Here is a 60,635-nt window from a genome sequence, read left to right as displayed (position 1 = left end):
CTCACGGTCCGGAGGAAGAGGATATCATCCTCGCCCTCTCCGCCTCCCTCGGCCATGGCTGGGCTGCGCCGGGCTGGCTGGCTGGGCTGGGGCGCTTCTCTCGGCTCGGCTGGGCTGGGCTGGGCTGGGCTGGGCTCGGCTCGCGGGGAGGGCGAGGGGGGCGGCCCGGCGGGGCTCCTTCGCAGCTGCCGGGAGCCGCGGAGACACTACCGGAGCGTCCCGACCGCAGCCAGCCAGCCAGCCGGGCCCGCCCCCGGCCCGCCCCCGGGAAGGGAAGCGAAGCGGCGGCGGGGGGCGAGGGGCGGGGGGAGAGCGGGGCGAGGGGCGCCGGCGCTGGGGAGAAGCCGCGCGCGGCGCTGCAGGTGCTTTGGACCAGTGCTCATCAGCCGCGGCCGCAGGGCCAATGAATGGGCGGTGCGATCCAAAACACCTGCAAGCCGAAACGCTCGGGGACAGCGCCGGCTGCCCCCCGCCCGCGATCGAGGCAGTTTTCGGGATATCTGCCCAGTCACCACAGCTCAATGGAGCCTCCATGGGTCAGAGGCAGTCTATCTCAGGCCAGGGGAACGCTGCAGTCTTCCTGCTTAATTCTTCCTTGGGCTGTGGGGGCAGCAGGAACTATGGGCTTATTTTTATATGTTTTTCAAGGATTGAGCTAGAGGTGAATAATAAAGAGGAAAAAAGAGAGAATCGAAACACAGAATTAACGTAAATTGTGCCCATAAAACTGTGGCTGGTTAGTCAGAACAGGCTTGTTGGGATAAAATGTCTCCAGGAGGCACGAGGGAGACCAGGACGAGGCAGGGCCAGGTGTGGAGGCACTGCACCAGCAACGGGATCTCCCCCATAATATTCCCCAGGGAACAAAGCGACTAGGATATGCATCTTTGCATGCAGGGCATAACTCTCAGGGAACCATGTGCAGGATCACAGCCTCAGAATAGGTATTCTTCTCAGTTCCTTAATGAACACACTGCCTTTGAGCATGCACAGAGCACCCCAAAAGATACTTTAAAAACCCAACCAACCACCAGCACCTTGCTGAGTTCCACAGGGAAATGCCTCACGCTGAGGTTTGTCCCAGCTTCCTATGCTCCCGCTTTGGCCCACCGCCAGGCATGGAAAACTCCAGTCAGGCACCTCAATTTCTAAGCAGCTGGCAAGAGAATTGCCAGTTTTTTGACTCCGAAGGTGCTGTTGTGGAGATCTGTGACAATTCTGGAGGTGAAAGTGTTGACAGACACGGCCATATGAGCAAGACAGGTTTGAACTGTAGCAAAAACAGTGGCAGAAAGGATAAAAGCGAACCCAGACACCCCTTCCTCCACCTGCCCTGCTCCTTCTGGCTCTTGTCAGCCCCAGTCGGCCAGGAGCACTGGGAGCTGTGGTCCAGCATGCTTGGAGGGCTCCAAGTGGGGGAAGGCTGCTGTAACGAGCACCTGTCCGTTATTCACAGGAGAACCCTGAGCCAGCTTGGCCAGCAGTATGAGGCAGCTTTTCAAATTACGTTTTTCTCCTTGCAGGACCCACATGTGGCATGCATAAAGCCATCTCTTGGGATCCTCATGTTTTGGAGGCCTGACAAAGATCTGAGCAGAGACCGGACATTCCGTCAGTTGACTGGAGGCTAAGTAAGAATGCCAGGCTCTGACCTGCAGCCTCTGGTCCAAGAATGTGAAACACTCTGAGAATGGACAGAGTACATTTCACCAGCAGCAGCACCACCATGAAGGAACTCTGCTTGCTGCTGGGATTAGGGAGAAAACAACAGGTGTGAACTGGAACTCTGCTGCATCTGGACACACCCGCACTATAGGCATGTATGGGATTCATGACAGTTTCACTATCCCAAATTCACCTATAGAATCTTGGGAAATGTAGTGGGTTTTTTTATAGTGCTCTCTGTTGGAGATCCCTAAAGCACCTCTGAAGCTACAGTTTTCCGAGGTTCCCTCTGGAGAGGGAAGAGCTGCTAAACATGTGGCAAATTTGCACTGGAGATTAACTCTCAGAGTGGAAGAAAATATCGTAGGCCCATGTGATGCACTTTTAATTTATTATTAAACTTATATTCTGCAATGAATACTCCAATAGGATCTGCTAGGCAGATTACAGAAAACAATAAAGCAGCCCTTCCCCTAACCTGCTGTATTCCAGATGTTTGAGGCTAAATGGGAGTCGCCATCCAACACATCTGGAGAGCACATCTTGCAGAAGGTCTGACATTCTTGCCTGTGAACCCCTTTTGCACACTCATAAAGCACTACTGAAACATAGCACAATTATAGCAGCGGTAAGAATAGCAAGGAACCAGTTCACTCACTTGTACACTAACCAGGAAACACCGTTTCGGTTAATAAAGACACGCTGGTTTAACAAGAATAGTCTTGCCACTGTGAGCACAGATTTCTAGCTGCACACATGGAGCATTATAGCTGCTCAATTGTTCTGTGGAGGTGCAAAACTTGCAGGTTCCTGCATCTAGCAGACACTGGCCAGATATTTTGGATTTCTTGCTGGCACTGCACCACAGCTTAACACCAAATTATTCATTATAGCATCTCTGACAGCTCGCCAACTTCCACCCTCACGGAATTTGCATGAAAACATCCAGGTTGCTGTGAAAACTATTTTTCCAATCCAAAATAATTTTGGCCAGTAATAAAACCCTGAAAGATTTGTCACTTGAATCAGGAGGGACTAATTACGTAATTCTTTTTTCATCCATTACTTTCAGTGTGAGAAAATAAAATGGACTGAAGGAAGCCAAAGAGTACAGGAAGAAATTACACCGCTACACTCAAGCTTTTTATAGACCCAGAATATTACACTGATTCCCAGGAGGTGGGGGCTTTCACAAGGGCAGCAAAACCCATCTTTGTGCGTGGGGGTTTCTTTCCTTTGAATTTGGAATAATCTAACCCCCTGGCTTTGTACCTCCAGATGCTTCTGACTTAGCAGATGAAGGTAATTTTCCCTGCCTACCTCCCCACCCAGTTTGAATATCAGAATAAAGCATCTCTGAAATTAGTCTACTGACCCCCCCTTTTTTTTTTTTGCCTTTTCTTTTCTCAGTGAAATTAATTATAAAGGAACAGCCAGGCCATTATGCAGCCTCAGGCAAGGGCAGCTTTTAAAACCTTGGCCCAGAGAGATCCTGGCAAAACTGCAACAAGAAGGAAATTAGTTATTTGGAGCCTGAAACAACCCAGCATCTAACCAGTTGTTTCAAATAGCAGCAGAACTGGCAGGCTTCGTCCCCTTTTGGGCCAAGAGCACATTCACGCCAGCTGCACCTGGAGCTGTGGGGGCAGAGCCCACCCCAGCCTAGGATCAGAACCGCCCTGTACGCTCGCTGCCCCTCCAGTTTTACTGTCCTAGCCTCATCTCTGTTGGCCTTTCATGAGACAGATGAAATGGAAACTGCAGGACAATGAAAAGGAGGGTGAGAATAATTATGGTGGATGATGCTATTTCAGAGTATTTGCTCAATTCTAGAACATTGGAGAGTCTCTGGCTGGTTTGCCACAGCCCAGCAAGCGGCCCTGGCTTTCGGTTTCCAACGGCTCAACAGCAGCTAATGAAAAAAAGCCCAGCTCGCCAAATAGGGATGCCGAAATGAAAAGAAGAATGATGGAGCGGAGAGCGGGAGGAAGGCTGCGGGTGGAAGAACACGGAGCTCAGTTCTGCCACTGAAAGCAAATTTGTGGGTTGATCATGTGCTCGGAGGGACCCTATTCCATACCCCTAAGGGGAAACCCGGCCCCTGGGCCTCTGTTTCCACCTGGGTCCATCCAGAGAATCTTGGGGTCCCAGTAGAGAAAAGGGAAAGTGCGAACCCTGTAAGCCTCAAGCCTGCCCATGCCTGGCTCTCAAATTAGCAGCATGGCTCTTGACGAAAGACAAGTGAAAATCTCACAATAATGAAAATTAAAAGCATGTAAGGGTGTCATTTAAAGACCAGCAACCATGTGGTATATCTTGCATTTAATTGTTTAGTCTTAGGATTAGAAAAAGGCACATGAATGCAAAAGCACACTTGGAAATGCTTGTTAAAAGACATTGCTCTGAAACCGTGGCGGCCCATGGCTGCCCCCTGGAGCAGGATTAAAGAAACTACACAGAAAAACACACCAGTCCCGGACAAAACGGTCCGTACCAGCCTTTTCCAACCTGCCCCAGACCAGATGGTTGGCTACAACTCCCATCATCCCTAGCCAGGGGCTATGCTGGCTAGGGATGATGGGAGTTATAGTCCAACCCATTTAAAAAGTGCCAGTTTGGGGAAGGCTAGTCTATAACAGGTAGGACATACCTGGCTGATTTTTCTGCTGAGTTGTGTCCCTTTTCCAATGAATATTAATTTGGGCAGTGCGATGGGAAGAGAACTGACACACTTTGCCACAAGCTACAAGTTGGGAGCAGTTCAGGAAGCCACGTGGTGGGTTTAATTAACCATTTGCTGCATCAGAACTGGTTCTCTTGACACCAAGTCAATGGAGAAATAACTGTAGGATAAAACACGAAAACACACCAGCTCTTTTGAGGCTACTTGTGGGGACTGATATGGGGAAGGCAGAGGGAAGATGAATACATACGTAATTTTAACATCCACAGTCAAGAGGTTTTATGCACGACGCCTTGTAAGCCAAGGTCAGGAAAAGCTCGGTGGAAAAGGGGGAAGGTATTGAGGACTTCAGGAAAGGAGGAGTGAGGGATGGGGCTGGTTTCATTTTTTGGGACGGCTATTAGCGCTGGGATGGCATGAAGCGTCAAGCACCTGACTCAATCCCCCACACCCAGTTTTGCACCAAAAGCTACAAGGTCGTCTAACGAAACAGAATATGGGAAGTCAAAGCAGGTAACAGCCGCCTTCGCAGGACCCTAATCCTACCAGGCTGAAAGTCTGGCTGCCTCCAGGTCAAGATTTAGTCCAAATCTGGGCAACTGCCAATAGAGGGGGCTTGCACTTCCCCCAAAAAGGGCTTGTGGGGGGCGGGCTGGTCTCCTCGCTCTAGCAGGAGCTTGGCGGCTCGGGGTCCCGAGGACTCGTCTCCTCCCTCTTCCCACGCAGTCCTGCAAAGGTCATCGCGATGTGCTTGCGGGTTACGAAGATGTGCCGCCCGCAGGAGGCCTTGAAGAACTGCAGGGGGCTCTTGGGGGGCAGCACAGAAGCGCCCTTCTTGGCCTGGCCGGGCGCTCTAGCAAGCCCCCCCTCCTGACCAGCCGGCCAGGGCAGAGCGCTCTCATGGCTCACCGAGCGGCCGAATCGGCGACCCCCGTGGCGCCTGGGGGGGCTGAGCCCCACTGCGCATGGTCCCTCGCTGGGTTGCGAGGAGGGGTGCTGAACGCTGCGGGCGGGGTGCGTCAGGCTGGCTCTGGGCCCCCTGCTGAGGCATCGGAGGCGCCTGGCAAGCGAGGGGCGGGCATCCGCCAGGCCCGGCCTGGAGGGAAGCAGGCTCTGGGGCCGGGCACTCTGCCCCCCGCCCTCCGCACCGGTGTTTGCTGGGGTGACGCACCCAGCAGGGATGCCCAGCTGTCCCACACCCGCCACCGTGCCTTCCGCGCCCAACTGAGGTATCTCAGCAAGGCTGGACACTTGGGCGCGATGCCCTCCGCCAACGTGTGGCGCATCATCTGGAGAGAAATCTGGGTCTCCTTCTTCTGCGGCATCCCTTACCAACAGGTCTTCGGGCCAGCTTATCGAGCGGCGCAAAACTCTACGGTGCCCAGGTGTCCTGGTGTCCCCAGCCAAAGCCACCGCCATATCCAGCACCTCTCTGCCCCCAAGCAGGGCATCCAGATCCAGCCGAGAGAGCCCAGAAGCAAGGCCGTCCAAGCAGGGGCTTGGCTCCGTGCCAGGTTCACACTTCATAGCATGGGGCCGCCCTGGGTTAGTGCCAGGAGGAGCACAGCTGTCATCACTGGACGGCAAGGATCCTAAAAATCAAATCCACGTTTAGGCGATTACACTTGCAGAAAAGCTAGCCGGGCAAGTACGGGTGCTAAGAGGGGCAGCAGGCTCTTCCACCGGCATCTGGGATCGGTTCACGGGTTCTGTGTGCACGGGAGGGACGGAATGAAGGACCCCCAACTAGCCATGAGATGGTTTGGCAGGATGCACAGGGAAGAGGTGTGATGGGATTCGAATCCATTTTTCTACAACCGTAACACCATCGTGTTTCCATATCTTGCCTCTGTGTATTTTATAATTTAAGAAATATCCAGAGGAAACAGCTTTATTTAGTCCCTTGGAGTGGTATGAAGTTTGGTGGTGTTTTCCCTGACCTCCTGCTGCATTCCCACAGTGGGCTCTGGAGGCTGGCAAGTCCCATCTAGTATTCCTAGCCTGGCACCATGCAGAAATCCCCCCTCATGCCAGCCCCTGCGGACCGGCCTTCCCTTGCCGTGTAAGTACCAGCTGCTTGGGGACATCCCTTGGCAGGAATGGTCAGTTCTGGCCGCGTGACCCTACCCGCTTCAGCATCCGTGAGCTTGGAGCCCTGCCGCTCCAGCCATCTGTGTGGGGCTGTGGGGCCTCCCCACGCTGCCATCGCCGTCTTCTTCACCCCCAGCCAGCCGCTCGGTTCTGCTGCTTTGGCGGAGACACAAAGCAATTGCTGGGGAAAGAGCGAGAGGAGGAGATCGTGGCAACCGGCTAATACCTTATCCCAGTGGGGATTTTGTAAAAAAAAAAAAAAATGGTGCCGGAACTCACGTCGACACCAGCAGTAAGCACTCAGCGCGCGACCACACACACCAATCCCAAGCCGACCAGCGTCCCAAGGCGGGCTGCTTGGACACAAAAGCAGCCAGCAGGCACTATGTTAATGATGTTTGCTGCTGACCTGCTACGCCGACAGACGATTCAAAATCACTTTCTAAAATCCATTGGAAAAAAAGGTGCCGGAACGCCATTCTGGTGCGTTCTATGACAAAAAAAGCCCTGCCTTATCCACATATTAGTTCAGGTCTCAGCAGCAGAGCTGCCAAACCCTCCAGTAGCCGGTCCAGCTGCCCCGTTTAAGGAACAAGAAACGGGCGGCACTTTGCTTCCAGTAGCAAACGACCTTGCGCTGGCCCAGACACTGCGTTGGAGGCCCCTGGGTCTCGGAGGGCCCCCGCACAGGATACCCTCCACAGGCCGCTCCATCAGTACCCTCCCCTCTCACCGCCATCGCCCCCAGATGCTCTTGCTCCTCATGCCGGCTGCCGCCCGCTGAGTTGACCGCAGAGGGCCAAGAGGCACTATCAAAGTAAGACAAGAACTGCAACGCCTTTTTCTAGTCTTCAGGGTGAGATACGGCAAAGGCCGGGGCAGGTGTGCGGAACCCATGCGAGAGCCTCTCACCTGTGAAGGGCTCGCCAGATCTTTGCTGTTGCAGGAGAAGATGCGCAAGGTTTTGCGCCCTGTGCGCCTGCACTCCAAGGACGCTGAGGAGCAGCGGGGGGATGTGCGAACAGAGTGTTTTCTGAAAGGGAAGAGGAGATAGGAAGAAGTCACAGTATGACGTCACAAAATGAAGCCTCCATGTCCAGAGAAAGTCTATCTAAAGAGAACCAGCTAGGATCAAGCAGGGCTGCAAGAACGAAGGGGCTGCGGGCCCACCATAGCAGCAAACACAGTCCTGGCCCCTTCGGTGTTTATCCAGTGGGACAGCAGAAGAGGCTTGTGTTACTGATATTTTATAGATCTAAACACTGAGGCTGAGACATTGGAGCTTGCCCAAAGTTCCATGGTTTGACTCCAAGTGCAGGTCACCCTGTTTTAATCTGACGCCAGCTTCAGAAATGGAGCTGATTTATGTCATCATCTGATGTGCTGATCTAAAATTCCCATCTACCCCAGCCAGCTCCAGTCCAACGCATCTGGCAGGGACCAGGCTGGGGAGAGTGGTAACAACTCTTGAATCTCACATTTGTATGTGCAAATATAATGCAGCATCCCCATCTCCATCCCATCCCATCCCATCAAGAGACCACTTAGAACCCCACCTCTGAGGATGCTTTTGGGACCTGCTCCCTTTCCGCTGAGTTTTCACAGGTGGGGTCCACGAATTGGCTGGCACACCTCCCGCATCCGAGGGGGAATTCAAGGGGCCACCAGAGACATCCGGAACAGGACTCGTAGAAGCTACTTTCGGGGGAAGGCCAGTTAGCGAAGGAGAAGGTGGGACACAAGCAGTGGCGACGTCGGGTGTTTTGATGTGCAGGCCTGCGCAGGAGAAAGAGATTATGCCACCGCCCCTGTTAGCTGCAGGCCCCTGCACTGTGTCCCGGCGTGTCCATTACCTCGGGCACGACGGAGGTGCAGCTTTTTAATGCTTACACTGATCTTCCACCTTAAGAAAAACCTTTACATCATGGCTGCTAACCACAAGGTGCCCTTTAAACCAGCTTGTATCTGCGAATGACCTGTGGATATTTGCATAACACGGCGGACTTTGCAAAGAGTGAGCGAATACATTACTTGGCACAGAACCGGCATCTGTGGGTTGATCAGAGCAGTCGGCAGCATCCTCCTCGAAGGGACCCGAGCCGAGGGAATCCAGAGCGGACCTTCTGCAAAAGGGAATGCAGGACTCCCTCAAGCAACCAACAGCTTCCCACGCGCCCAGGCCTGCTCCGCATTCTGGCGGAGCTGCCGCCTGCCCCAAAGAAAGGGGTCCCAGCCTAACAAGCCAGTGCTCCAAGGGGGAGCGGACTGCGTCCCCGGGAGAAGACCCAAGCGTGCCTTTTCTTAGTTGAAGGGTTGGGTGTCCGGGCAGTGTCCTCGGAGGCTTTCCGCTTGGAGATGAAAGCCGCTTGCAGAGCCATGTTACTTGAAGCATCTGTAGGGAAAGGAGGATATTTTCAGAGCAGCTTCAAACCAAGCCTTGGCCACTGAGGCTTTTGCTGTGCTGTCTTCCTGCTTTGCTCATGGAAGTGTGGGATGGCCACAAAAGGACATGGGACATCAAATGCGACTTCCATGGTGTTGAACACTTCACCACTGAGGTTCTCGAGACAGCTGAGAAATTGAGTTGGCGGCCAATCCAGCATCGAAATACACCGATCCAGCTACATCACTGAGACCTTTAAATTCAGTCCAGCTCCAGCCCCCTTTTCCCCAAATGTGACCCCCACCCACTCCATCACTTTGCACCTGTTCTTCACTCACGCTCTCTGCTGTCCTGGCTAGGAGCTGTGCAAAGGGTTTTCCCCATTCTGAATTTGCTCAGGGCTTCGGTGACAATGTCTACCAAGAAGAAGAAGAAGAAGAAGAAGATGGGTCGGGGGGACATCCCAGGGTCCTGAGAAACTTGATCTCCATTCCCTCCTTCCCGCCAAAGGTGCTTCCGCATCATGACTGCAAGGGCACAGTGCAGAGGGAAGCGGTCATCAGAGCGATGCCAGAAGCATCTCTCCTTCCAGCAATTTGTCTCAGGTTGCCTGGTGTGGCTTCCGCGTACTCACGGCCCATACAGTTCCGCCGTCTCCTCCTCTCTTCCCTGCTGCTCTCTCCAGCCTCTTCTGGCCTGGCCGGGGGCTGTCCCTTGGCGTCTGGTTGGGAAAAGGCAGCTTGCACTTTCTCCATGAGAGGCTGGGGGGGCACACCTGTCTCCAAGGGGGCAGCAGTGGGGGAACCAGCGTTAAAGGCAGGGCTGAGGAGGAAGACGGCTCGAACGAACAGAACAGGAGAGAGGGTGGACAGGCACCAAGGCACCAAGGCACGACTCGTGGCCACTGAGCTGCGCTGCTCACCAGACACCTCGCTGTCAGGCTGGCTGAGGATGATGGGAGTTCCAGTCCCACACCTCTGGAGTGCCCCAGCTGGGGAAAGGCTAGTGGGAAGCAGGGGGGATGGGGGGGCAGCTCCTCAGTCTGAGAGGAATGGAGGAGACAGAGCAGCTGCAGGTCCCGGGGGTCAGCGGTGCCAAGTGCCCGGCCACGTCCACCCACCCCAACTCCTACGGGGGCCGTGGAGAGGATGCTGCAGTCCTGCATCCGCCCAACAGAGGGCAGCAGGCGTATTTTAGTGAGTTCACAGCTCCCTGCTGTTCACGCTCGCCCCTTTTCAACTTCCTGGTTACTTAGGCGCGTGAAGCGCAGGCACGGGGGTGGCAGTGGCGACGGACACGTGTGTCCGGACCAGTTCTAGCCACTGGAAAGCACAGAGCAGACCTGCACACGCGTGTGCACGCACGCACACATGCAGACCCTGTCCTGGCGCGTCCCTCATGCGGTCTCCGAAATCGGACTCACCAATCCCGGAGGCGTGGCTGAGCAGAGCCCGCACGACGCCGACCCTCGCCTGCAGCTGCTCCTCCGCGCTCTCGCCCGGCCGGCTGCAAAGCTCCCGGGGAAAGAGGTTGGGTGCGAAGACGATGGCCAGGTTGGCCAGATCCATTTTGTTCTGAGCGCACCTGGAAGGAACCCGGGGAAGATACACCAGTGTCGCCAGGCCTTGGTGAGAGGGAGGCTTGCCGGACTGGTAATTCCCCATCGGATTCCCCATCGCTGTGACGCTTGTTTTGTTCTACTCATTTTTCGTATGCCATCCCAAGACGTTTGTAGTGCGTGGGTTAGAAAAGCTTTCAATAAATAAATTAAATAAATAAATTAGCGTGGTTGTGTGCCTACTCACTGGCACACACGCCCAAAATGCAACCTAGAGTTCCTCACCCTGAGAATCACAGTTTTCACAAACTTCAAAATCAAGTTTCTAGTCACTGGGGCCAAACAATGTTTCTGAGCAGCCTGCCATGAAATACAATCAAATGCTGCAGAGACAATAAATAAAAGCAAGTATGAACAGCATCGTTATTTACAGCTCAGTCAGAAACATGGGCCACATTTTGAACTAAGCAAGCGGGAGGCCGGCTCCGCCAGCCCCGCTCCTCGGCTCCCAACTCATGCTAACGCGCCAAAACGGCTCTCTGCCCATGTGAGGCATGCAGGAGGCCCCGGCAAAGTCTTTTCCTCTGGGCACCGGTGTGCCCACTCCTCTTCCCCCGCGTCTTCGGCTGCGCACAGGGCTGTGGGCAAAGAGCCATGCCGGATTCTCTCCCGCGACTCTCACAAGCGAGTGCAGAAAAGTGTGCGGCATCTGTGGCTTAAGAGGAGCCATGTGCCTGCCTCTGGGAAGATGTGCAGCAAGAAATGCAGGCAGTGGGCATGGCGTGAGCAGAGCCGAGCTGGGGGCCAGACTAGATGGCCCGGGAGACCCCTTCCGACTTGCTCTGCTTCTGGTTCTGTGAAAAGCCACTTGGAATTGGGAGATGTGATAGCAGGAAGAAGGCGGCCTCTGTGTGTGTGTGGGGGGGGGGGGATTGCAGATTAGGCCCTGGGCCTCTCTTTCCCTGTCCTTACTTGAGAAATGTCGAATTATATTGTTGATCTGCCTTAATAACAAGTGTTCTCTGGGCAGATGGCAAACCGTTCAAAGAATGCAGGGCAAACTGCACCTGGGAAACTTACAGGGAAAGGGAAGCCTGGCCTGGTGGGGGGGCTCACACTTTAGCCCCATGGGGGGGGGAACAATCACCCAGACCTTGTCTTTCAGTTCTCCCCTGCCCCTCGGCAATATGACATGCACCCGCCGAAGTGCCACACAGACACTGAACAGGGGTGGCTTTTCCCAGTCGTGCCGCGTGGGGTAGAGGGAGACCCCAGCCAATTACGTCGCCCTGACTCGCCCGATGCCTCTCGGGAGCGCAAATGGCCGCCTGCTGCCCTTTGCCATGGAGCCCTTCTCCTCCTCGGGCCTCCCTTGGCCACCTGCGCTGGCCACCGCTGAGCCCCGGCGCGAGGGAGGGCTTTGCGAGCGAGGCCCCACGAGTCCAGCCATCCCAGAGCAGGGCGGCTGCCCAGGCGCACCGATGCTGGGGCACAGGGTGCCTCGACACAGGAGTGGGTGGGGAGTGGGGCAGCCTGGCTGGTGTGGGGGCGACGGGGCACCCACCTGGCTGCCACGTCGCGCAGGAAGCTACAGAGGTAGCGGAGCGTATCTGCGCTCCTTTCGGGGAGCAGGCACGTGAGCAGAAGCACCAGGGCTCCCTGGCTGCCCTCCTCCTCCTCCTCCTCCTCTCTCCGCTGAACCAGGCACAGGGGCCCTTGCAGCCCCTTGGGGATCAGGGGCTCCGGCAGCCCGCGCAGGAACTGCTTCACGAGCGCGGCCACGTCGCAGGGCAGGGCCATCTCCAGGCAGCGCTCGCCAGCCTCCAGCCGGGCCTGGAAGGAGACAGCAGCACATGGGCGCATGGCGTTCCGCACCCCTCCCCTCCCCTCCCCTCCCCAGGGGCACACTCCAGGCCATGGCTCCAGGCCAGGGCTCCTCCTGCCACGACACGACACAACACGTGCCACGCTCGTCTGTTTAGCCAAGGGCATGCAGTCCCTCTTCAGCCAAAGGGCTCCCTGAGTGGTCAACCAGAACCAGCCGTCAGGCAACCCCAGCAATGAGGTTCATGCTCTGAAAAAGGGAGGAGACACGAGGAAAGGCGTCGGGAGGGAAGAGGAAAGCAAAAGCACGCTGGGGAGGCTTGATACTGTGGGCACATGGGCTCCCTGGCAATGGGGGCTTATATCCCGCAGCAATGTGCTCTGCATGTCCGTTAATTGCTGCTTCGGGTCTCTGATCCCACAGTCAAATATCAGGGGAGCAAAAGGCAGGGAGAATCCACCCGCCGAGGCAGACATCCCGAACCTCTGTCGGTCCAAGGGGGGAATCCCATTTTGCAGCAGCTCTCGGCCCCACGGCGTCCCCACAGTGGTGGCAGCTGTAGGCAAAAGAGGTGGGGCTTTTCTAATTTATTTTTATGGTGGGCTACAAAAGAAAACCAAAGCTACAGACTGAAGAGGACAAAGGGGAGAAACAAGAACAGATAACCAAGAAAAACCGCTGCAATATTTCAGTCAAGATTTTTAAAAACCCATAAAATCAATAACATGCATGTTTGCATTCCTATGTATTTGAATATTTCTTATTCTTGATTACATTGCATTTATATCCCACTTTTTCCCTCATGAGAAACCTCCGGGTGGCTTGCATAGCTCCATTTTATCTTCACCACAACACCCCTGTGAGGTAGGTTGAGCTGAGGAGGTGTGCCTGGCCAAGAGGGGACTCGAACCTGGATCTTTCAGGCCCCAAATCCAACACTGACACCACCACAGTCAAACATACAACTGTGTTTAAACATAACTATGCATCAGCTCCAGCAAAGGTACCCCACATATCTGTGCATTTATCCCTTTGGAAACGGTGCCCAGAGATCACCCATTCAAAAATCAAAAGCTTCCTTAAATCCAACCCACAGCATGCCCAGCCAGCCGGGGCACACCTTCCACACCCTTTATTCAAACCGTTCCCTCTCCCTCGCAAATGTGGCTTGCAGCACCCTTCAAAGCGGCTAGCAAGATCTTCCTAAACTCACTCTGCATGCTTTGCCTTGTTCCCCCAACGTGATAAAAGCACAAGCAAAACACACATTCTCTCTGTGAGGTTCAAACCAGATGCAAATCTCCTTTCACGGCGGAAAAACAAATGGCTTGTTTTAAGAAATGCAGAGAGATTGTGCTAGCAGATTTTTGGCCCTGTCTGTTAAAACTTGATAAGAGAACATTGGTTCCTAACACTTTTGAAAATCCCCCTTTCCTGTACTGTGTGTAAGAGAGCAGGCTTTAAAAACAAAATGATTACTGGCAAGAGGGTTGCGCAAGTTCCTCTCTCTTTCAGCAACCTCTCCAGAGGTGCGTTGCATCACGTTCACATCACACTGCTGTCATCACAAGGAAGGAGACACATTTTCCATATTCCGTAACTTGGAATACGGATCTCAGGAAACAGAATTACTTTTTCTAATTACAGATTAGAAGCTGGAGGGCTTCTGTCTCACACACTATCCTCGATTCTAAAGGTGATTTTTTTAGTGATTAAAAAGCAACCCTATCCCCAAATACTGGGAAGGCTGAGTAGCCCTTACAGCAGATGATGAAAATGAAACAGATCTTGAGAAGGAAGGACGGAAGTCAGGCCCAGCTCTGGAAGGAAAAACCAGGCTTTTATTCCCAGGTCATGGAATAGAGTCCAACAGGTAAAGCAAGAAGGGGAGCATCTCGGAGGCCCTGTCCCGGAGCCTGCTAGAGCTAAGGTCCCACACGGAGCCATTGCATGACCTCTGGCAAGCCTCTCTCTGGGCTCTTCGGACGGAAGGCTCCTAGCAGAACAGTCGCTCCACCAAGAGGCGGGTGCAACGGTTCTGCTTCTCCCTCCTTAACTGGTTTTCTGTAGTAAAGAAAAAATGGAAGCAACATCCAGAAAGCGCAGGGGGTTGCAGCCGGATGACATCAAAGCCTGAACCCCCGTGTCAAATTCTGTGACTGAGACAGAGCAACGGTGTGATGAAAGCCTTGCTTAGAAGCTCACTTGCTCTCTCAAACATGCACCTCACAGTTTTATCATTTGAAATGGTCGCACACTGCAAGAGCCCCGCTGGGTTGAATACGGCTGGCTATTGAATCGTATGCGGCTGCTACATGCAAACCCTGCGTTACGTTAGCTGCAGGTTGTCCACTATGAACCACTGAGAGTTCCCAACCCAACAGCAATCCATGGGTTCTCTTCCTGGACTGTTCATAGTTATCAACCCTTAGTTAAACCAGGGTGGGTGGTTCACACACAGTGACAACCTGTAATTCAAAAACGGTCCACACTCCCATCACAATCCACACTCATCCCATATTCTGGGTGGCTGTCAGTGTTCCAACGAGCTCTGCAGCAGTTTTTTGGCTAGGAGCTGGGGGCGGGGGGAGTCAGTAGCTCCCCGCCCCTCACACAGAAAGCCCCTGGCTCCTTCAGATCTGCAATTTCATATTTTACCTTTAAAGCTTTGATGCGGGTCATTGAGCCACATTTCCGGAAAAGTCCTTCCACGTGAAGATGTGGCCGGAGGAGTTCGCAGGCATCCACAAGGAACCTGGGTCATAAATGCAAAGAGGCAGCATTAAGATGGTATGTAGCAACCCTCCCCAGCTTGATGTCCTCCTGGTGTGCTGGGGACGATGAGAGTTGTAGTCCAATGCATCCGGAGGGAGCCGGATTGGGGAAAGCGGGGTGCACAGTCTACAGAGACTGCCTGGAACGGAATGGCAGAAAGACTGACGTTGTTTTGTTGGGATATTCTGACTGGAGGGAGCGGGAGAGAGAAAGCCCAGTGACAAAGCCTGGCTTTTTTCATTTCAGTGCCAGGCCCAAGCCTTTTTATTTTCCCATTGTTTTGAATGTCAGTAGTGTTTTAAGACTGGATTGTATCTGCTATCATCTGGATGCTGTGTCTTGTTCATCTTGTTCATCTATCGTATTATATTACTGCCCGGAGACATTGTGAAGGGCGGGATATAAACATTTAAATAATGAACAAGCAAACAAACAAACCAGGATGTGCGATGGCTATAGAAATGACCCGGGGTGTGTATTGGATGGCCGGAACGGCTGGCCAGCTCACACATTTGCATCACAACTACACACGTTTGTATAAGGTTTGCTGCAAACTGCCCAGAGAGCTTTGGCTCTTTCCTGGGCAATGCAGAGATGAAATTAATCACTAAATTAATTATAGCAAGCAGAAGCAAAGAGCGGGCCTGTGGCATCCCCCACCGACTCAGCTGCGTGAGCAACCTCCTAGGGACCTAAGTCCCCAGCCAGAGCTTTCCTGTCAGCTCAGACACGGTGCTTTGTGGGGGTGTACGCGACGGAGAAGCCGTGTGCGTCTGAGCCGGCCCACGACCCAGAGTTCCCACCTGCCCTACTAGGCAGCAAGTTACCGCCTGTCCTGTGGCAGAGAGGGGGATTCTGGGAAGAAGTGGAGCGGACCCCACCTGGGCTAAGGCTCACGTGGTCCAGGCTGGGTCCCTTGCTTCTCACTGGCAGGAAATGAGGTTCTCGTTAATTACAACAGGGGGCTGGTGCTATGGGGTTACGGGCACTTTTTGTTTTATTTATTTATTTTGAATATTTATATGCCGTCCTGTCGCGAAGGCCTCAGGACGGCTGACATAGATTAAATAATATAAAACATAACACAAATGAATTACAGATCCGCACTGGCTGCCGTTAAAAACATATACGAACCAATATTAAAAGTTATTAAAATATTGCTGGAATAAAAAGGTCTTAACCTGGCGCCGAAAAACAAATAACGACAAATAAAATAAAATAAAATAAAATAAAATAAACACTTCACGCATTACTCACTGGGGCACCCCCTTGACACGATCCGAAAGGGGCAGCAAATGCAGTGGGACTCCAAACAGACCACCTGCTGGAGGAGACACAATTTTCTTCTCCTACAAGAAAGCAAATATAGGTCGAAGGGGCAGCTGTTACCTCAATATTTATTTGTTGCTATTGATATATTTATGTTGTGCTTTATTCCCATTCACAAGAAATCCACAGGGGCTTATCCAGTCCTCTTCTGCTTCTGCATTTAATTTTCACAACAGCCCAGCAAGGTAGGCTAAGCCAAGAACTGGTGACTTGCCCAAAGGAACCCGGTGAGCTTCAGGCAGAGTGATGGAAAAGCAACAAAACGAAAACAGATTGCTCTAGTTTCAGTCCTACACACTTATCCAGCCACTATACCATACTGGCTCTTAAATATTTAGATCATTTTCTCCTTTTTTACATTCCTTGGTCAAGCACCATGTACATTGACCCCACTGCAAAAATAACAGCAACCTGCACGCATTTTGTGGTTTTAAGAGGAAGTCTTAATCTGAAGCACCAAAACTCTGGTGTGAAATTCCAGGTGTACAGGAAGCAGTAAGTGTGTGTGCATCTGATTGGAGGGGCAAGTGGGCCCCTGAGCTCATGCAGAGTGGCACTTCTTCATCACCGAAGAACTAGAACCACACAGATTTGAAATTCCCTGGAAAAGCTTACAAGCTGGAGAGGACACAATCGATGACGTCTTTTGAGGAGTTGGGGAAGATTTGAACCCCTCCCCAGGAAGGCGGAATTTCCTGGGATCTAGCAAGGCCGAATGCAGTGCAAACCGCCGCCCCCAAAACACGATCTCCTGCTCAGTCCTGCACCTGCTGCTGTTTGCTAGCCGGCTGGTGAAGGAGTTTTCACCTCTGCAGGTGGTGTTCAGAGAGGTCCAGTGCTCGGCTCCCCACCTCCCGCTGCTTCGAGTCTTCGAGCGGGCCTCTCCTTCAGCCCGCAGTGTGCAGGGTGGGACCGGTTCCTCCATCTTCTTCCCCAAGACAGGGGTACCTAGCGATTTCCCGAAGGGTGGTCCCCACTGCCCCCCACCCCTTCCAGCCACAGCAGAGGGTTTCCGTTGCCTCAGCAGCTGCACCACAGAAAATGTGTGAAACTAGAGACAAAGTCCCCCCTTAGGGGTACAAAAAGAATGCATCCTGTTTGGCACTCAGAAGTCAAAGCAGGTTACCACAATAAAGGGTGGGGTTTGGGTTTTTATTCAGGTTGCGACAAAGATTTGGCCGGCATTCTACTTTTAGGGCCCAGCCCTGCCTAGAAGTCTGGACACTTCATTCTTTTCTGTGCCAGGGTAAAACCTTTTTATTTTCCCAGCATTTTAAGGTTTAAATTGCTATTTTAACTGGGATTTTACTGTATAAAAATGATGTTGCGCTTTACTTTGTTTTATTAAATAACCATCCTGAGACTATTTGGTAAGAGGACGGTGTAGAAAAGTTCTAAATAAATGAACAAACCCCTTTCTTTCCATGCACACCCTGTTGCTTCACTTTTCATCTTTGCTGATATGAAAGCACTCTGTGTATGCTCAGAGACTATGCCTGTCCAGCTCAAACCCAAGGCACTCTGCCCATCTTCAGAGGCCTCACCCTCATTAATATGTTGGACAGTCCATGGCCAAGCCCAGGCACTTGGGCTCCGTTTGGGCCCAATTTATGTCAATTTAACGTGTTGCATTTCCTGCTCTGGAAAATGGCCATGGTCATCAGAACCCTAAAATGAGATGTGGAGGGAGGCACAAAGGCTTAGATTAGGCTGAGGTTTGCACAATGCCCTACTCACAGTTGTATTCAGGTCCCACATTGTGGTACTCCAGCATCACTTGTGTGTCTCAAGCACACTTTCGGCAAGTATTTTAAAGTGCAGAGAAAAGGAGGTCTTTTGTGTGAAAGCAAAAGAAAGCACATTTCTCCTTGCTTATTTATGCTACCCGGCTATGTCACAGCGCCACCTAGAGGTTAGGTTGCAGAAAAACAGGAAAGGAAATTCTCTCTGCCCAGTGCTTGGATTTCAGTTCTGCAAGATAATCAAAAGTAGATGTGGCATGATAACTGCCTCGTCAGAAAAGCCCGTTTGCCCTCACCCCACACCACCCTAATTGCACCGCTAATTCTAGAGAACTCAAAAGAATTAATCACGGGCCAAAGTGGGGGGAAAAGATCCATGTTCTATAGAATAGGGATCAGAATCCACCAGTGCCGAGTACAGCAGCAGTGTCGTTTGTCAAAGTGTGTGTGTGTGTTGCTAAAGGCAGATGCTGTTAATTCCCATCCACCCATCCTGGGTTTTTGTTTTGGTTAGATCTGTTGCAGAGGTTTAGAGAATTAGAATTTTCTCAGCATGTGCTTAACTTAAATAGCCTCCCCAGCTACAGAAAGTGAAAGAGCGAAATGTGCAAACTGTAGTATTTTCATGTTTAAACCTAGGCATGCAACACCACTTTCAAGGATACCCTCGGAACAATACTGACCATACCAGGGCCTGGCCCAGGCCTTAATGTCCCTACATTAACCTTACATGTACATTCACCTTAATGTAAGATTACAACATCCCTGCTGAGCTGACCAAAGGCTTATCTAGTCCAGCTGTTTCCAAGGTCTGCATTCCAGTGTTGCGTGGGGCCAAAGAAAAAAGAAAGGGGGGGGGAGCTAAAGTATCCAAAATATTAGTTTATGTTCGCTTAAAAAGCTTATGTTTTTTGAATAGCAGGCCAAAAATTGCACCAAAGTCTCTGCTACTATAGCAGCGCACAACCATCAAGCAGTTTTCTGTGTGGTGCATTTACTGTGCACGTGTGGTCCCTTATTCTCTGAAGTTTGTAGGGCCTTTTCGCACCTTTGCATGGTTAAGAGTTTCTCCTGGGTTTTCTAGACATTTTTGTAGCTTTTTTTTTTTTTTTTTTAGTGTGAAGAAAACCCGGAATTTTGCATTATTCACCCCAGAACCCTTGTGCATTTTTGTCATGGTGTTCCACAGCACAGCGCCGCTTTGTGTTGTGTAATGTGGTATGAAGAAACCAGAGGAAAACCCCTGGGGAAAAGCCTCATGAGGAGGATGAGCTAATTCTCCTGCAGAGGAAATGGAAGTGCGGGGGTCTCACGGAGGGAAGCCCCAGAGCAGTGGTCATCTGGGACCTGGTCCCCTCCCGCCCATGGAGCTCGCTGCCCGGCTTTGGGCCAGTCTTGCTCTCTAAGCCCAGCCTAGCTCACAGGGATGTGGCTGCAAAGATAAAATGGAGCGGAGGCGCAGCTTGTAGGCGCCCTTGATTCCCTTGTCAGGGGAAGAAAGGCAGGGCATAAATAAAGTGCAACAACAATAAAAAATAGTAATAACTCACCCCAGGAAAACCAGGCATTCCTAAAAGGCAGAAACCGGGAGCAAGGCAGCAAATGGGGCACAGAACTGGAGCAAGGACAAGGACCAGAAAATGAGAAAAGCCGGAGCATCTGTTTGCACAAGCCACGACTCGCTCCACTCACCTGGCGGGGGCCGGTCTTCCCAGGCTGGACGTGGATCCCGAGGCTTGCCAGGTACTGGACGATGGCGCTGGATTGCGCGGCTTTCCCTGGGCCGGGCATGGCTCTTGGGCTAAATTCCCTCTAAAGCATCTGAACAACTCAGCTTCAGCATTGTTTGTCTCAATAATACCTCCCCCCACACACTGCAAAAAAGATGCTTTCGAGTGCGATTGGGGGGCCAGATGCGCACAAATGAGCAAACGTTTTTGGGGGAGGACAGAACCCGCCCGAGTGATGCAACTCAGGTTTGCAGCAAGAGCCCCCTCCACACCTGGACTCCATAAAAGAGCTAAATACCCTTTAAAGGATCATTGCCCCTTGCTTTTGAGCGAAAGGCATTTATTTACCCAATACTTCACTGGGCAAGTTGCATCTTAGGAGCCAAATGAAGAGAGTAACTTGTAGAGCAAACGCTGACTCTCAGCTTCAGGCTTAATTTAAAATCTTTCATCTGTTGTGAGGTTTGATTTCTGCTTCCCTTGAAACAATGTCTCCTCTACCAAACAGACACCTCCCCTTCTGCACAGCAGCTTTTCCCCACCTACAAAAAAACATCCCTGTGGAAAGAAGGTGTGTATGGAGGGGGGCAGGAATAGCAGCTCATTTGTAAATTCCTTCTGGGAAGCCAAGGCGACATTTAAAGGGACACTCGGCTCCTCAAGGGCCCTCGCGGATCTTCAAGAAGGAAAAAACCTGTGGTGCACATGAGCCCTTAATGGTTGGAGGAGAACAGCGAAGATGTTGGAATGACACTGCCTTGTGACCCACAAATGCCACGGTCAGCAGCCAGGAGAGGTGCTGTCCCCTCCTTCTCCAGGGGTCAGTGGCCCGTCTTGTGGGCGCATGAATTCTTCTCTCCGGTGGTGCTCCTTTCAGGCTTGCCACTGGACTAGGGGCACAAGAACAGCTGGTTCCTCTGACAGCAGCTGGACCAGTAGCTAAGCTTTTGTAGCATCTTGGGAAACGCTCTGTGCCATGCATTTATCTATTATATGTATATCCTGCCTGTCTTCCTTTCCAGGAAAGCAGATCATGATGCTGTTAGAAGCACAGGGGCCCACTGAAAAGCTGGCAGTCCTCAGGGCCTGATCACGAGTAATCCGTCCCGCACGGATGATGCCTTGTCTTGCAGGCGGGCAGGAGAAAGGGGCTCACTTGGACTTCGGGTCTGTCTCTGTGCCCCACCGCCAGGGTCTGGCTTTCCAGGGGGTTGAAAGGGGCCCTGAGTCTTCTGTTGTTCGGATGGTTAACCCACTGGTTCTGTCCTGTCTTAGGTGGTTTTCATTTTCTACAAAACAAATTTTATACATGTTGTGCAAGTTGCTTTGCATGCTAGAACAAAAGGCAAGACATAAATGCTTCTGTCCCTGAATGAGAATAAAATAAGCCTGCAAGTGGCTTTGGGATGGGAGTGGTGCTTAATGGTTAGAGCGTGTTGTGACGGGGGAGGTGAGACTGAGGGTGTGAGAACCAAAACTACTTAGTTCTATTCCCAGGATATTAATTTGAGCAGTTAGCATAAGTTGGGCAGGGAGGAGCAATGTGCATTCTCTAAATTTTATGTTTTCATTATTTTATTTCTAGCTATGGTCTGGAATTTAAAGACTGGGGGTCTTTTCCCTTCTTTATAAACTCTATGGCCTCCAGATATGCAACATCTGGAGTCTTCGCCATCATGAAGATGCAGCGATCAGGAACTGTTGAATGCCCACATGCCTGCAGCTGCCCAGGGAAAAGGAATTGCACTCATTTGAAAAAGAGCAGCTCAGTAGCAATGCCATTGACTGCCACAGTTTGACGCTGCCCGTTCTATCTCTTCTTTACATGCATGCACGCACACCACACCACATCACATGTGTAACCCAGTTCCTTTTAACCGCACATCAGCAGAAAAGCAACCCGTTCATTCGGATTCGGCCGCCGTGCGGAGAAACTGAGTTCCCTCGCACAACTGGGCTGTGCTCGCAGGAGCAGCGACGAGTCCCCTCCCCAGCAGTAAAGCGAAAACAGCATTCCCCTCCTGGGGCCAGGACAGGTCAAGACGGTGCCTTGGAAGACGGGCTGTGGTGAGCTGGAAAAAATATGATCCGACGAGAGAGCAGGAGGTAAGCGGAACCGCTTGAGCCCTCCCTTTCTTCACTCACTGGGATTTTCCTAGCCCTGCTTTAGTTTTGTTTTGAGTGTTATGTTATTTTTGACAGAGCTTTTCTTTTCCTCTTTCCATTCTAATTTTGAACAGCGTGGCTCACAGTCATGCAACTTGCCGTCCAATGAAATGCAGCCTCTCTCAATATAGCGTTGATGTGCCAACTTTTGGGGGGGACGGGGCTACCGCGCATTAATGCAGCTTTGTGGGAAGCCTTGAGCACAACCGGGGATGCTCGCTCCCCACGTCGTGCCCTCGAAAGAGCCATGGCGGTTGTCTTTGCTGCATGACTCCTAGTGGTATAGGAGCTTTGCTCGGAAAAGGGCAGAGTCCTGAAGCTGATTCACTGGGACTCCTGGCCTGCACTTGGCTTCATGCAGCTGGGCAAGGGATGGATAACTCTGCATAGGTGGGACTTGGGTTTCCTTTTGTTCCCTGTCCAAAAAAGTAACAACAACGACGTTCCAGTCCTGGCTTGGGAGGCACAGGGCTGCCAGATCTGAAAGACAAAGAGGCAGGTTTGCCTCTAGAGGTGCTGCGTCTTTGAAATGCCCCAGCTGGATTTCAGGTAAGAATGACCAATATAACTACAGGGCTTACCAGATGTGTCAGACTGCAAGTCTTGGTATTCACAGCCAGCATGAAGGGAGCATTCAGACGTCGGTGTCCATGTCCAGTTGACCAGTTAGCAGGGTCAGGTAGCAAAAATTAGGGATCATGCCTGGTAGAGGTGAAGTTGAGCATGTCCTGACTGCTGCAGACCAAGCAGCTCTCTGGGGAAGCCGGACTTTCTTTCATCTTTTATTTTTTATGGTCAGTGAATTGCTAACACATCGGTTTCCAAGGTTAGTATAGTTCCCACAGAGTAAATTACTCCTAACCTGGAGGGCCAGAGAATTCCACAGAGAAAATATGGATTTGCTTTGGGACTAGGGGAGAGCAGAGGTGTGGGAATATCGAGGTTGTGATTTTGGTGGGAGAACTGAGGAGTTACAAATGCACAAACGTTCCTCATTTTCATCGGTGAAAAGTTAGTGTGACTGTTTTGGATCCCGATATTTTCAGAGGGGCCAGTAGTACTCTGTGAGATCCGAGACAGGTATTCCAGGATCTTGCAAGGTTGTAGAGATGTGGCTTCCCACATGTTTTAGCCTACCCACTGGGTGGAGCTGATGGGAGCTGTAGGCCAAACGCTCCAGAGGTCCATAAGTTGCTCAGTCCTGTTGTGGAAAATGATGAGGTCCAATCCTGTGTGGTACTGCAAGGGATTGTCAGCACGCATCTCTGAACATGCGCTGCAGCAGCTCTGGAAGGTAAAACTCTCGTAGAGATTCTGGCTCAAATCACCTGCCGCTTCATACTCAAGAACAAGCTAGCATGTGCATTTTAATATTTGCTTGTATTCATGCAAGGTTCCTAGGCTGATACCTTCTTCAGCTTGTGATTGAAGGCTTATGGGCTGATTTATGCTCTTTATTACTCCGTTTCTGATCTTTAAGTGACTGTTGCTTAGCAGCCTGCCTTGTGAACATGCTGGGGTCTTGGAGAAGTCCACTTTGGCCACCCAGGTTTTGCAAGGTCTAAACTTTCCAGAGGGAAAGCTGAGATGTTGTAACAGAGTACCACCATGCTGACAACACACAGGTTTCATGAGATACTGAGCTCAGCTGTCTACTTTGATCTGCTAAGCTCAGCTCAGCCTCTGGAAAAGACCAGTCATCCAGCAGGCAAGACTGATCAGAACGCCCACAAAGTTTGCAGATGAGATATCCAAGCCGGAAACATTGCTTAGACGTCTTGCAAGGAAGCAAGCTGATTAGCCTTGAAAGAGGCAGTGGTGAGTGCTGATGCTGGCCTGGGCCATGCATGCAAGGAAGTTGGGCAAGGGGGAAGGAAGTTCCTCAGTAGTACGCAGGACTCCCAAGCACTGCTGCTGGATGGGTGCTTGACTTTCAAATGTGCTGTCAAGTGGGGGAAATGAGGAAGCCCAAGAGGTTGTGCTTCATGGCTTCTAAGGGGAATATGTTTGAGGTTAGGGCTAGGGAGAAAACATTTCAGATTTCCCAGAGATGATCGATGGGACTCCTGCAACAAAACCAAAGGTCGGTGGGACAGCATGAGCAATGGGGGCTGAACCTGGTGTGATGGACCAACGTGTGCCGTGGGAGAGATGCCCAGGGTGTTTCTCTCTACCAGGGAAAGTTGTGATGTTCTGTTGCTTATCCTGATTAAATTAGACCTTGATTTGGCTGTCGCGGGTTGAGAAACTTGGGCATTCACACATGCATTGCTTCTCGGTTTTCATCAGGCATTTTAGCCCAGGGGTTCAAAACATATTCATTTTGAGCCTGTGGTTTATCCAGATGTTAGGCATGGCTGAATGCTGTGATTCTTCTGGGCCTCTTCAGAACATACTCTTGCTATTGGCTAGAACACTTGGGAACTTTTATAGAAAGCCTGTCCCGGGATACTTTGGTCCTACGCAGAAATGAAGCCAAAGGACCCTTTTCAGACAAACATCCTGGAGAGCCAAGATGGCTCAAGAAGCTCAAGCTGGTTTAAGTCTCTCTTGCCCAACACCTGCAAGGAATCTGTAGCATGAGACATGGCAACAAAGATGCCGTACCGAGGGTGGCCGTATGTCCTCTTTGGCGGCAGGTAGTCCTCTGTTCGAAGCTTCCCTCTCATGGAGACTTATTCTGCCCACGTCTGTTTTAAAGAAGCAGAACGATCATCAAGAAGAGCTCAGTTCCCAGAGGCCGCTTGGTCACAGGGTCCTTCGCTCTCTGTGACAGCCATCGCTTCGGAAGTCATCACCCACGCTTCCAGCCCCGCACGCACAGATTTCGTGCGGAAATTTGGTCGCCTCTCTTTTGGTGATACCAAGGAGACCGGCCTGACACCAGCTGCCTCTTCCCCTGCCTGCCCCCTGCTGTCCTGCTGGGGACATGCGGAGGTGCGTGGAGGAAGGGACCGCCACGGCTCTGGAAGCCCCTCTGGCCTGCAGAGGGGCTGGGGGAAAGCAACAGTCTTGCAGTGGCCCAGTGCAGATGGGAAACGTGATCCACAACCTGCAGCACAAAGGTCTTGCGAGTGGAGAGCGTTGTTCTGTCTTCTCTGCTCCCCATTCCCTGTTCCCTCAAGTGGTGAGAGGTTCTGTGGGGAGGTTTAGTTCTCTTCCGAAAGATTGCTAACCGAAGGTGTTTCTGCAACATTTATTTAAAAATACTCACAACAGGTTGGGGAAGGCTGCACTTTTCATTCAAGGGCTTAACTTTTGATCTCTGGTTCTTTCACACGGGATTCAGACAACACAAAAACTCACACTCAGGGGAAGAGGGTGCGTTGTTGTAGAACTGTAGACTGTTGGTGAGGTGCAAGCTATCATTCTATTGGCACCAAGCCATGCGAACAAACCATGGTGGACAACCCACAGTTCACAAGCCGAGAACAAGCCATGCATTGCCCAGGGTTAACCAACCATGGCTTGTTAGTACAGCTGGCTTCAGAGACCACAGTGACAATTTCAACAACCGTTGTCACTTTTTCTAACAGTGAGCCTGGCTGGTAAGTAGCAACAGGACTGAGGCGCAAATGGGCCGCCGGAGACCCATCAGGGAGTCTCCCGCATGCTTGGGAGAACCTCAGGACTGGCGAGAGAGCAAGCCTCCCTCCAAGGACTGTCCAGTCCGGTACTGTGTTCACACAGTGGCTAACCAGCTGCCCAGAGGCTCCCACAAGCAACAGAACTCTCCCACCCATGTTCCCCAGTGACTGCTGTGCAGAGACCTATGTGGCAGCTTTTCCCAAGCTGGTGCTCCCAGGTGTGTTGTACTACACACTGTAATGATGAGATTGTGGGAGTTGTGGTCCAACACATCTGGAGGAGAAGGCTGGGGTGGGGGTTTGCAAGGTGGGGTGGGGGGTGGACCCCAGGATTCCCGTGTCCAAACAGCCTGTCCCCGGCGTTCCAGCCACTCTCACAAGCTGGCAGAACAGTTTTCCCATGTGCACCTGCTTCGCGTGTAACCCATCTTTGCTGCCCGTAGCAAAAGGGCAGTTTGACAGCCAGCCAGGAAGGGCACGGGGTGTCGCCTCACTCCTAGCCTCCCAGAAGTGCTCTCATCTTCCCAGCTTTGCATCCCTCTCCTTGGAGGTCAGCAAAGGGCCAGCGTGGGTGGCTCCTCAGGCCTCTTGCTTCGGCCAATATAAGTGAAGCTTCTTTTGCAGAAAGCTGCGCATGGAAGCCGCCAGCATCGTGGATGCCAGCACCACTCCGGATGCCTGCAAGATTTCCCAGCGGAAAAACCAACGCCGCAGGACCTGCCCGAACCCCCGGGAGATCAGCCAGGCATTGGCTTGCAACTCTCTGGGAGAAATGAACCGGTCCTGTACCCTGAATGAGTTAATTGAGAAATGCCTTCGGTCCTTTGGTAACTTGGCAGCAACCTGGGGGTGGGAATGTGTGTGTGTGTGGGACTAAGGGATTGGGGCCCTCCCCATGGATCAGATGCTGTTGAGGGTGTTGCGACTCTCTTTATGATTCAAACTGGAGGAAAGGGTTTTGGTTCTACTTGTTAAGTTTTAAGTTTGTCAAGGGGCTCACCTCCCACCAGCCACCACGACCAGCAATTGGCATCTGGAGAGCCACAGGGTCCTCATGACTACCTTAAAATAGGATGACCGGAGAGAGAGAGAGAGAGAGAGAGAGAAACGAACATGACATGCCAAGCGACAAACAGTTAAGAGGCTGTGTACGTGCCTGCCATGTTGTCTGAACGCAGTCATGGTGATCAGTGATTGAGACTTATCATCACCCACGATAAGACAATGGTTTGTTCTGGGTTTTTCCCTCCCATAGTTGCCTGTTGCGTCATCTGAACCCAGATAGCGCAACCCGTCCTGGTAAAAAGCCCGGAACCACAGAGCTGCCAGAGGGAGCTGCCCGGGCTGCTGGGCTGGCGGGGGCGGCTCTGACCAGGGCGGTGCTGCCTGACCGATCGCCCTCCCCGTTCTCACCTCCCGCACTGCAGGTGGTGGGGGAGGATCCGCTGGCCCATGGTGCCCCCAACTGGGACAGTGCCTCCTGGGCGATGGATCCGCCCCCCCAGCTCTGCTTGCATGTCAGAGAACCTCTTTCTCCGGTGATCGGAAGGGGGTGGGCCCACTGGGGGGCGCTGCCCTGGGAAGAAGGGGGCAAGCACCTCCTTGCTCCTGCTGGGAGCAAGGCGCTCCTTTCTCGGCCCAGCTCCCTGAGGGTGCACCTGCCCTCCTCTTTGCTCTGGCTGGAGAGGGAGGTGCCCAGGCCAGAGTGCGGAAGGGGGGACCTGGGCCAGGTGGGGAGGCTCCGTTCTTGGCCCCGGTTCCCCCTCGCGTGCTTCCACCTGAGCAGCTTTCTCTCCAGCAGAGGCGGGGAAGGGGAAGCCTGGCCTAAGCGGGGGCCTGCTGAGACGGCCCTCCACACTGAGCCCAGCCCTTCCTCTCGGGCAGGAGCAGGAGCAGGGGAGTCAGCTGAGCAGCGCTGCCCCTTTGCAGCCTTGCCTGGTTGCTTGCCCTCCCTGTGCCTAAGAGGGAGCCCGCACCCCGTCCTCCTGGCACGGGAGGCAAGGTGCCTGCTCTGTGCCCCATTCTCTTTGCTCTGTTGCGGGGAGCGAGTCCTGCTTGAGCAGCAGGGAGCTCTGCGGCCGGCCAAGCCCGGCTTGCGCTCATGGCTATCGCCAGGTGGAATGAGAGGGGAGGAGTGCGGGAGAGGAGCAGCGCAAGCCCAGGAGCCTCCCTGCCTGCCTGCCTGCAGGGCTCGCCATGGCTGCTTGGCACTTCAGGGCAGCCTGTTGTGGTGATCTGCCATGACGGGTTGCTATGCCACGCGATCCTGCCCAATATCTGGGCGTCCCCTCATTTCTCTGCCAGCGATGCTTGTTGTTGTGTTAATAAACACACTCCCTCTGGCAGAGTCAGTAAACCGGCGATTTCCTGAACGTTTAGCAAAGAAGCCAATCCACTTCTATGGTGTTAATGAACTGTACTGCATTTTCAGCAGGACCGACCTTTGCTATCCTCCAATCCACTGCCGCACAATGAACTTCTTCATTTCCTCTGCAGTCCAGTTCCACTTCCCTCCTGCTCACAAATATGCCAGTTGAATGCCTTTTCTTCTCCTCTAGATCTGGAGGGGAAGCTGTGCACCAGCGACTTCATGGTAAACATGACATTAACAGTCCACAGCTGGGTAGTTCCGTCTACCGAGTTGGCTCATCTCCTCCTGACTTTATATCCTTTCCAGAATAGCTCTGGTTACTCTGGTCTGAATATAGGAAGTGCCCCCTTCCCATCACTTCCCCATTGTGGGCTCCAGAAAGGGAACCTCTTCTGAGAAGGGGGAGACGGTGTCCGAGCAGCATACCTGGAGGCGGCCTTCCCCAGCGGCTCCCCTCCAGGTGTGCGGGACCAAGACTCGCCAAAGCCGAGGAAGTGCCCCGTCTGCCCAGTCCAGGATGCTGCTCACAGAGGGGCAGCCAGCTGGCCACAGGGTCCCACAAGAAGGACATTGGGGGCCACGTCACCATCCCACCATCTTCCCCAACAATTGGTATACCGAGACAGACTCTCTCAGGTGGCACAGAGCTATCAGGACTGGTAGCCACGGAGGGCCAGCTCCTCCGTGACTTGTCCTGCCCTCTTTTAAAGCTACCCAAATTGATGTCTGTCGCCACATCTCGTGGAAGTGAATTCCATAGTTTGGCTCTGTGCCATGTGAAGAAGTCCATCCTTTGATCTGTCCTGAATTTCCCACGCATCAGCCACATGGGACAACCCAACTGGGCCCTAGTAGTATGAGAGGGGGAAAAAATGTCTCCCTATACCCTTTCTCTGCACCATGCGTCATTTTGTGCCCAGCTCTGGGTTCTAGTCCCTGCTCAGCCATGAAGCCCACTGGGCGACTCTGGGCCAGTCACAGACTCTCAGCCCAGCCTATCTCACAGGGTTGTTGCTGTGGGGATAAGATGGAGAGGAGGCGAACCTTGTAAGTGTTTGTTGAGATGGATCAACATCTCTGCCTGCAGTTCGGGACCCTTCTGTGAGTATGGGCCTTTCAGTATTTATGCCTTTACCACTGGCCAGGATCTGAGAACTCCTGAGCATTTTACTATGCCACTTGAGAGTAATTAACCCTTAACGCTGCTTGCTACATACAAGGACGCATCCCAGGAGAGACGACCGGAGCGACAGCTGAGGATCTGCCACTTTATTCGGTCTGCGCTCTCCCCACACCCCTCCTCTGACCCCCACCCCATCCTGGCAGGGAGAGGGACTCCTGCAGCTCCAGGCTGAACCTCTCGCTCTGGCTTCAGGTACTGGCTGGTGAACTATCCCGAGGCCTTTCACCTGGACCCGCACCTGGAGGAGGGCATTGCGGAGATCTTGGAGGTGGTGAGGAAAGAAGGCCACACGGATCGATGCCGCCTGCTTGACACGTCCAGCACGTGAGTTTGCCTGGCTCAAAGGCACTTCTGCATCTTAAGGCAGGGAAAGGGAAGCAAATGGGGCTCCCAGGAGGCTGGGGTGGAGTGGGGTGAAGCCGGGAATCCGTATCTCTGATTCCGCTCCGGGCCCTGCGAGGAACCTCTGGTGCCTTGGCTCTCAATTCCCCTTCTTCTGGGAATCCTTTCCTGCGCCAGAATTGCATGTGAAACCCAGCAGTTTTGGCTTCCCAGTCTTTCCACTGCCAATCAAAACCACAGCCATGCTAATTTACCATGTTCAAGGAACCTTCAGCTTTTACAGGCAAGGATTTCTTTGAGCTCAAGCCAGAGCTTTCTGTCAAAGCAAAAACGACAAATCTGAGGCTGTCATGCTTCAAGTACATCGCTGGAAAAGACCAGCGTGCTAGGGAAAGTTAAAAGCAGAAGGCAAATAAGAGATGGACTGAATCCATAAAGGAAGCCACAAGCCGGAATTTGCAAAAGCTGGCAGTGCTGCCTGGATAAGCCACTTTGGAGGGCTTTCATTCACAGGGTCGCCTTAAGTCAGAGATGGCTTGACGGCACCTAACAGCAAATTCCTCTGAGCATGTGGAGGGTTTGGGGGTGCAGCACCCCTAACGTGGGCTTCTGGCATTGTTCCTTCCCAGGGTGACCCATACCTGGAAGCGTGTGCTCAGCTGTCAAGGCAGTCCTGGCTGCGGCAAGAAGCGAAAGGTCTCGCTGCTTTTCGATCACCTCGATGCAACGGAGTTGGCCGCCCACCTCACCTTCCTGGAATTCAAGGCCTTTTGCCGGCTATCGGTAGGCAAGGGGAAAGGGCTTGTTTATTTATTACAGACATTTATATCTCAGGACGGCTTATGAAATATAAAAGTACAATATAAAATACAAAAATACAATATAAAACATCAATTATTAAAACAATATAAAACACATCATGAACTTAAGAAAAAGGAGGGAAAAAATAGAAAGTGTGACTATGAAGGGAAAATCCTAAAACATCTGAAACCGTTGGTAATGAAAATAATGGTTGAATAAAAAGGTCTTTACCTGGTGCTGGAAAGAGTATAATGTTGGTGCCAGGTGGACCTCTCTGGGGAGCAGATTCCATAGTCTCGGTGCCACTGTGGAGAAGGCCCTTCTCCAAGTAGACACCCTCCGCACTTCCTTCAGGGAGGGTTCTTGGAGCAAGGACTCCCCCGCTGATCTTAAGGGGTGTGAGGACTTGTAGGGAAGGAGGTGATCCTTCAGGTATTCTGGACTTAACCCGTCCAATTGCAATTGATGCAGAGATAGACAGCTGTATGGACATAAAAACTTTCGTCACTCAGGTGCCTTCCAAACAAAGTGAACAGAACAAGCCAAGGTGCAGGTTGTATAGGACTTCAAGTATGAATTGTTACTGAATCATGGGCTGCTGTGTTGTGTGAACCCAGCTGGGCTAACAAACCATGGTTTGTTGTTGGGTTGTGAAGTGTGGGTTTATTTGAGCTCCAGAAACCATAGTTGGTGAGCACAGCTACATTCACAGAACGACCCACGGTTCAGTGACAACTCATTCAATCTGTGCTCTGGCTTGTTGTGTTGTGTGAACTAGGTCAAAAGCTGCGTAGTGCAGTAGGGATCTTTAATCTGCAAGCACCTTCTAGACAGGGGACTGCCTGCACCCAAAAGACAGTGTGCAGCGATTCCACCTTTTCCTCCTTAATGGATTTTTTCTGATTCCAAACAAAATTGTGGGATGACACGGGGGTGCTGTAAATGGTAGATGGAGTTGCTAACTGAGGACCCATCCAAATACTGTGACCAAGATCACGCAGTTGTACAGTCAAACCTCCTTGGGCAATGCCCATAGCCAGGTTTTGGTGGGTGACGTGCACTGAAGCTGCCCCGGCTTCAGTGCACGTCCTTCCTCGGCTGGTCCTTCCTCGGCTAGCTTTCTCGCGACGGCTGCTGCGGTAGACACGCTGCTGCCATCCCGGCGGAAGCACGGCTAGCGGGCAACGACCCCAGGGCAAGGCTTGCTCGGGGGCAGCACGAGTGTTCCGGCTCCTTGCACGCACACGTGCTGCGGTCTGGCCATTGCGGCAGGTTTCGAGAGAGATGCCATCTCAGACCAGAAGCCAGGGCATGCCTGGCTCCAACCACGCTATCTCCATGGGCAGTTGGAAACTCAACCGGCCCGCACACAGTGGGGGTGTGGGGAGGATGACTTTCAGCCATGCCAGACCTGAGAAGCAGACCGTCTCCTGCCTCAGCACCCAAGAACTGTAGGAAACAGGGGGATATTTGACCAAGGCAGTAGTTCACAAACAGAATGCAGAGAATGTAAAACTAGTTCAAAGACGCCTGTGACATCCAGGGGTGGTCTATTTCGGATATTAAGGAATCGGGGGCCCTGTGTGTGTGTGTGTGTCTGTGTCCACATGCCTTTTGTGACCCACCTGTGAGATTCTCTGACTGATCACGTGGCTGGCCGGTTGAAAACAGAAGGTTAGATTTAGGGCTGGGGAAATGGGTAGGAAGCAGCTGACGACACCATGGCAGGGGAGGGACTTCAGGGCAGGACCCCGGTGTCACTTGGCCTGCTGGGCTTCCCAAAAGGGGTTCCTCCCATCCCTTCACATCTGACTCAGACATGTCTGACTCAGCAAGACCATTTCTTGCGGGATGTCTGACTCGGCAAGACCATTTCTCCTGTCTTCTCATTCTGCGTGGGGCAGTACCTGGACTTCCAGAACTACGTTCTGCGTGGGTCAGTGCGCGGCAGCCCCGCCCTGGAACGCGCCATCGCCCTGTGCAACAGCATCTCGCAGTGGGTGCAGGTCATGATCCTCAACCGCCCGACGCCACAGCAGCGCGCAGAAGTCTTCGCCAAGTTCATCCACGTCACGCAGGTTCGAGGGCTGCGGTCTGCTTTGCTGCGAGAGGGAACCGGCTGTGGAACAGGGGGTGGGATGTCCTCCGCGCTGGGCCCTGCGAGGAAAGAGCTGAGTAGGTTTAGGCTCAAGATGGTTAGGGGGAGACAAGACAGAAGTCTTCCCGCCATGCAAAAGATGCACCAGACATGTTCTCTGCAGCTTCTGGAAGCAGACCAAGATCTAGAAGCTGGATGCTGTGCTCTGTTTTATTTTGTGTTGCTTTTATTGTAAAACTGTCCCAAGACACTTGTGGTGGATGGTCTATAAAAGCTTTAAATAAATAAATAGTACAAAAGTTGTTTAGCCACTCAAATGGCACTGCTTTTAAAAATGGCTAAATGCTAGTGCATGGGGATCGGTCTTGCTTTTCAGGCACCTGTCCCATGACCAACCATCCCCACTCCACCCAAGTCTGGGAATGCTGTGCTTGCTTGGCTGGGAACCCTACACAGTACTCCTCCTGAGCTCAGTGCATTCCAGGTGCCCTTGCCTGGCTGGCTGAGGGACGCTGGAACTGTGTCCAGCGCATCCAGAGAGCCCCATGTCAGCAAAGGCCGCCATCAATGGGGCATCAGTGGGGAACCATCTACCTATGTATTTGCCGGTTAGAGAGTAGAGTTCCTACGAACATGTACAAAGTTCATCCTCTCTGGGACGGTGGCACACTGCCTCTCTGCCGCAGATTTCCCACGTAGCTTAGAATGCGAGTTAAGTCCTCTCAAATGAGAAGCTGTGGGGAGGAGGAGAGCGAGGCAGCTCTCACCGGGGACTTTTGAACGGCAGACACCCCTTCCCACCTCAGCCACCGTTTTACCCCTTTGCAGAAGCTAAAACAACTGCAGAACTTCAGCACGCTCATGGCGATTGTGGGGGGGCTTTGCCACAGCACCATCGCCCGCCTGAAGGACACACATGCCCATCTTCCCTCCGAGGTCACCAAGGTAAGGAACCGGGCCTCGCACCCACCTCATTTGGGCAGTCGGTCGGCTAGCGGTGGGAGGGAAGGGCTGGCCTTGCGACACCCACCCACCCCGGTCTTTGCTGGCATGATGATGAAGCTCAGAAGAAAAGAGAAACTTTCCCCACTGGTTTATGATGCTCTCAGGCAGAGGGCGAGTGATCTGAAGAAGGCCTTTTGTTTGGTACATTGGTTTGGCTGAGCAATTAATGGGTTGGCTTTGCCTCCTTGCACCTTTAAGTATGTTCAAGCGAGTATTTCTATGTTGCCATATGTAGAAATAAACCCACGTGTCCATTCGTGGTGTGGATTTGTGCCTTGGGCCCTGAATGTGAGAACTAGCAAGCCCCCAGCAACTCCAGGCATGGCGGCCAGAACGGCTCTCTCGGCAGCCATTTTGAGAGCTGCGCACGGGAAGGCGCGAGATACACCCGGGGGCTGAAACGGGGCCTGGGCCTCCACGCTGACGCACTGTCCTGGACTTTGCTCTCCCCGCCCAGATACTGTCCGAGATGACGGACTTGCTCTCCTCATCTGGAAATTACAGGACGTACCGGCGGGCCTACGCCAACTGCGAGGGCTTCAAGATCCCCATCGTCGGTGTCCACCTGAAGGACCTGGTGACGCGGCACGAGGCCCTGCCCGACCGCGTGGATGGCGGGCGGCTCAACCTGAGCAAACTGCAGAGCCTGTACGAGCCGGCATGGGAGCTGCGGATGCTGCAGCAGGCGAAGCCGCCGTTCCAGGCCAACAAGGACTTGGTGCACCTGCTCACTGTGAGGGACGGTCCTGGACCACCGGGGAGGCCAGGGGCTCCGACATAAGAGGGGCTCCTTATCCGTGGCGGCCTTTATTCTGAGCCTTGTAGGAGCTTCCCACGTGGCTGAGCTCACCCCCAAGACAGGTCCACCAGCACAGAGCACCTGACAGGGCGCTATAAAGTTCTGAGTAAAAGCTGCTAAAAACAAAGAGTCAGAGTCACGCACCTCCCAAAACGAGCCTCAAAGGAGGGAGCCGGTCTCAAGATGCTGAAAAAAATGGCTGGCCTTCTCCACGAATGAAACCATTTCTTCGGCATCGTGAGGCGAGCTCCCTTGTTCGGGCCGACGGGGGCGCTTTCCAGTCCTCTCGTACTTAGCTCTGAAGGGGGGCTGCTTGGAGGAGGAATGCGGGCCCTCGGAGGGGGGCCCACACGTCCCCCGGGGCATTTTCCGAGGAAGCTGCCCGCACCAGCGGCCCGGGGATGCCAAGGCGGCCGCGAGGGCCGCGTCAAGGGCAGGCGCTGTGTGCAACGTGGCGCCCCCCCCCCCCCAGCCAGGGCCAGCGGAGAGCGGGTCCCTGGACCTGGCCGCCCCTCGCATGCACCGTGGCCCGTGTGTTTTCACACGGCGCCTGACAGTGTGGGGTGCGGGAGGAGTCGGGGCCAGTGGCGGCGGCGGCAGGCAGGCAGGCGGCCGTGCTGAGGGAGCAGGCCCACGGGGCGGGCGTCTCGCCCAAGGCTGCTCAGACCCTGGGGCTGGCGCCAGTTGAGCCGAGGAAGCGGCCAGGGCAGGCAGGGACCGGCCTGTGTGGGGCTGTGACGGCGAGGGCTGCTGTGTTTGGGCTGCGTTGCCGAGCAGCCTGGCGGTGGGGCAGCCCCTGCGTGCCGGGAGGTCGCCCGGCAGCCACCACACGCCCGGCAGAGGCCGGCGAGTGACTCAGTCACCGCAGCCCCGGGCGGCTGCTCAGCGATGACTGCGGGGAACTTGAGGCAGCCCCTCACGTGATCTCAGACTCCGGGAGAGCTGTGGCCAGACAGGTGGGGGCCCACCTCCTGTGCCCCCCCGCCACCGCTCCCCCGCCAAAGGGGCAGAGGCGCCCTCCCGGCTCGCGTGCCACACGGCTGTGCCCACACGAAGCGTCTGGGGACGGTTCCCTCTCGCGGGGTGAGGGAGCGCCGTCGGCTCTCCAGAAGGCCTGCTTCTGCTGGGGAGGGAAGCTGCTGCAGGGGGCTTGCTCCCCTCCCTTGCTGCCCCCTGCCCTGTTGGCCTCTGCCCCATAGGCAGAGGGGTCACTGGTTTGCAACAGGCAGTTTGCTTTGTCCTTGGGCAAAGACAGCTGCAGGGAAACAGGTCGGGTGGGGGAGACAATCCCTGGCCCACATGAATTTGATACCTGTGCACGGTCCTCTTTCCCGTTTAACTTTCTTCCCTCTCCCAGCTTTCCCTGGACCTCTACTACACGGACGAGGAGATCTACGCACTCTCCTATGCTCGCGAGCCCCGGTGTCCCAAGACGCTGGTAAGAGATGGCCGAGAGGGGGACACCCTTTCCTGGCCCTCCCCACCGTCCCATCAGCTGCACCAGGGTGGGCAGAAGGCCGGCTCGCCAGTGGCTCGGGCCTGCCTCCCAAAGCGCCTGCCAGCACGGGCCACTGCCAGCTGTGCAGGGGGCTGAAGGACCAAACCCCTGGAGCTCTGCTTCCCGCCCACACCTGCCTCAAACTGCCCGTTCTCCCCCCTTCTTTTCGCAGCCCCCCACCCAGTTCAAGCCCCCTGTGGTCGTGGAGTGGGTGCCCGGAGTGTCTCCCAAGCTGGACCAGGCCACCATCAAGAGGCACGTCCAGCAAATGGTCGAGGTGAGAACGGCCGCGGCTGGGCCTGCGAGGAAAGCCGAGGGCCGGCCAGCAAGGACTTCTCCGCCCCTGCTAGCCTTGAGGCTTGTTAAAGCAGAGGCCCCGTACCACTCCCGACGGATGCTCCAGACGCCTCCGTTCAGTCTTTCGTGAGCCAACATCCTCCAGTTGGGAATTGTAGTCCAGCACAGCTGGCCCAGGCGGGCCGCTTTAGCTTCTCTCGTCAACTCAAAGCATCAGCTTACTGGAAATGCAGAACTGAACGGAACATTCAGCAACGTATTTCATATGGCATTAGTCAGATTTACATCCCGGCCGCCCCCGCTTCCAGGAGCACAGGGTGACGGTCATCCCGCTCCCGTTTTAGCTTCCCACCCCACGGTCATCCCCTGCACTGCAGGGTGGTGCCGAGGGGCTGATCCTGGGTTTCCCCAGCCCCGCACTGCGTCATGCCACGAGTGCGCCTCCTCTGCTGCTGGACTTCTGGCCTGCCCGCCAACCCCACACACACGTCACTTGTGGCTGGCAGGTGCGGGTTGCGATCGGGTGCCAAGTTGTGCTGAGCTGGGAAAGCAGGCTGGGCCTCCCCTGCCCCCCCCCCCCAGCAGCAGGGCCGGTGCCTGCTCTTCTCCTCCCTCTTCACCATAATGCGCTCCTCTGGTGAAGGAAGAGGCTCAAATCCGGCCAGGCTACCCACTTCCTCTTCTGCAGTTGCAAGTGAAGTATACTTGCTTTGGAGCACCACGGCGTAAGAGATCCCACTATTGCTGCCCCTTCACAAATCCGTGGTCACCCCCGGAGGAGTTTCCGCACCCTCTCCTCACGTCCCCACATCACCAAAGCCCCTACTGCCCCCTAAGCCAGGTTTCACTGAAGGCATGCCATGTTAATTACCCTCGTGAGTGCAAACTGGCCGCCATTTTGAATACACAAGCCACGGTGGGAATGTGCCGTAGATTGCTGCATCGTGTGAACCTGGGCAGCTTGGGTCAAACAGTCCTCACAGGACCCTAGAGTGTCTCAAGCAGTTTCAGAGGGGAGATCTTTTAAGGCGGCAGCAGGGTCTCACCCCTTCCCCTCCTGGCCTGAGGCTGCTCAGCTTCCCCTCAGACTGCTGGGCAGACAAGCCGAAGCATGTATGTCAACTGCATTTGTGTCGGGAGTGGTGATTCCTAGCGTGCATCTTTGCTTCTGCCCGTCCTCCACTTACTTTGAAAGCTCTGACTTGATATAGAATAGTGCTTATATTCAAAGGCTGAATTAACTAATGGAGATTTAGCACTGGAGGCATGCCATGTCCCTGAAAAGGGGGGCAGCTGGGGAAGGGTGGGAACCGTTGTGACGACTCCTTGGAAAATAGTTCCTAGGTTGGGAAGGCAAACTGTGGCCAATCAGTACAGAGAAAGCTGAGCTGAATGGATCCATGGATCCCGGCATTCTGAGATTTCGCCAGGCGTCACCACTCACTTTCCAGCTTTTTTCTGTTTTCAAACCAGGTGCCATCCTTCACATAGTATTGCTTCCAACTGGTCTCTCACAGAAACCCCCTAAAAGTCCAGACTGAGGAGATATGACTAGAAGCTCTTGGCACGTGTCCTTTCCCATCACACTTGCCTTCCTCTGTCGTTTCCCTGTGTCAATAGCTACCTACATTGTAGGTGGGTGACCTGCAGCCCTTGGACTTATTTCAAAAGCCCTCCGGGTGCAGTCAGTCCAGATCTCGGGCAAGAGCCACCTCTCTCTTCCCTAACAGCCTGCTCCATGAGTAAGAAGAGTCAAAGTGGTGGCAAAAAGGGAGAAAGGGGGCAACCTACCCACTTGTAACTCTGGTTTTCCCCAGGGATGGCTTTAGGCCCGTTCGCCACTGAGTTGACTGGAAAGGAAGCTGTCCCCTCCAATCTAGGCAGGGACTGGTTAGTTCATTCTCGGTCAAGGGCCATGCAGAGAATGGGGGAAAACAAAATGCCCAGACTTGCTCAGGGGCTGGCACCCCAGTCTTTCCTGAGTCATCTCCACGAGGCTTAATTTTCTCCTCTCTCTCCTTTGCACTAGTCTGTGTTCAAGAATTATGATCCTGAACAACGGGGCTACATCTCTCAGGAGGACTTTGAGAGGATTTCCACAAGTTTCCCTTTCTCTTTCAGTGGGCTGGAAAGAGAGCGGTAAGCATTGCGGTGTGGAAAGAAGCTGGAAGGCCCACGGGTGCTGGGTGTTGGGCTTCTTTGGGAGTGAGGCCCCTAGATCGTGCCAGTGGCTCATTTAGGCCAAGGGGGCCCAGAAATCCAAGAGTCCACCATCCCTGCAAGCAGCACAGCCCTGCCGCACATGGTGCCAAGCAGCTAAAGCTCTGTAGGCTGGGCGAGAGCGGCCATTTATGAATTGCTAGGGAAAGGAAATGAATCCTGAGAGGCCAAAGCGGATGCCTTTCTTATGCTACAGTGCAGCAGAGATGCAAACTGAGCCGTGATTATTAAAACAGAAATACAGTCTGTGTCACTACAGTGGGGAAGGGACGAGATGCTCCTGTTCAGATGCCAGTGGCCAAGATCTCTCTTTCATCTTTAACTTGCCATTGGACAGGGCAGCCCTTCCAACAGAAGACTGTCTTGTGTAAAAGAGGGCAAGTGGCCATCCTAGCCATGGTCAGAGGACTCCAGTCCACGGAGTGCCAGCGACAGCTCTGCAAACAGACAGCAGGCCTAAGTTCGTGACAGCAGAGCTTCCTGTAGGAGGAGAAAAGTTCATTGTGGGTTCTTTGGCAAGATTGCTAGTGGCTTAGGAGCAACAAACACCGCGGTGCCTGAAGCGAGCAGCTGCAGGGCATTGTCCTTGGTTCACCTGAGGCGACAACTGAGACCCAAGAGGGCTGATGCCCCTTATAAACTCCCTGAATCCTAAGCAAGGACTCTGCAGGGTGGGGGCACATCTCTCCGCTAGTCTGAGACGAGCCTGCCGGAAAGGAAGGGGGCCAGGAGTCAGGTTCCGTGTTTGCGGGGAGAAAAGTGTGGCAGGCCAGGCAGTTAGACCACAGCCTCACCGTGTGCCTCTCCCCGTCCGCAGCGAGGGAACCTGGAGCCAGGAAGAGCTCTCGGAGTACTTGATGCGGGCCTGTGCCATCTTCTCCAAGCTGAGCCTCGGCTTCTCGCACAACTTCCAGGAGGCCACCTTCAAGAAGCCCACCTTCTGCGACAGCTGCAATGGCTTTGTGAGTCTGCAGCTCTGGGCATAAGATCACCACTCAGTCCTTTGCACAGACAGAAACCGCGGCTGCTCCTCCGAGATTCCTGCGTACACAATCGCACACTCAGAACTGAGCAGCCCCAGTAGGAAGCAAGCTGGAATGGGGCACCTAGTGCTGATGGTAATCAGCAGCAGGTGGGGTGGAATAGAAAAGGACCAGGGCTCCGAGGCAGGAGACCTTTGAAGTCAAGATTCTCTTTACCGACATGGGCCTTCAGCCTCTGCAGCCATGAGGCCTAGAAACACGCTTTCAGATCAAAAAGCAGAAATTTCTATGATGGACACAGCATACGTAGAATCCAACCTCTGTGAATTGTAACACCGTTGAAACAGGAAAGCCACATCCCCGGGCCCACATTAACCCAGTTCTTCTCCTGCACTTGTACATATGTCTGTGTGTGTGTCTTCCTCAGATCTGGGGAAGGTACTGGGCTGGCCTTCACAATGGTGAATATTACTGCAACGAACACCTCTTTCTTTTCTGTCCTCCTAGCTCTGGGGAGTTTCCAAGCAAGGATACCGATGCCGGGGTAAGCATGCCCTCCCTTGGGCACGAAAGGGCAGCATAGAGAGCAGCACACCCCAACTCTGCTGCTCGCTGGGATGTGTCAAGATGGCTCTTGCAGCAGGAACAGATGGGATATTACCTTTCAGTGCCTTGTGACCCAGGCTCTTTCCCAACACCAGTTTTTAAGTTCAGTATTCAGGTTCAGGAGGCTGGTCTGCAGTTGTCGTTATTTATGTATTATGATCATATAATGGGCTGTCATTCCGTCACCTGAAAACGTACCCCGTCTATGCCCACACCTGCTTCGTCTGGCTTTTCCGCAAAGCAGCACAGTTGCCAATCATGGCATTCTTGTTGCGCTTGGGACGACATGTGAAGCAGGAAAGGCCGGGTGTGTGTGTGCGCGTGTGTGGCAGAAGAGATTGCCACAGGGGGTAGATACTGTTTAGTGCTCTCCAATGTCTGTAAAAGTCTCTGCAACTAGAAAATCGACATTGCCATGAGAATAGCCCTAAATTCAGCACTGTGTTCCTTTGCAACGTGTCTTAAGGGCAAAGAAATATTAAGGAAATGGTGCCCATCTAGGCTCAAGTCGCACCATTCCTTTAAAGATCTGCTCACGGGCAGCTCTGTGACCCTGTACAGGCTGTCAGGTGTGATGAAACTCACCTTAAGAGGCTACTAGAGATGCTCTCCTGTGCACGTGTTGACAGGAGACAAGCCTGCATCCCCCAGCAGTCTCAGCCCACACAGGGAATCGCCAGGCAGTTTGCGTGGGCCGCATTTGCAGACCTCGCCCGAGTCTTCCCCACGCTTGGCTTCAGCAGCTTTTCGCTTCTTCCCCCACAGACTGTGGCCTGATCTGCCACAAGCAGTGCAAGGACCAGGTGGAGGTGGAGTGCCAGAGGCGCTTGCACTCCAGTGCCTCCGACAGCAGCACACCTCGGATCGCAACGCCAGCTGGCACTCTTCACCCCAGCTCAGGTAAAAGCTTGTGGGCACAAACCTGGAATCCCTGGGCAGCCTGGGAAACGGGAGCGGCCTGGAGTCACGTAATCTACAATCTTTCCTAAGAGATGCTTAAAAGCAAAAGGCAGTCCTTTCCCTTGTGCGACCTTGGATGTTACTTTCGGACGGGAGTGGTCAGCTTTTGGTCCTCCAGCAGCTTTGGCCTGCAATTCCCACAATCCCTCAGCACTGATGTCGCTGACTAGGGCTGCTGGGAGAGTGGCGGATCGAAACACCCGGAAGGCCACAAGTTGCAGGCCCCGCTTTAGGAGAAATGCAGCAGCAGTGCCTTGGTTGCAGAGTAGATTGCCCTCCTGCAGACTGAGGTTGGTAGCACAACCTGCAGTAGGAAATGCCTGTCCGTTTCCCTCTGAAACCTCCTTCCTGCCCAGCTGATCTTCCAGCCAGGGATGCAGACGGGACCAGCTGCGGAACTTAACACCTGTGTAGATTTCTGCTGCAGCCTCGGGGTTCACCTCCGCGCGAGTTGCGGGAACGGCCTGCCATGCTGGTAGGCTACGCTGCTAACCATGCCTCTCTTGTGCCGCAGGCTCCGAGGAAGAAACTTTTCTTTTCCCACCCAAATGGGAGCAGGTCAAGAGCCCCCTTCTCAGCCTGGGAAGCGCCACGAGCTGCCGGCCGATGAGACACGCCTCGACCCAAACGGAGGCTGTCAGCCCCATGGCTGAGAGACTGCAAGAGCGCCAGGGAGGGGTTGGCGGCCACGGCAAGAGCCAGAAGCAGCTACTGGAGCAGCTGAAGGAACTGGAAAAGGTGAGGCTTTTCTAGGGAGATTCTGGAGGTCTGTGGAACAAGAACAGGCAAGCAGATTAGAGCTGAGCTACAGGTAACAAGGTGGGTGGATCCAACAACAGTAAAGTTTTGCTCTGGGGTGGGAGCACACGCATCCTTTTTCATGGCTACCCTTTCACCTCTCCTGGAAAACTGCTGTAAGCTCTGCTGGGGTGGGAGAAGGCCAAGAACAGATGTCTGGACCTCCTGTGCCACCCCCAGCATGGCCTGGAGGTCAGAGTGAGTGAAGGGTTCACACACACCAGTAAGCCCTGGGCTCCAGCATTGGGTGCCCTTAGCAGACTTTCTGCCTCAGAAAGTCCGTCTCGGCCACTCCGTGTGGTCCCAATTTCCCGCTAGGTCGCTCTCCCCTCCCAGGACCCAGTGCCACTGCAACCTCTTCCCCTCTTTGAGAGTCACACCCAGCTCGAAAGCTGCCTCTGCAAAGAGGCCACGGTTCATGGGGCCAGGCTCAAGCTGTCCCCTCACTTGTGGCTCTTGCACAAAAGGAGCGTGGCTTCCTCAGCCCTGGGACAGGCCCTGTGCAAGCACAGCCAGTCCAGTCTGTCCCGTGCTGAGGCAAGGGGCATGGTCAGCGGAGCTAGTGAGTGGCGGGCCACCTCTGGCCCAGCGCTGCTAGCCACGTGCCACTGCTGAAAATGCCTCACACCGATTGCTCCCTTGCGTCTCTTGCAGCCGCGACAAAGCAGTGGTACAGTGGCGAGTTTGGTGGCAAACCGGTTGCATCCGTTTTCACCTCCAGCAAGCCAGTCCAAAATACCCGACACAGCAGCTGGGAAGGATGCCTTGTTATGGGGGAAATGCACTTCCTCCCAGCTGCCGTCAGCCAAGCTCAAGAGGGATGGGGAAGCCTCCCGGCTTTCCTGGGTCATGAAAAAGTGCTGGCATCTGCATTTCTGCGAGCCTGGCTTCACCACAAGAGTCTGGTGCTTTTTAAGCTGACGCTACCAAGGCTTGCTGTGTCTTACAGGAACGGGACAGACTCTTAATCGCCAATCAGTGCCTCCAGAGGCGCAACTCACAACTGGAGCTGGAGAACAGCCGGTTGCTGAAGGCAGATGCGGCAAGCCTTCCAGGACTCTCCTGCCGGAAAGAACAGACTGTCTGCAGTTCCCACAAGCCCAACTGAACAAGGGGCCAGTGGAAGATGCCAAGGAAGCGAAGAGAAGGGGTTGCTCGTTGGACGGCGCATCCTGGCAGTTTTTTGCATGTGCATTTTTTATGACAGCTGCTGCCGTTGTGGCTGAATGTAGGATGCAGCTTGACTCACTTGCTTGATCCATCCGGGTTGCTTTATTTAGGCGATCTTTGATTCCTAGAAGGCACTTTTGTCAACCAATGTTCCCTGCAGCCACCTATAAAAAATGGGGTGTGTATGCCAAGAGACCCCTTCCCGGACGTGGATGAACTGGGATCCTCCAAGACCAAAGTAGAGGCATCGGTGTGGGGAAAAGACCGCCTCAAGCATGAAACTGATGGTGGGGCAGCAGGGAGAGATCGAGCGAGGCATGGAAACATCAGATAAATTTCAATATTTCTTCTGTCTCCTGCCTTGTTTTCTATGCGCCCCATCTCTCTGCTTCACTCCCCCAACCCTGTCTGTTTGGGGCAGTCGAGAACATGGCCTGTTGGAAAGAGACAAAATAGGGATGCTACAATTTTAAATCAAGTTGTCTTCTTGCTGAGAGTGGGCTTCCCAGTCCATTTACAGTCACCTCGCTGACCACCCTGTGCCCTTCTGTTTGCAAAGGGCTGGAGACAGCAAGAGATCTGAGCCCCTTTGGAAACACGACATGTTGCACCGTATCTCCCAGAACCACCAACCGAAAGCAAAAGAAAATGGGATGGAGGCAGAAACATTATATTACGGAAGAAAAGGTACCTTTGCACGAAGTATTCCAACTGAAAGAGAAAGTGTCATCTCAAGAGCGACACCTGCGTTGTGCCGAATCCTGCCCTGCGATTTCCGTTCTGCCTCCCTGCCCACCCCCAAGAGGTGGCCTCATCCGCAAGAGAAGCGCTCATTTGTAGAACCCAGAAAGCAGCCTTGTCTGTCTGCAGGATTAGAGGGCCAGTGTGGTGGAGCGGTTAAGAATGCTGGACTGGGATTCAGGGGAGCTGGGTTCCAGGCCCCACTCGGCCATGGAGCCAACTGGGTGACCCTGGGCCAGTCGCAGACTCTCAGCCTGGCCTACCTCACAAGGCTGCTGTTGGGGGAGGAGACGGGGGCAGGCCACCTTGGGTTCCCTGCAAGAGGAAAGGGGGGATATAGGTGCTGTGGCATGATAATAACAGAGCCCTGTGTGTCGTATCCCCACCTTCTACACTGGCTAGTGTTGTAGCAGCCTCTCTCAACCTGGCAGCCTCAACATTCTTATCAATACTTTCGTTGATGTGCTGGGATGCTGGGAATTGTAGTTGCATACTTCTGGAGGACACCCAGCTGGGAAGGGTGCTCTCTTTCACACACTCCAGGAAGGCAAGTTATGAAACACTCAAATTCAAAATAAATATTGTGGAGAAACCCAGACTTTAGCCCAGCTTCCTGTGTCCTTGCATACCACGTGTTTTTATTTTGCCTGGAAAAAGAACAGCCGTACCCTTTTCCAGACATACAGGCCACTTTTCCAGAAAGACCGGAAAAAGCAGGAAGTGTTTGGATTCCAAATATCCCAAGAAATGTCTAGTAACTTCGCTTCCCCTCAAAATCAGCTTAAGGAACAATCCATATGGCACCGAGTCCCGCAATGGGACACCAACATCTGTGCCTCACAGTGTCTTTTCCCCCCACACCTAGGTTGCACAGCTGCCATCTCAGTGCCAACCCTCACAGAAACACATGCTTATTTTAAAGATGCTTCCCCTCCACCTGGGGGAAGAGGCAACGCCAAAAGCGCCTTTCTGGAGGGCAGCTGCGACTTGCCGCAAGCCCATCGCCATCCCAGGAATGCAGTTCTTGATGTGGGGAGGCAGCGCTGGGAAGGGGAGAGCAGCTCTGGCCGCACCCTGTGCGGGAAAGTGGGGGATGTCGGGATCCCGGCTTTACTTCTTCTTCTTCCTGCCCTGCTTGCCCCGGTGTTGGTGGCCGCCTCCTGTCCCCTCCCGCCTCTTCTCCCACACAGGCATTGGGGGCTCAATCTCATTTGGACGCCCACCCCGGTCTGGGACGCCACCGGTCATCAACACCTGTGGGGAGGAAAGGTGGCATTACTCCAGGGGCAGCGAGGAGCAGGCGGGGGGGTGGCCCTCACCTCCTGCTCTTCCCTCCGACGTGCAAAGCTGCCTCTTGCAGGGAGGTGGGACAATTAGCTGGTGGCACCATCACAGGCAGCATGCGGGGCGGGGTGGGGGCAGCCCGGGCGGAGCCTGGGGCTCCCAGCCAGCGATGCCAAGAGGGAAATACGTGGTCTGGCTCATGGACACAGATCTCCCGCAGTTTGGTGGTCAGCAATTCTGCAGAACCACTGTACGCAGCACCCAGGGGGCTGTCTGGCACCCCACCCCACCCCACCCTCAGGGGCCTGGGCTTCCTCCCTAGCCTGTACCTTATTGACAGCACAGGCAGTCTTGTCCCGGGTGGCACCGCTGCTGGTCTTGACGATGCGCGAGAAGTCCTCCCTCGCCGCCAGCAAGTGGGCAAGGGTGACCTGGGAGTCTGCCAAGAAAGACTCCCGCAGGGGCCTGAAGGCCTCCGCCATGGCCACGCTCCGGTCCTAGCAGGGACAAACGTGACAGGAAATGAGGCAGGCGTCGGACACAGCAGAGAAGCCAGCGCGCACCTCCCATCCTCCGAAGCACTTCCGGGAGCAGGCAGGGCAAAGCCACGGAGCCACCTGTGCCACCTGCCCCGGCCTCTCACCTTGGCCCTCTCGGACCAATGGAAGGATGCGATGGTGACGTCGAAGCGGGTGATCATCATGTGCAGGCGGCACCGGTACTCCACCTGCAGCGCTTCCTGGATGCCCTTCAAGGCTTCCTGGTGTTGCGTTTGGGGGAGCGGGGGAAGGGCAAAAAGATGCGGAAGGTGCAGCAGGTCAGTCTCCAGCCAGCACAGGTCCGGGGCCAACGGCCCTGCGCACCCACAAACACGCTGGGAAAACCATCCTTCCCAGGAGCCGTACGAGGGCAGCAAGTTCTTCCCGTCCTGCAGCCTGTTTGTGCAGCAGGCAACCAAGTTCCCACATGTGGCGGCACCCTCCCACCCATGCTCCCCAGCCGCTAGCATGCATTGGCTTGCAGCCATGGAGGGTCTTCTGACCCTCTTTGAAAGCCATCTAAACTGTGCCCAGTGCGACATCCGGAGGGCGAGGGTGTCTGGGGGAAACTCGGGACCGTACCCATTCCTTAGAGGTTGGTGGGACCTTGAGCAGTGGTGCCATCTGCTGGCGCTGCGCGGGTAGTGTGGAAACTACCTCCGAGATCTAAGGAGGAGACCACAAATTTAGCCGTCTGGGAAAGAGAAAGAAACAGACAAGTTGCATATTGGGGTGGAGCCAGAGCAGCATAAGGGACGGGCTGCATGCAGAGGGGCAAGAAACGGAACGAGGAAGAAGGCGCCCGGGACAACTGCGCCACTCCTCATCACTCCAGAAAAAAAGTTTGCAAAAGCTTAGCATGAATTTCAGACGTGTGCCGGGCCCTTTTTGGGCAGGGACTGTCATAGTTTACTGATTCATCATAAGCCACGCTATAAGCCTTTTCCTTGGCTTACGAGCACAATAAAAATGCTTGAGGTAAGTATATCTGCCACCACTACCGGGAGGAAGCAAGAACAGAGCCAGAAGATGTTCACTGATTAGCCTTTGTTCCTTTACAAAAGCCCTTCATTAATTAATAATTTCTCCCAGCACACTAGTAGCTTTTGCATAGCACAGTTGGACAGTTTCTGCCTTTGAAGTCTGAACCTCCCCTGCCAATACCCCTAACTCATCCGCTTCCCTGACCTGGAGTATATGTCTGGAGAAAAAGAGGCAGCCCAGATCCTTCGCCAGCAAAACAGCCGGCATTTTTTTCCTTTTAGCATCCTGCAAGGCCAGAAGCAAAAGTGCCACCAGCCCCAATACAGGGCACACAGGCAAGCGAGCTCTCACTCCCCATCCAGCTAGGCTCACCTTGGATTCGACATCCGCCATGATCTGGCGGATGGAGCAGGCCGGATCTGGCCTGGGCATTCCCAGGGACTGGCAGATGCACTGGAGCTCACGCACGGCTTCGGCAGCTCTGACTTCCTCCTCAGGCAAGCGGCCCTTTTTACGGGCTTGGAGTCGGGCCGCAAGGAGCTCGGAGCTCAAGAAGTCTGTGGGATGTCAGGCGGGGAGAAGCTGATTAACATCTTGAAAGTGATACCCTGCAACATTCCAAGGTGCAAGTGCTCTCGGAAGTGTCAACAGGGAAAGATTGCTTCAATTCAAAGATAATACAAAGGGAGAGCAATGCAGAACTTCCACAGTTGCTAGAAAGTTGTATAGGAACTGGGCAGGAACGAGCAAGTCTTCATACCTTGTGCCGAGAGAACAACTGTGTGGGCATGAGACACGTTGTTTGATTATTACTTATTCTGTTTCTACTCTGCCCAGTAGCTGAAGTTTTTTGGGCCCTACAGGGAGACACTGGCCACCAGAGGGGAGTCCCCAGGGATGTGCTCAACGGCAAGAGGGAGCCCAATGCATTAGTCACTCGGCGCCCAAAATCTTAGCGCACCAAACAGAATGAGGGACTCCCAAAGCCCCTCTGAGCCACCAGGCCCACCGAGGAAACGGGATGGCCCAGTCCAAGCCACAGGGCTTGAGACGCCACCCACATGCAGTGCTGGAGGACGGGGCTCAGGGCTGCGGACTTTTTCAGGGCTGCTCCACTGGGCCTCTGTGCAGCCCTGGACCGCCTGGTTGTTGTGCAGAACGGGGAGAAGGAGGGGGTGGCACCATGCCATGCTCGAAGGAAGGGGAGTAATGGGACCTCTGTGGGCCGGCCAGCAAGCGATGGCTTGCACAAAAAAGGCCAGGGTCAGGCACAGCTTGTTTGGAGGAGACAACAGAGCACTAGAGGGCTTTGCAAGCAGAGTCTCCTTGGCCTGCCTCCTGACATCTCCCTGTATGGCAGGAAAACTGCTCAGAACCCTGGAGCACCACCGCTGCCAGTCAGCGTAGCCAATCCCGGGCTGGATGGACTCAGTGTAAGGCCGATTCCAAGGCTCCGGCCAGGGAAAACAAACTCCTGCTCAGAAGAAGAGCTGTGTGGCGGGTTGGCCCAAGGCGTCTTTCATTCCCTGCCTCTTTTTTCCAATGGTGGCTGGCCAGAGGCTTCTGGGAACCTCACAAATAGGGCAGGAAGGAAAGAGACTTCCCATGTGGTATGTTCTCAGGCTCTGTCCCTAAACACCGGTGGTCCCTTTTGAAGTCCCACTAATAGCCACTGACAGCCAGACACTCCAGGAATGAGTTTGTGGAATAAGGAGTAGAATAAAAAAAAAGGTGTTTCCTAGAGGTGGGCTCTAGTCATACACATCTGAAGGGCACCAGGAGGGGCAAGGCTTCAGTACACCAATGCACACGCTCCGCCTCCTAAAATCACTCTCAGTCCCGACGTGTTTCAAGTTTCCAAGGATTCTCGAACAGTAAAGCCTCCAGGTTCCACAGGAGTGATTAACCAGGTGTTCCATTTCTCACCTGCATGGAATGTCTGGAGCGACTCACTCCTTGCTGTACTTACATAAGAGCTGCAGGCAGCTGGCTGGGGTGCGAAGCCTGCTCCTCAGGTCCCCCGAGGTCAGCGAGGGGTATGGACAGAACAACTCACTGAGGAGGCCACTCACTTCAATCTGGAATGTCTCGGCGTCTTCTGGACCTAACAGAGTGAAACAGCTCACAATGACGACCTCATCATCAGAAAGATTTTGTTTTATTATCTAACACGTTTATATACTGCCCCGTCTGCTCTCTGGGTGGTTTACAAATATTAAAAATCATGTAATACAATTTTTGGTTATACTTCCCTGAACCAAGAGAGCCAGTGGGGTGTACGGGTTAACAGCGCAGGAACTCAGACGACCTGAGTTCCAGTCCCCACTCGGCCATGGAGCCAACTGGGGGACTTTGGGCCAGTCACAGACTCTCAGCCCAGCCCACCTCACGGGGCTGTTGTTGGGATCAGATTGAGAGCAGCAGGAGGAGAATGATGTAAGCCCCGTACATCATTATGTTATAAAACAAACAAACATCAACATGTATCTCTAGGAACTGGACACAGCACTACAGTACTACAAAGGAGAGAGTAGCAGCACAGAATAAGGTGGAACTTTGAAGCCATGATCGCTGTACTTCCTTGGACTTTGAAGCCATGGCTGCTGCAATACGGCCTAACATCACACCTGACTTTTTCGCAGCTGCGTTGCATTGCTGACTCCTGTTTGGCTCGTGAACAACTATAATCCCAACATCCTTTTCACACAGTCAGGTATGCTCCATCCCACATTTGATGTTTTTCCTAACTGCAGAAGTTTGCGTTTGAGTCTGCTGCATTTCACATTGCTACTTTTGCCGTTAAGGTCAGTTTGAATTTTATTCCTCTCCTCTGAGGTGTTAATTATCCTGCCTCACTTTGTATCATCTGTAAATGTGAAAAGTCAAAAAGGTAGACAATTATTCTAGCAGGATTTATTTTTGGCAAACATATGGTGGCATCTAATGATCACTGTGCTGCTTCTAAGATGCTTAAAAATTAAGTTTTTCATTATTCCCTGGTGCTAACAGCGGTGACAGAACTGGGCCTCTCATGGATGTCCAGTTATACTGCACTTCACCGCAGGGAAAAATGCTTGAGGTTCCTTGTGATGTGAAATAGAGTGGAATGTTGTACATTTCACAAATTCATTCGTAACAAACCAACAGATGCCACTTTTCAGAGGGAAAAGGACACTCTGGGGGAAGGAGGAAAAGATAGCAGTGTTCCTTCCCGTTACAAAAATGCTCTGGAGGGCCCTGGCTCCACAACGCTACTGCTCACACCTCTTCCATCCTCTAGCGCTCCTGCTGAAGGAAATATTTTACACCCTGCCGAGTCAGGCTGCCTACCGTGGGTGGGATTCACAACCTCTTCCAGTGGGCAAAGCGTCCGGAGCTCTGAAACCAGCCAGGAGCAGACAGCAGTGAACTGTGGGCTGGAGATGCCAGCTTCGGCCAGCTGGGTAAAGCTTTCCATAGACAGGCACCTGTGGGAGCAAGAGACCAGGGTGACTCCTCTGGCCAGAGAACCTACAAACAGCCCCAGCTATATCCCTCTCCCAGGATTCCCCCGCCGCCTGCATCAGCCCTCCCCATCGGATCCAGCAACTTCCATGAGCTGCCAGCAGCATGGCCAATGGGCAGAAGCACTGGGAGTTGCAGACCGGAGCATCCGGGAGGCCCCTGGGTGCAAAAGGCTGAGAGCTGCTGCATGTTACTCACTGCTTTTATATCCCACCTTTTCCCCTGACAGGGGCCTCGGGCACCACACATGAAGCTCCTCCTCTTTCCCCGTTTAGCCTCACAACAACCCTTGGAGGTAGGCCAGATGGAGAACCAATGGCGGACCTGAAATCCTCTGCTGGGCTTCAGGGCTAAACGAGGAGCGGCACTTTGGAAACCCCAGTCCAGGCCCAATGCACTAACCCTGTTTTCCTACCCTGCCCCTTCCAGACGTGTAGGACTACAACTCCCAGCATGCCCCGGCCAGCCCACGACGCTGTCCAGCGCATGCTGGGAACTGCAGCCCAACTCATCTGAAATGCCAAGGCGGCGGCAGGCCGCCCTAACCACTGCGCCAGAGCCCCTTTCCTCATGCCCCGCGCCCGCGTCCTCACAGGCCCAGCCTCCCCGCCTACCCTTCCGGGCCGCCTCCTTCCATGACTTCGGGGCGACGCTGCGCACCAGAGCGTCGACGGCCGCCCGTCCACCAATGGCGCATGCGCAGCGTGAGCGAGCGCCCGCACACTTCGCCTTGGTCAATGAAATCAAGCACGGCTGCCTCCGTCACTCGGGACGGGCTCGTCTATTGGCTAATCATTGTAGCCAATGAGAGTCTTCCCTGAAAAAAAATAAAAGCTCTCCTTTCCCTCCCCTCGCTCCTTCAACGTGCCTGGCCGCACCGAGCTTGCGATTGGTTGAAATGTCCCACAGCAACCGAGATCCAGCCTTCCCACTCATCCTCACTCGACGAATCATAAATCACTTCTCTCCTTAAAGAAAATTACGTAAACCAGTGGAAGGCCATAGTTGGACAAGCTCCGCCCTTTTCGCTATGGCAACCGGCCAGACTCCGGCGGAGAGCGAAGTCCCTTCTGCCATCCAATCAGAGCCTCGCCCAGCCCCGCGGCCTGATCTGACTCCCCTCGCGAGCGAGCGGGGGCGGCCGTTGAGGGAGCTCGCCCGCGCGCGCTTGATCGTGGGCGGAAGCGCTTCGTGGACGCCCGCCGCTCGCCGCTGTACGATTCCTCACGGCAAGCCGCCGTCCTGGGCAGAGCGCGGAGCTCCCCCGGGCGGGGAGAAATGCTTCCTCCCTTAAAGGAGAGGCGCTCAAGAGGCCTCTGAGGATGTGCAGAGCTCCCTCTCGGTCCAAGAAGCACGCGTCTTCCCTGAGAGAACTCGCGCTCAAGATGCCCCTGAGTGCGTGCAGAACTTGCTGCCCTTAAGGAACCCAAGGTCAAAGTGCCTCAGAGCATGTGCCGAACTCACCACCAGCTGGAGAAGAACGCGCCTGCCCCTTAAAGCATCCAAGGTCAAAGTGCCTCTGAGCATGTGCCGCTCTCACGCATGGGTAGAGCTGAAGGTTTTTTTCTACTCACAACCCTGACATGAAGCGAAGACAAAGTGTTTCTGAGCATGATCAGATATCTTCGCTGCCTTTACAAGGCTTGGATTCAGTAGAATTTACTCCTTCCTCAGTGTATGCTTAGGACTGCAGGTGGGTTAGCCACGTTCGTCTGTGACAAACGTAACGAAAGAAAAAAGCGGCACCTGGGCAGGCAGAACAGATAAATTCCGGGGCCAGCTTTCATGGGCCAGCGCAGAGTCCAACGCAGATCGGCGGATTGATGCACTTGCACTGGTGCACGAGGGAAGACGAACTGTGTCGGTGCGTTGCGTTTCCCTCCGACAACACGCGTTGCATCTCTCGCACCATGCCGAGCCCAGCACGTGTATGTAAGGATGCAGCCCCATATCTATTGAGCGAGAAAAAAATCCGCACAGCTCCGAGCATTCTCCAGCCAGCACGGGAGATGGTAGGGCTTTTTCCCTGGTGAACCACGCATGGGAACAGGCCCTCGATCTGCCCATCTGCGGGACATGCTTTGTGCTTCAGGGGCCGCGAATGCTCAGGCCAGAACAATTTGCTGAGCGTCTTTAAGGTGCCGTGACATTTAAAACGAACACTCTTGCAAACTAATACATTTTATAGATGCATTTGCAAAACTGGCAGAAATTTGGTAGCTGATGTTGATGCTGATGTTATCATCTAAGCAGCTTTTCAACATGGGGGAAAGTGTAAAGGAGCTAGTTTTGTAATTCTGCATTTCAGCTGGAGGAGCAAAGGAAAATCGGACGTTTTTAGGAGCTGGCTGAAAATGGGATGCACCCTATGTTACTTTAACATGTCTTGGGGTGAAGCAATACCCATGTGATGAGATCTTTTTTTCTGTACTTTATTACACAGTTTAAAAAAATAGGTTCAGGAAAACAACATCCCCTTCTTATCCAATGAGTAAGAAATGAACAGAATTCCAGACCATTTCTCTGTGTTTTTTTAATTTACAACATACATTTTTAAATAGAGCATTCTCTACCAGTGTCCTCTGTACCGCTCCTTTAAAAATCTTTTTAAAATACACAGAAATTACAATATTGAATATACAAATCTGATAAAATACTTAAAACAAGAAATAAAATCAGTTTGGCAACCACAAAAAAGAGGAAGTAATAATTATGCTTGTAATATCAACCACCTTTCCTCCTATTTTGGTTTGTGTTGACCCTTCCTGTTTTTTGAAATATATAAAACAGAATGAAAACAACCTCAGCAACGTTATAAGACATCTCTTGATGCAGCGTTCACTTCTCCCCATTTTCGTGGTTTGTGCTCCCTGCTGTGTAGCTTTCATGACTGGTGTATTCCTAGTGCAACGTGCAACGCACACACTCCGGACAGTTGTGATTTGGCTCTGGAGTTGAGCATTACAAAAACATAACTAAAAAAGGCAGAGTGGAGAAAATCGTGTGAGTCCTACTTTTTCTGGGGTTGGGGAAGGGGACCCCAAGTGAGGTGTTAATGCTTCATGATGCTGAAATATATTTTACAAAGTCACCTGGCCATGTAGCCCTGTCCCTTCACCAGACTCATCTTGGAGACATATTTTCAGAGATCTCTGCAGGCATTAAAAAAAATCTTAACCACCAAAGGAGGACCAAAAATATGAAACAGAGGAGCTATTTAGAGGAATAAAATTATATTTGCAACATCCTGTGATTTTTCTTTCTCTTTTTCTCTCGTCAGGTTTTTCTGGATGTTCTGTGGTTTTGTCCAACCCCTGTGTTAACCTGTGTAAGCTCCTCCAGGCAGGGGTGTGCTCACCTTTGCAAAACAAGGTAAGGAGGAGGATGTGTACAAACCAAGAATCTTCTCCAGCTGCCTGTGTCCATTTAGAAGGCTCGTGAAGGTGAGTCCTGGCACATGCTGAGGCCTGCACTGTTTGGGGCTCCCCAGCTTTGCTGCCTCAATCCCAAAATGCCTTGGGCCACACCTGTCCTGATCGAAGGCAAATTTATACCAAGTTTACTTCTGGGTAGTTGTGCTTAGAAATCCTGCTATAAGTACACAGGAAGTAGAGTTAAAAATATTACCATGAAAATAAAATAGCAACACTGGTTCATAATGATGAACAGCTGCAGAAATCTGACCTCTGTATTTCAATTGACCATAAAGAACTTTTCTCCTTTTCTCTGTTCCTCGTCAGCTTTTCAAACATGCACTTGAGAAGCAGCAAGAGGGAGCTTGGTTGCACACTATGAACATAACCACCTTGGCCACTTAAAGAGTCTCTTGCCTTTGGTTCAAGTTTGAAGGTTCCTCTTTGGTGAGAGGGACATATCAGGTTGTGGGTAGGGATCAAGCATTTCACTGAGATAGTTGGGCAAAAGGTTCACAGGGAGGTTATTTTTTAAAAAGGAAATTCAAGTAAAACCTCCCCTGTGCTACATCTTTTAATTCTACGTGAGATCTGTTTTCTTACTGATACTTTAAATGCCCACAGTTGCTCAGACAATAAAATGTGAATAGCAGTAACCACTATCAAAAGGACTGGAATGAAAATTAAATGTTGGGGCCGTAGTAAGAGCCTCATTCAGAAATACAGATGTGTGTCATCAGTTGTGAAAAGTTTTTTCAAGTGCACAAGAAACCTAGTTAAATGGAGCACTGGGAAAATTGGGCCTTCCCAAGCCAATCAAGAAGTGGTATGAATTGTAGATCTCTCTCATTTTGGTACCTTAGATTGTGATCCTGTACATCAAAGCTGAAGAACCTCTTTGAGGGCTGAATTTAATTCTGGAGATGTTCCATTCCAGTGGTGAGCAAGAATGGAGGGCACAGCAGTGGAGCAAATGCCAAAGATAGGGGCATAATTTAGCTTAAGGCGCCGAACAACAGGAACCGAGCCTTAGGAGAGGTATATCAACGTTTAGAAGGGAGAAAGAAAAAGGGAAAACATAGAAACACAAGCCACTGCATGATGAGGGAAAGGGGTATGGCTCTCGAGGGAGCCCAAGGGAGCAGAATTTGGCCCATTGCCGTGAGGTTCCTCACGGCTGCTACACACACCAACTGAACAGAACTTACTTCTGAGCAGGCATGCACAGGATTACACTGGGATCAGCTCTGCCATCCCATTTATAAGAAAAAGATCAAGAACATGGCACAAAGCTGACTGCTCCCCCAGTCTTTTAAAACAACTTGGCATAGTACCCCTCTTTTTAATTGAAATGGTGAGTCCTATTTTCTCCAGCTCCACCTTGCATTTAAAATCGTATTAAAAGGTGTTATCGCACAAACTAACAAACAAAACGGGGGTGGGGGGACAGACGAGCGTACCCTGTAAACCGAACCCTGTCTGCGTAAGCACCCATGTTAAACACGCGTTGCTAGACCCTTCAACAAGCCATAGTTGTCTTAGTTAGTTTTCTGATGCTAAGAAAAATCCCACAGTGCTTTATCTATTACAGGTAATGCGTCAACCACAGGGCACAGTGGGGGATGTTGTTTTCATCTCATTTGCCCTAGGATCCCAATCCTGTTCCCAATGGATTACATATGCCATAACGAGTCCCAACAATGCCCACTTGGCACAAAAGCAAACGCATTGATTTCTTTTTCCTTTCAACACACCTTAAAGCTTTGAACATGTTAACAGGAGACGGTCTGTATCCCAGGGAATCCTTAACAATGTCTTGTTTCTATTCTGCATGCATGAGACTTAAAGAAAAAGTTAAGTGCCTTGAATACTCCCTTCTCTGAACTTTGTTTCATTGTTTTTCTGCAGACAATTGTCTGCCACCTCCAAATCATACATTCTTTGACTTCCTCTTTGGGGTTCCATGAGAAAAGCATAAAATTGAAGGAGATTCCGTGAATTAAAAGAGTAACAATCATACTTCTTTTAAATTTTCAGCTAAAAAATAATTCTGAAGTTTGGAGCATTTCCAAGTACAATTTTTTAAAGATCAACCATGCCAAGAGGGGAGAGGGGGACCACATGCTTTCAATTTTTGGTAAATCCAGTTGTTGAAAATTCAGAGGGTCTCTCAGCGCTGATCCTTATGTCTGGACTTTAAAACACAGAATGACAGACATACTTCTGGACCCACATCCAAAAATAACCATTTCCACCCAGTTTTGTACCAAGAAAACCCACTTTCTGCAATTTGATGAAAATCATAGCAATTTGCACATCCTGGATTATTTTGTCTGTTTGGGTTCTTCACAAATTCTCCATTTAACTTTTCGGCTAGGAGCTGGAAAAGTGAGAGAAGGGCAGGGGCTGAGGGGAGTTACAGTCTACCAATACCCAAGGGACCATGTGCTCCCCAAGCTGGATAATCATAGATGAGAGAAAAGTCTAGAAGGTTGCATAAGCCCTCACGTTTGGAACCTGCTTGATGGTTTACTTTTGAGTGATAATCTGTGATGTAGCTACAAGTGTCTTTTACTCCTGCATCCCTAAAGGACAACGTCTGCACCGCTAGGAATGTGGTGACCCTATTTTCAGTCTGATACTGGAAATGCAGCCGGACTGTGTTGCTGCCAGATCTCCTTAGGTGATCTGCAGCAGGTGGGTAAGCAGGGCAGCCAAGCACAGGCAAAAAGAGCAGTGTTAGGCCTCCCCGAATTTTGCTTGGGACATACATACCCCTATGTCCCTTTTCTAAAGCGATCACACTGGACTGCTCGCGCAGACAATGCCGACTGCATCAGCTTTGCGTTACAGGGCCTTCTCAGCTGTGGCACCCGAGTTAGAGAAAGTCACCCCCTAGGAGCCTTGGCTGGCACCAAAAACACTGGCTTCATTGTGGCACACCAAGCTAGGCTCAGGCTGTTTACCCAAGCTATTCACGCGCTGTAGCTTGGTTCTGATTTGGTTGCTTGGGTTAGAAATACCAATTTTCTTTTGCTGTGGTTTTATGCTGAACTGTTTTCATTTTTGTATCCCAATGTGAGATCTACTGGTTGGGGTTGGAACAGTTTTAATATGTACATAAGTAAACGGAGGGTCCTCCTTTTGAGGCAGAAAGGTGATGCCAAAAAGTGATGCCTGAATCAGCTAGCTAAAGCAACTTTCTTCTTGTTGCCTCGTGAAATGTGGGGACCAGTGGGGTACTATCAGAAGGCATGCCAATGTGCAGCATGGGGACAAACAACCCACAAGGACAGGCTTTGTTTTTTTGGTAATTCACAGTGGGGAGGGGAATGCTTAATTTTGGGTGGCGAGGAGGAAGGTAACACATAATCTGCCCTTACAACCTGTTGCACAACTAGGCTAAATGCAGACTTAGTTGCGTCTGCCTTGATGGAATCCAAGTTGCACAGGCTTGCTTAAGCCTGAGCCAAAATTGGTAGCAATTCTGTGAATAGGGACAGATTTCATGGATAATACAGGTATCGTTCATTCATCGAAATGTAGGTTATTCTATGTATTCACAGCTAGCACATACTCATTTCCGTGATTCTCACAAAGTAATAATTGCTCATTTTTTAAAAAACAAACCTGGAGGAAGGTACTAATCCGTTACTTTCCCTGACATACTACCTGACATCCAAGCCCAATAAGCGAGCTACTGTATTTCCTTGGTCTTTCCCATCGTAGTTTTCCATTTTTTTTTCTTTCCCCCTTCAATTTCACTGTAAAAAAGGGCCCCAGTTCTCAAAATGGGAAAACAAAAGAAAGGAAAACCCGCGCCCCAGGAATTCCACCAATTAGCCTCAGAGCCCAACGCCCTTTCCCCAAAATTGGCATAAGCAGGAAGGGGGCAGAGAGAGCAGGGTCCTGCCCCAGCAAACCTCCCGCTTTGTGGTCAAGCTGCCCTGGTGTCTGCCTGCCGCCCTGGCGGCGAAAACCGAGTGCCCCCGAGACGCACCCCTCCGGCCTCACCGCACGGCCTTGTGCTTGCCCCCACAGCAGCCGCAGTGCTCGCCGCACCAGTGGCAGGCGTGGAGGGGCAGGTAGCAGCACATGCAGGGGACCACGAGAGAAAGCATGACCAGGGCCACCCAGCGGATGCAGAAGTGGGGGTGGCCGGTGTCGCAGGAGCAAGGGTCCGAATACTCTCCTTCGGAGTCCGACATGCAGTGGTAGAGCATGCTCTCTGCGCACCACATGCAGGTGAACTGGTAGACGCAGCGGCCGATGGGGTCCGGTGCGTCCTGGCACTGCCCGCGCCCGTTCTCCTCGTGGTTAAAGACGTCCCGGCAGTAGACGCAGCGCGAGGGCACCGCGTCCTCCTCCACGCCCGCCCCGCCAAGCGGGGGCTGCTGCTGCTCCTTCAGCGGCTTGTGCTTGGGAGGCGACGGGGTGCTGTGGACGCGGCAGGAGGGCGAGGCCTGGGGGTCCTTGAGCCGCCCCTCTGCCCCGGGTGGGAAGCAGTACTCCTTCTCCCGCGGGGACCTGCTGCCTCCACCGCCCTTCTCAAAGTGCACGCACATGCCAGGCTTCTCGGGCTCGGGCTGGTGCTTCTGGACCACGGCCCGGCGATAGTCCTCGTAGCCCTTGGTGACCCAAAGCTCTCTGCAGGGAGTGATGCTCTCCAGGTCCCCTTCCTCTGGGAGGGCCAGCTGCTGCAACGGCTGGGGCTGGACCTGCAGCGTGGGGAAAGGAGGACGTGGGAATGACCCAGCCGTGGGCATGCGGCAGAAAGAGCATGAGCTGAACCTGGGTCCTGGGAATCTTCGAGGTGTAGCTATCACACTACCCAGGGATCGTGCCCAAAGCCCTTCCAGAGGGCACAGTGGGTCGTTTTATCCAGGACCGGCCCAGACAAAGTTCTGCGACCATCCTTCTGGTACAGAGAATGAATCCCTGGAAGGACTTCCATCTCCCCATCCTTGCAGGGGAGGATTTTTTAAATTTCCCCTGTAGGAGGGGCAGAGGGGCCACGCTACAGTCCTTCCATTGTGCATAAGGCATGAGTGGCTGTTAGCTCTGTGCTGAGACGGTGTTCTCCTCCTGTTATAGTAAGAGAGGGAGTTCCGCCTCAGGACCCCCAGGGAGCTACCCAAGGTTCTAGCTTCTTCTTGCCCTTTTCTGACTGCCATTGGATGCTGCCAGCTTCCAACGGGACCACAAGCCAGGGCGCATCAGGGAATCGCTAAACTGCCATACTCTGTGCTCTCCCCTACTATGGTAACTCACAATCCCTGCTTCCTATTTCCAGAATGCAAGGAAGGAACCACCCATAGTATTTCTTTCAAAGGTTTCCAGGATATCAGAACGGCCCCAAGGAGCAGTCTCTGGGAGTGGCAGAGGAGGTGTCAGGCTATTCAAAGCTATTCAACTCTTCTTCTAACTTCAGAGTCTCGAGAAGAGAGTGGCAAGTCGCCTGGACTAATTTTTTTACTCACCCCAGGTGACCAGATAAATCGCCCAGCTGCTGGAATAGGGTCTGAGCCAAGTATTTTGCAGCACAGGTTTGGGCAATCCCCTAAAGGAGCATGAGCCCCTCCCAACACATCCTGTAGCTCAGAAGCCACTGGCCCCAACACATACCAGTCCAGTTGACCCTGCTGCCTGCACTGTGCCGACAGGGAGCTCCTCAGAGGCAGGCAGGCGGATGTAGCAGCTGGAGGAGGACTCGCTGGTGACGATGGTGATGGGCTTGGGGAGCATTTCCTTCTGGCTGTTTGAGGAGGACTCGCTGTCTGTGTGCACCTAGCAAGAAAAAGAAGCAGCGGTGCTGAGGAGGGTGCTGTTTCCAGATGGGGAGTCCCTGACGCTCAGCTCCTTTGTCTAGTTGCCTACAGTGCCCCCTACTGGTGTGGAGGTAGCCAAGCAAGGGCTGAAGCAAACATGCACCAAAGTGGTTTCTCTGGGCACATGCCGATTTCCATACCTAGCCTAGCAGATTTTTTCCTTTGTTTTTATCTTTGGCGTTTCATTTATGGTTGCTTTAATACACTTTGTAAACCACTGCATGGTTTGCTAACAAAGGGAAACATATAAAGATTGTAAATAAATGTGAAGCTCTCTGGGTCACAGCGGGTCAGTCACAAACTCTCAGCCCAGCCTACGCCACAGGGTGGTTGTTCTGAGGATAAAATGGAGCTTTGTAAGTCGCTTTGGGTTAGAAATGTGCTCAAGTGAGAGAACACATTTGAAAGCGAAAATGTAATCGGTTTTGCAGTACTCGCGCAGGATTTTCAAACTCGCAGCATGTGCTCATGCAAACTGGTCTTGACTGTGACTTCTGAATACACAGATGGGTGCCTGTGAAGAAGGGAATGAGGAGTCCCCACTCCCCCCCCCCAACACCTGCCCTTTGGCCACTGGATCCATCATCTATTGCTCTGGATGTGGGCCAACCTGTCAGCATCCCCCTTAAAACAGGGCACCCCGACTTGGGCACTGTACTCCAAAGGATGCCCGACTGATGCTGAGTAAAGTGGAACTATTGATGTGATGTCACCATGCTTCTGTTAACGCAGGCACCACTGCCTTTGCTTTCTTAGCTGCTGCATCACACAACTGGCTTGTGTTCTGCTGAGGAGCCACTAAGATACCAAGGCCCTTTACTGCTGCCAAGCCAGGTCTCTCCCATCCTATACACGGGTCTTTGATTTTTATTTTTTGGCCCTGAATGCACAGTTTGACATTCATCTCTGCCGAATCTCATCTTACTAGATTCAGTTGAGTGTTTCGGCCTCTCTGGATGCTTTTGAATCTTGCTTCTGGTTTCTAGAATGCTGGCTGGTTCTCCTAGCTTTCCGTTATCTGCATATTTGATAAGCAACCCCTCCACACTTTTCTCCATCATTGCAAAACGGCAGCCTTCCTTTCAAGACCTCCCTTCAGGAAGACGCAGTGCCCTTGATTAACATTACTGCGTATGCTTATACGATGCTTCTGACTGCAGCAGCATCCAACCCAAAACTCGTCAACAAGGTATCAGGGAATACCTAATCAAATGCTTTGCTAAAATCAGGACATGTTACATCCACACTCAGCTAGGAATTTCTTATCACAGAGGGGATAAGGCTGGTTGGGCATGACTTATTCCCGACAAACCCATATTTTGACTCCCAGCAATCAGTGCATTATTTCCCCCGCACTCAGAGGCTGGCCACTTAATCCTCTCTTCAGGAATTGCGCTCAGTGTTGTCATCAGACTGTCTGGTCTATAGTTTCCTGGATCTATCCTCCTCCCCTTCTTGCAAATGAGGGTGACCGTGGCCATTTCCACCTCACCTGTTTTCCAGGAGTCCTCAAATATTACAGGCAGCGGCGCCGAAATAGCCTCTGCAAAATGGTTCAGCGTCGTGAATTCCATCGCTCATGCCAAGTTCTGAACCTGCTGCAAATTATTTTTAGGGCTGCTCTCTGGCAGAGTGGGAAGGTACTCTAAACATGCTCAGAAAGACAGAGCCTGATGT

At 52.8% G+C, this 60,635-nt stretch overlaps 4 protein-coding genes across 6 annotated transcripts in view; 1 reads left to right on the top strand and 3 right to left on the bottom strand.

The window, feature by feature from the left end:
• RYR1 (ryanodine receptor 1) overlaps positions 1-101 on the bottom strand; it is a 110,091-nt gene extending 109,990 nt beyond the window's left edge. The window contains exon 1 of the mRNA XM_044434928.1: positions 6-101. Coding sequence (XP_044290863.1) covers positions 6-56 — 51 coding nt within the window. The 5' untranslated portion in view covers positions 57-101. The remainder of the gene's footprint in view (positions 1-5) is intronic.
• A 21,548-nt stretch (positions 102-21,649) lies between these two features.
• Positions 21,650-43,633, top strand: RASGRP4 (RAS guanyl releasing protein 4). Its single transcript, XM_044435129.1, has 17 exons — positions 21,650-21,887; positions 26,159-26,361; positions 28,093-28,198; positions 29,119-29,181; positions 29,281-29,412; positions 30,060-30,213; positions 32,136-32,309; positions 33,158-33,274; positions 33,792-34,067; positions 35,491-35,571; positions 35,804-35,908; positions 37,958-38,067; positions 38,966-39,110; positions 39,639-39,675; positions 40,503-40,637; positions 41,212-41,435; positions 42,445-43,633. Exons 1-17 carry the CDS (start codon positions 21,865-21,867, stop codon positions 42,601-42,603), a joined length of 2,244 nt encoding a protein of 747 aa, XP_044291064.1. The 5' UTR covers positions 21,650-21,864; the 3' UTR covers positions 42,604-43,633.
• Positions 43,634-43,664: 31 nt separating this feature from the next.
• Positions 43,665-50,395, bottom strand: FAM98C (family with sequence similarity 98 member C). 3 transcript variants are annotated; one of them, XM_044435131.1, is made up of 8 exons: positions 50,332-50,395; positions 49,544-49,680; positions 48,183-48,317; positions 46,586-46,770; positions 45,812-45,895; positions 45,334-45,450; positions 45,020-45,187; positions 43,666-44,660 (listed from the first exon to the last, which is right to left on the bottom strand). In XM_044435131.1, the coding sequence occupies exons 1-8, from the start codon at positions 50,352-50,354 to the stop codon at positions 44,517-44,519; spliced, it is 993 nt and encodes a 330-aa protein (XP_044291066.1). In that variant the 5' UTR covers positions 50,355-50,395; the 3' UTR covers positions 43,666-44,516. The 3 variants fall into 3 exon arrangements, with proteins under 3 accessions (XP_044291068.1, XP_044291066.1, XP_044291067.1); XM_044435132.1 differs by lacking the exon at positions 50,332-50,395 and adding an exon at positions 50,042-50,096; XM_044435133.1 differs by lacking the exon at positions 45,812-45,895 and having other exon boundaries at positions 43,665-44,660.
• Positions 50,396-57,140: 6,745 nt separating this feature from the next.
• SPRED3 (sprouty related EVH1 domain containing 3) overlaps positions 57,141-60,635 on the bottom strand; it is a 4,982-nt gene continuing 1,487 nt past the window's right edge. The window contains exons 4-5 of the mRNA XM_044435084.1: positions 58,756-58,917; positions 57,141-57,848 (exon numbers count right to left, since the gene is read on the bottom strand). Of these exons, the coding sequence (XP_044291019.1) occupies positions 57,141-57,848; positions 58,756-58,917 (870 nt within the window). The remainder of the gene's footprint in view (positions 57,849-58,755; positions 58,918-60,635) is intronic.

Source organism: Varanus komodoensis, unplaced genomic scaffold, assembly GCF_004798865.1.
Source record: "Varanus komodoensis strain SLA01 unplaced genomic scaffold, ASM479886v1 scaffold29_1, whole genome shotgun sequence".
In the NCBI taxonomy this organism is placed as follows: Eukaryota; Metazoa; Chordata; class Lepidosauria; order Squamata; family Varanidae; genus Varanus; species Varanus komodoensis.
The sequence above is the reverse complement of the archived record's forward strand: the minus strand, read 5'-3'. Positions and strand labels throughout refer to the sequence as shown.

Excerpts from the sequence above, each read along its gene's own strand:
- FAM98C (XM_044435131.1), bottom strand. The coding sequence starts at position 50,354 with ATGGAAGGAGGCGGCCCGGAAGG. Across the intron at positions 45,896-46,585 it reads TGGCGGATGTCGAATCCAAG|ATCTCGGAGGTAGTTTCCAC; the intron begins GTGAGCCTAGCT and ends TCTCCTCCTTAG. Across the intron at positions 44,661-45,019 it reads CTGCCTGTGCTGTCAATAAG|GTGTTGATGACCGGTGGCGT; the intron begins GTACAGGCTAGG and ends TCCTCCCCACAG.
- RASGRP4 (XM_044435129.1), top strand. The coding sequence starts at position 21,865 with ATGATCCGACGAGAGAGCAGGAG. Across the intron at positions 29,413-30,059 it reads CTGCTTGACACGTCCAGCAC|GGTGACCCATACCTGGAAGC; the intron begins GTGAGTTTGCCT and ends GTTCCTTCCCAG. Across the intron at positions 35,909-37,957 it reads ACGTCCAGCAAATGGTCGAG|TCTGTGTTCAAGAATTATGA; the intron begins GTGAGAACGGCC and ends CCTTTGCACTAG.